Consider the following 72,089-nt stretch of genomic DNA (forward strand, 5'->3'; position numbering starts at 1 on the left):
GATGAAAGTATATTTCTTGGATACTCATGCAAGAGTAAAGCATATAGATGCTTGAACTTATCTACTCACAAAGTCATAGAAAGTATACATGTGAAAGTTGATGAGTTTGTAGAAAAGACTGAAGAAGATAGCAGAAAAGAACCAGAAGATTACAAAAGATTCATCTTTAGTGATCTGGATATAATATCAACTGCATCTGAGAATCAGAAACCTTCTTCTGCCGAGTCATCACTAACCGAGTTGCAGGAAACATCTACCGAGCCAACATCTACCGAGCCAACGTCTACCGAGTCAATAAAACACCGAGTTAGAGATTATCAAGCCAGATGTAACCGAGCACGTGCATACCGAGCCAGCTGATACCGAGCCAGACCAAACCGAGCATGAAGGAGAAATGCAAGAAGATAACGACAAGATTCATCCAAAAGGAAAAGAACCTGTTCTAGCCAAATATGTCAGGAGACATCATTCAGCAGATCAGATCATTGAAAATAAATCTGAAGGGACCATCACAAGAAGTAAGTTGAAAGGTACTTGTTTACTTGCTGATTTTGAACCTAGAACTGTCAAAGATGCATTAAAAAATGATAATTGGATTGAAGCAATGAATGAAGAAATAGAGCAGATAGAGAAAAAAAAAACATGGACTCTTGTACCTAGGCCTAAAGACAAAAATGTAATCGGTACAAAGTGGGTTTTCAGAAATAAGTTGGATGAAAATGGTAAAGTATCAAGAAACAAAGCTAGATTAGTGTGCAAAGGATATTCTCAAGAGGAAGGCATAGATTATGGAGAAACTTTTGCTCCCGTTGCTAGATTGGAAGGTGTTAGAACCTTATTAGCATATGCTGCCTACAAAGGATTTAAAGTTTATCAGATGGATGTCAAGTCAGCATTTCTAAATGGTATACTGGATGAAGAGGTCTACATTGAACAACCTGAAGGTTTTATAGATCCAGATAAAAAGAACATGGTTTGCAAATTGTACAAGGCATTGTACAGTCTGAAACAAGCCCCTAGAGCATGGTATGAAAGATTGCATAGCTATCTTATTCAAATTGGATTTCAAAGAAATAATGATAACAGTAGTTTGTATACCAAGGAAGGACCAGAAAATAAGATTGTCCTGGCAGAAATATTTGTAGATGATACTATTTTCACAGGGAATGATGATCTTTGCAAAGAATTTTCAGAACAAATGAGCAAGGAATTTGAAATGTCAATGTTCAGTGAAATCAAATTCTTTGTGGGACTTCAAATTCAGCAGAACAAGAATGGCATCTACATCACTCAAGCAAAATACATCAAAGAGATATTGAAAAAGTTTGGTATGGAAGACTGTAAACCAGTTGGAACTCCCATGTGTACTAGACTAAAACTTACCAAAGAAGATGATTCAAAAGAAATAGATCAGACATTGTACAGATCTATGATTGGAAAGTTGCAATATGTAGTTCATACTAGACCAAATATTGCTCTTGCAGTTGGAATTGTGGCAAGATTTTCAGCCAAACCAAGAGAAAATCACATGATGGCAATCAAGAGGATAATGAGATATCTGAAAGGAACTGAAGATTATGGATTATGGTATAAATTTGGAGGTAACCTAGACTTAAAAGTGTTTACTGATGCTGATTGGGCAGGAAACCTTGACGACAGAAAAAGCACAAGTGGAGGTGCATTCTTTCTTGGAAAGAGGTTGGTTTCTTGGACAAGCAAAAAAAAAAATTGTACAGCTCAATCAACAGCAGAGGCAGAGTATGTTGCTGCAGCAATAAACTGTTCTAATATTGTTTGGTTCAAGCAATTGCTACAAGGCATGAAGATGGAAATCAAGGAACCAGTCGTCATGTTTTGCGATAATACAAGTGCAATCAACATATCTAAAAATCCAGTAATGCATTCTAAGACTAAGCACCTTGCAATCAAGTATCACTTTGTCAGAGAATTGGTGCCGGACAAGGAAATCAGATTAGAATATGTCCATACAAAGGAACAGATTGCTGACATATTCATAAAGCCTTTACCTAAGGATGCATTTTTGTATCTCAGAGGTAAGTTAGGGGTTATTCCCCTATCTGAAGTTCACTAAAAATAAGTTTTAGTGATGCATCAGCTCTTACAAAATTGAACAATCATCAGTTGATGCAGCAAATCAAGGAAATATTGCATATGAATCAGTACTAAAGGTACAATGAAATTCATTGAAATTGGATTGTCTTTGGCATGTGTTGTCAAAGAGGGAGAGTTTTACTGTCATATCTTTTCCGAAATTTGATTATGTAATTTCTTCACAGAGGGAGATTACTGTAAGAGGGAGAGTTCTCTATCTTAGAGGGAGAATTGTTAATTGTGTTGTGTTGCTGTAGACTTGCTTTCAAATTTCATTTCTGCTATGACATGTTGTGTTGCCATCAATGCCAAAGAGGGAGATTGTTGGATACAATTAAGTAATTATGTATTGTCTTTGATGTTACACAAATGCCATATCAGTTATCAGACAGAGTCTACCGAGTTCTATCGGTCAGGAAAACAGTTTACAGAGTCTACTGAGCTCAGTCGGACAGTAAAGCCTTTTTGCAGTGTATACCGAGCGTTCCTGTATGTCACACGGTGAGTTAATAATAACCGAGTTCACTCGGTAAGATAAGGAAAGTTTAGTTCTTACCGAGATCACTCGGGTATCAAAGGATTTTGTAGCAAACGGTTCATATTAACCGAGTTCGCACGGTAAGCTAAGAAAAGCTTAGTTTTCACCGAGCTCACTCGGTAATCGAAGACAGCTTTTACCAGGTCCAGTCAGTTTCCAAAGGAAGTGGCAGGTTTACCGAATTCCCCGGTAACTGTAGTTTTTACCGAGTTCTGCCGGTTAACACAGGAAGCAATTTATTTTTTTAGCAGAGTTGGCCAGTGAAGAATTTTGTTTTGATTATTAGTTCAAGCCGACTTTTGGAATATGTTTTGTCAAGTTGGTTGGGCCGACCTAGTATCATGTATAGTATATAAAGAGAGGCTCAAGATGTGGAAAAGTGTGGATACGAATAGTGCAAGGAAATGCAATGAAGAGACTTGTGTGTGCCTAAGCAGAGTTGAGCAGAAGGAAATCTTGGAGATGCAAAGATATATTTAATCAGTAAGGATCTTGTGGAGCTAAACTGAGATCTGTATTCAGCAAGATAAGTTGCATGTATTTTCAGATCATTCATTGTTGCTTTCTAACCATTGTAACAGTGATTCCAAATCTCCTAACAGAGTTGGTTTAACAGCCATTCCATAAATCCTTTAACAGGGTGGCAATTCAGTTGAATTGTTCTAAAGACCTCTTACAAGGCCACTCCTAACAGGGTGATTAAATCCTCTAATAGGGTCACACCTAACAGTGTGTTTTGTAACCTTTAATAGGGTTGGCTCCTAACAGGGCTCACTTCAGAAGAGTGAAAATTGGTGACTAGTTGCTGGTGGTTTTTCCCATATTGGGTTTCCACGTAAATCTGGTGTCTACTGTGTTCATGTTTGCTTTCTTTTGCATGGTTGCTTATTTCAGTAAATGCTTAATAAATTAACTAAAACATCTATCCAGCAATTTATGTGTTTACCAAGTAGCAGCAGCAACTAAGTTTAAGGCATCTTTGGGACTGTTGAATATGTTGTTGGGGTAACTGATTCACCCCTCCCCTCTCAGTTATCCCATCTTCATTTTTCAACAGTATTATGATGTAAAATGTGAACTTTTTTTGTATATAGTTTTTGTAATAATGAAAAAGACAGGTTAAATTAGTTGCACATTCTAATTTGTGTTTTGGTAGGTTCTTTGTAAGGAATTATAAGAGGAAGATATTGAACAAGTTCTTGCAAATCATATTTGCATGTGATACAAGGCTATAAGGACATTTTTAAGAGCATTTATAACTATATGAAAGATAATTGCTTGCGGATATCTTATTACAAGTTTGGCTTTTTCCTTATTTGACATAAAGTTGACATTATGATTATTAAAAGTATATTTATCAAACTAATCAAATAAGAAAAATCTAGAATGTACGGATGAACAATTAGAATACTTGATTTCTTCCATTTTGCAACCAATCATGGCATTTGAAAGCATAAAGAGTCATAATATTGTATAATGTTTTGAAAGACTTTCATATTAAAAATTTGTAAAGGACCATGAGATTTTAATTTTAGTAATGTCTAGGTTTGCATAGGGTAAGTGATTCATTAGATAGGCCCTAATAAGGTCTCATAATAATCTCAAGTCATTTCATAAGTTGAAACATTCAATAAGTCACTTAAAATCTAGCTTATTGCTTTAGAAAATTCAAATCTTGAATGTAACGGCTACATGAGCATATCAGAGGGAAATTCCATAGTTTGAATTTTATGAAGGAATAGGAAGTGAAACCAATTGGAGGTGGTTGAATGGGTTATTAACCATCCCCTAAAACTTATAAATAGTGTTTGTACGGATTGTAAGGGCAGTATGTATGGACTAATTCAGAATTTTGAATAAAAAAGCTTGGATTTTAATAGCAATTTGAAGGTTCTTTGGAGTTTCTGAGTTCTTTATGATATTCTAATGCATTGAGGCATCTTCTAAGGTCTATAAGGAAGTTTAAGACCAAGTTTTGATATCATTTTTGAAGGGTTATTCATCTAACTTGCTAATTGTTGGCTGTAGGAGTCCTTTTCATAAGCATTTTGACAGTTTTTTCATCTAATCATGGTCATTCCATGAAATTATTACCTGATTCTTCATGGAATGTCATTTTCCTAACATGTATAATGTCTTCTAACCCTAAAATGATCAACTAGCCAGAATAATTGGTCGCCACCAAACATAAAAGGGTGAAAACAAGGGTTGAAAGTGAGGGGAAAGTCCTATAGGAAGATATTTTCCTTAAAGAGGGCAGTTTTTGTGAGTTGATTCATGTTTATGGTGATAAAACATAGATGTCTGAATTTTGAATTAGTCCAAGAAGGCTTGTCGCATGTGAGATTGGTGATGCCCTAGGAGTAAGGGTTTTGAGAAGGTGAATTGGGGCTTTTGGGGTTAGGGAACCCATAGACTGAAATTGAGAGTGGATTTGTCTAATTGAAGTCATTTTAGGAGCTATGCAAAGTTTGGAGTCCAAATCTTAAGTCCTTCTAGTGGTTTCTTTGTAAATGCATCTTTTCTACATTGTTAAAAAACAAAAGAAGTGTGAAAGTTCATTTATATTTTCCAAAAGAAGGGTATCTAAGTCTTATATATGTTTTATGAAAGGATAAAGGGTATCCAAAACATCCATTTATTCAAGGAGTCTTTTGGAAAAAATAAAATTTATCCACCTATTTGTCTTGTTGTTGTCACAGAATTGTAAAGTTGCATAGACAACATTTTGGCATGTTGTGCATTTTGGCTTGAAAAGTATTGAAACTCAAGGGTAAGTGTTGGAACATGGTGAATATGTCAAAAAAAACTCATTGAAGCCTTAAAAACTCCCGAAGTTGACCATTTGTGGGATTTGACCATCAGGACCTAGAAGGGTCACTTGGCACATTGTTACAAATTTGCTCATTTTAGGTTGTTACTTGGGTCCATCACCCTATCCTCTGCATCACTTGTATATTGTCAACATTTGGGACTGAAGCAACATGTTGCATTTGATCCTTTCCATAATCATCTTTATGTTCAAGTGCATCATGGTTCATAGTGTTTCTCTTTTTTATTGGTTCATCATGGTTATCATGCATTATTAAAACCATGTCAACTCTTCCTCCATTGGTTACCATGCTTAGAATCATTGGAAAAATTGCATATACTCTGAATTTTTAGTAGCAAGGTTCTCACAAAAAACTTTTACAATACTATAAAAATAATCTTGTAAGCTTTGGTTAGCTACCATCTCCAAATGAGCCATTCATCAATGTGGTGATTCAACATCATTTTAATATGTTGGTCTCTTAGGCCCACCCCTTGAAACAAGAGTAAAATCGATAAGAATTTCTTTGCATGCAGTCTCAAGCCTCCCCAAATGAACTAGTCATTACCAAGGTGGTTCAACATCACCCATTAGTGTTGAACCCCTAGGCCCACCCTTCCAACTAAGAGGAAAATTGGTTCTTAGTCCAATAACATTAAAAAAATACAGGGAACACTAGTGCAAAGCACCTAATCATTTTTCTTTTCTTGATGTAATAAGGTCTAGGGATAGATCTAATGATCTCCCTGTGACCATCCACATTTGTAATGGACACAAGACCCCATGGTGCAACTGTAAGCCTTGGCCATCAATTGGTCCAATAAAGTGGATTTTTGGTAAATTCCATGTTTTTTAGGTAAATCTAGATGTTTAGAACATTATTAGGGTCCCTAGGAGTTTGTAGAGTTCATTTGCAATCAAATTTGCAATAAAACTTGTCTTAGCACAAAAATTGTAAAAAGTTGCTTAGCAACTTTTGCAATTTTCTTGACAACTTTTAAAAATCTAACTCCTAATGGCTAGAACTATTCAAATCATTAGTTCCATTAGCTCTAATTGGGTGGGTGAACCCTAGTGACACCCTTGTTCTGGCCATAGAGACTATCCATCATCTGTGGCCACCTCGTACTGAGGAATCCCCAAGGTTCTCTAACTGTGTTTCAAGGTTGATCTTTCAAGGGTCATACCTTGGAACTTGTGAGGGCTATCGATGAACTATCAAATACTACATGATGGTGATTCTAAGGCCTAAAATAACCTATCTCATTTTCAAGAGATCACATTTCATTTGGATTCAGCACAACGATCTGGAACATTGAAGGAGGAGGCATACTTAATCAACAAATATGAGCTATCTGCTTTGCCAAACGTAAAGAAATCTTCCCGATTCCATCTGAATAACAGTAGTTGATACCATCTATATGAACATAACTATCAAGAATAAGGGAAACTTCATGATCTCAAACATTTAATGTTTACCTTGAAGAGTTAGATGGTTGCCCCATTTTCGTGGCATGTATGGCTGAATCCTTTGTACAGTGGAAATCTCCCATCCATTTTTTGATGGACTTGGCAATAACTTCATCATTTGAATCAAACATCCAAACTAAATTTTCACTCAACTGACTGGCTAAGAAGCCAAGGAATTCAAATATTTTTTTGCCTATTGTAATGCTTTCCTTAAAAATTGACAATATTCTATCATATACTTGTGATCTTTGTGGTCTTGCATGAAAGCCATATTCAGTTTTTGCAGTCAAAGCAATTGAATGAAGCTTGTTAAAGTCCTCCTCCACAAAAGAGACTTTGAGTAAATCATCAACATACTTTGAAAATTCCTTGTCACTCAACTTGAAATATTCAAGTCAGGGCCCAAAAAGTAGACCCTAGTCAGAGTAACTAGGGCTCGATGGAATTTCAATGTTTCATTATGTCTAGAAATTGTCAGAGACTTCAACTCATTTTGACTAGTTTGCAACTTATTTACTTGATTTTGAAGCCATGTTTCTAGGTCAAAACATGTCGACTTCAATTTATGTAGTTCTATTAAGGTCAGACATATGTGCAAAGTTGATTTCTTCTCATTATTTAGCAAATCAAAAAAGTGACAATTCAGTGTTGGGCCACTGAGTATCCCACGATGAATAAGAGAGTTGATTTGAAACAATATCTCATAAGGCAGATTAACACCCTCTAGAACATTAATAGTTGGAACCATACATGGAAAGGGAGAAAATGAATTGCCATTTTCTAGAATAAGTTGCTCTATCATTGCTCTATGCAGAGGCAAGCTTTCAATGATTTTAGTAAGCTCAATACCATCAGGAAGTTTTAGACAAAATTCATTTGACTATCCAATGCTACAGAATGCTGAGAAATCTATTGTCCTACACTAGATAATCTCAATGTCCTCTTTGCAAAATTTGTAAGGATCTTGGTCAACTATCAAACATGATCTCTACACTGCAACCTTCTTAAAAATTCTTGGACCAAACTACTACTGCGACAAAAACAAATAACATCACATGTTAACTTTATTAGCATTCTACTCCAAGTCTACAAGCACCATAATATTTGTAATAAAAAGACAATTACGTGTGAAATAGGAGGTGAATTTAAAACCTTGCCTAAGCAGAAAAATTTGATATCCCTCAAAAATTGTATACCTTTTTTACAGTTTGTGATAATAATTGCCTTTTCCTCATTTAACAAATGCTTAGTTATCAAAGGTGGGTGTGATAGAAAGTCAACATGTAAGTATGCTTAGAAAAGGGTTAAGCAGCAAACAATAAGTAAGAAGGATGAGGTGCTTCTTCAAGAATCTAGCATCATGTGTTAGTATTTAATGTTAAAAAAATTACTTATATGTCTTCTATTCCTATTATTATCTGTATAAGTCACACATCTTTTTATGTTATTACAGTTTACGTTTAAAAGACAAAATATATGTTAAAAGCATTTGGTTAGCTCAACCACTCAAAATAAGACTTTTCCAGTGCCGGGGATGTTGAGAATAAATATTGAATTCATATGATATTAATTTTTAAATGAGCTAGTGAACTGACTGATTTTGATCTTGAAAATTTCATGGTTAAATAGGTTTTGAGTTAGAGTAGTGCAAGGATGGAGATTTTTAAGAAGTTTTGTCATCGATATCAGCATTGCTAGAATGCAATAAGTGCTAAATAGACCATGCATTCTTATAAGTCATAAATCTGTACAAACCACTACTCATATAATATGAATCAATAATAAAAATTTGAACTGTAATATACCATTTATTAATAATGAACATGTTAAAAGAAGAATTTAAAATTGATGATTGACAAACTAAATGGATGTCTACTTTCTGTATTTATCATTCATTCATCAATTAGACCAGCATATCCATAGACAAATTACTCAAATATATATCAAAATACATAGATCCATATACAAAATGTGGCTGATCATGCCATTAGAATGTGTATAATATCAATGTTTCTGTATACAATGTGGCATATGCCATCTCAAAATTTCTCATGATGCATCCTACGACAACTATACTATCCTAGGGTGTTGGTGGATGATCAAAATGCAGCCTCTTTGCTGCACTAGGTGGATCAAATGCCTCCTACATAAACAAAAATGGAAAACCCAAAGTTAGACTACTAAATTTATATGATTCTTTGTATCTAACACTGAATTACTCAAATGCATAATGAATTTTTTTGTAATGAAGATTTATACTATCAAAATTTCATAATAAATACCTCTCTCATTGACCTCCTATGCCAGTCAAGAGTCCTCTCATATGCCCTCAGCAATGCTTCTACCTCTCTGATTGTGGGCTATATATGTTCAAATACGTTTTTCAGATGAATCTACAATTTAAACTATAACATTATAATTCATAGCATGCTAAACTTATAACATATTTAATCATGAATTCAAACTACAACTTACTATTTTAGGCTCCTCCTCAGGAGAGAATGGTTGTGTCATCAAATCTACATAACTCTCTCGTCGGACCTCATGTGCACTAGGAGTCTCCTATGAGATACAAAATAGTAGTTGTTAATATCATGGAAATCAGTTTTGAATTTATTTATGAAGATAAGAATAATAAAAAATAAATGATACTTATACATACAATGGGGCTCTCAGTGCGAATGGAAATCCCTGATGGTCTACGACATGGAATCTATACATGCTCATCGACAGTAGCCAGGCCCTATATACAATAAAAAATGTAATTAAATAGAATTACCACAAACATGTTACAAGAATGCATCGATATTTAATCAAATAGAAAGCACCTAATTACCTTTCCTTTTTCAATGCATGTTGGCTCACCCCCCGCACTTTGTCCCCCCAGGACAGGTGGTACCTACAAGATAAAAGAAAGTTTAGCAACCATATATGCTACAATATCAAATAGAAAAAAAAATGTGAACACAACATAATGTACCGTAGATGTCTCAAGGCCAAATGAAATGGCCGAGAGCATGGCATCATCAATCTGTCTGAGCTCCTCCTCAGTCATCAACTAAACATGAATGCAGATCACATACATATAAAAGTCAATATGGCTTAAAAATTAAAATTACTCTATTATAAAAATTAACTTTAAATTGCATATTTCATAACGAAAAAAGTATACTCGTACCAACACTGAAGGATTCCATGCCTCTGCATTCCCCTCCACTCTTGCATCAAGGTCTGTAGCCTCTGCACGTGTGTCTAGTGTATCCTCATCTAATACAAAATGATACTCAAGAAGATCACCTATGGGACCCAGGCAAATATTCTTGCACGTAATGCAAGTGTGAGGCACACAAACATGTGATGAGCTAGCCGATGATGAATTGGCACCAGCATCATCAACATGAGGAGGTAGGACTAACCTAGCCTGAGATATCATTAGGCTACTTAGCCTATGAATGGCTCTGATGGTTTGAGAGCTAGCCTCTGTCATAATATTTGGATGTTGCACTCGAGGAGGAGGGGAGATATCAGTGGGGGGGACAAAAGTACCAACTTTCTTCCACTGGGAAGAGGGTCTATCCTGAGGAGCTCCTAGTCCTAAGCCCATGTTGGGCTTCATGCTCAAATAGTTCACTTTAAGTTTCAACACAAATTCTGCATATAATTTTCTAAGGAAATAAAATGGTATGTCTAAATTGCCATGTCGAGGGATATCAAAGACCATCCACCAATGATCCCAAAAGTTTGCACATATGGCATCATTTGTACACCATTTAATGGATAGTTTGGATTTTTTTGGGTCAACTGGTAAACCCGTTTTCGGGTTCACAAAAAGGCTAGCCAAATCGTCTTTGGTTATGTTGAGGGCCACAACCTCATCATAGTCCAAACGATCTTCAAACATCTCGTGCATTTCATCACGCCAATGAAGAGTGGCATTTTGTTGGTTCATAAGGGTTTCAATGTTATCCACTATGGTGTTTAACGTGGATAACATAGGAGCCAATGCAAGTACATTATTATATATTCTATGCAAACCTCTCAACTCGGTGAGATTTTCATTTATCAGATCCTCGATTCGAGGAGGGTTTTGAGGGGGTAGAGGATCATTTGGTGGACGGTTTTGTGGGGGTACTAGATCGTTTGGTGGGAGGTTACGAGGAATATTATTCCCTGCCTCAGTGTCATCATTCTGATCAGTCATTCCTATTGAATTGCAAAACGTAATATATATTTTTAAAAAACCTTAATTTTAACCATTTTTTTCAAAAAAAACCCTAGATTCAACTAAAACAAAAAAAATCATGCTAAAATCTATTGAATTTAGGTTTAAAATGAGTTTGGGAAAAAAAAATACCTTAATATCTGATATCCGATATTCAATCATATATCTGATTGCCCAAGCAAAAAATTGGCCCCAAATAACATGATAATGGGCCCGCGGGTCTGTGTTTTTTGTTTTATGTTGTGCATAGATATCGGATATCCGATATATTTTATATTAATTATAACATATAATATCTTACGTTTTTATTATTATATGATATTTTATATATAATATATTACATTATATTATATTTTATATATATTATATTACATTACTATATATTATAATATAAAATATTATATTATATTATTATATTATATTATTATAATTTATAATATATTATACTTTTTTATTATATATTATATTATAATTTATTACTTTTTTATTATTATATTATATTATATATATATTATAATATTAAATATTATAATATAATATTATTATATTATATTATATTAAATAATATATTATACTATCATAATATTAAATTTTTATAATATAATAATAATAATATTATATTATATTATAATAATTATAATTATGGGATTGTAATTATCGGATATCCGATAAGGCTCGGCCTTACCTTCTAGGTTTAGTACCTGGATAGGTGGAAAAAAGTCAGAGCGAATTTTGAAGCACTTTTGGATGTCTTCAAACTCTATTTTTTTCACATCGCCACTTTTTGGCACACCATGATCCTGCACATACTCATTACTCGAAAATAAAACCAATTGAGGAGGCAAGGGTGCATGAGTTGTCAAAACTTCGTGTGCTTCTCAATCAGTTTTTGTGGATAACAGGCAAAGTCTTCACATACCCTCATACATTTTAATATTGAAACACAATCAATATTTTGTTTATAGGGAATGTTTAGTAAAATGAAGCAAAGAAAAAGAAACACAGTTGCAATAGAAAAATAAGGTTAAATGTAGTAGTGATCATTGCAAAAATGCCAACAAGATCACCATGAACCATCTAAGAATCAAAAAGATCAAACATAGAGGCAACCTAGTGTGCCATCATGCTCTTACAATTGTATCCTGATTTTCTTCCTATATCCAGATAACGACATTGTCTCACTGCGATGCTGACATTCTGATTTGATACAATCCACAAGAAATTGGAAACTTTTTAGTGTTTTCATTTGGGAATATTGTTGAGGAAAATATATGGTAAAGGTGATGATGAAGCTAGAATGATGAGAATTCCATTAGTTTCCTAATTTCCTTTCTTATTCATGTGCACTATGTTGTAATGTTATTATATTATCTAATCTACTATCCCCCAATTCTTTATTGTATTCATCTCCAGCTGGTCAAATCTCTTGGACTATTATATCCATTACATATTTCCCTCTTTAAATTTTAATAAACCTTCATCCTATATAAATGCAACTATATTTTCTAGGTTTTTGTCACAAAACATCCAGCTACTCTGTGGTGATTTGCTAGTTTACAAAAATTGGTTTTGCCAATATGGCAAAACAATCCCAAAATTAGTCTAGTTGGGTTCACTGTACAATATAATATATAATTTGATATTCCTATATATATTTATATATAACAATTTATATGTAAATACAATAATGAATAAACTAATAGGAAGATATATATTTCACATCCCTCCTATATATCGTTATAAGATTACAAGAATATTATATTAATTAATCAGTTTACTGATTTATATATAAATTTGTTATATAACATGATTTTGGGTTGCACATATTACACACATGTCATTGGCTATCCAATGGGGAGAGTAGATTATCCAAAACATCCAATGCTATCACTGTCAACTCCATGACAAATTCCTCTGCTTCGAGTCTATCCTACCAAACTCTAGCCCACTTGAAGCATTCAAACATGGTTGTTAAGCCTTGGAGAACCTTCCATAAAAATTTAAATAGTGGGCACCCGAAATTTTTTTAATAACAACATTTTGAGCTCCTAGACCTACAACATTTTCTCCTTCACACTCTCCATGCTTTCTTTTCTACAAATGCAAACAAATTTGTACTGGTCTTGCAACAACAACACCAAATAAATCTCAAATGCTTCAAATGTATGAGAATCACATGGATGCAATGAGTGCTAAGTGGACTATTTGTAATTACAAGAGATGAGCTCTTGTGAACCACTACTCTTGCAATTGTTTCAAGATCAGTACTAATTAAACATCACATAATTTGACATGACAAAAAATACCACCTAGTTGTTAATGAAGGAACTGAGTAGATCTATGATCAATGGTTCATAAGGCACTTAACTTGTTGAAGGTTTTTCAAATGGCATGGAAAGCTAAGAAGGCTTAATCTTGGGCAAAACTTTATCGTCAAGGAAATTTGGATCATCGCGGAATTGAGTAGGCAGACCTTCTAGGAAGTTGCAATACTTCAACCTTGTAAGTGTCACCTCAATGCAATGGGTACTAAAAAAACAATTTAAGTTGATGAGAAATGGTTGTTATGAATTCAAATTGTAAGCATCACCTCAATGCATTGGGTATTAAACAAACAATTCAAGCTGATGAGTATGGGTTTTTATGAACCACAACTCATGAAATATGCATTAAGTCCATACCTGTTGTTTACAGTGAGTATGGGTTTTTTTTAAAGAACATACCTGCTTTTTACAGTCAGTAAGTTTCTATATCCTCTAAGAAATTTGGAGCAATGAGCCAAAGTCACACGGTTGAAGATGATCATTGTCAATCAAACATAGTATGTTGGCACTATTTGGCAATCATCGATCATGTGGCTATTACAAAGAGGCTAAGGACCAAACATGGAATCATGGAGATAGTGCACGGATGTACAAAGAAAATGCAAGAAACATCAAAGAGATTGTTAACCGTTCAATGGCCTTAGTAAAGACAAAGCTTAGCACTTGAAATGCATAGTGCAATGGGATTAGTAAGATATCAAATTTTTTGATAGAATGCCCAAAATAGAGCTTGGAATGTTGATTGATGGACATGCATATGGGAAAGAATGAGAGTAATGTTTTATGTCAAAAATGGCTTTGACTCTATTGGCTCAGTGCATGAGATACACTTGTAACTTCTCTACACAATCAGCTTGCTATGAAATGTTTTAATCCAGATGGTCAAAACATGTACAAAGAACATGAATTGTTTGACTGAAGGCATTCAGGACATTGGTGTCAATAGGTCTCTATGAAAAGAAAAGAAAGGATACCAATTCATTTAACAAAGTCCCAAATATCATACTTCCATCACAATTCAATTATGAAATATAACATGCAACACCATGTCTGATTAGATTGCTTCCATAACTCACAAGTTATAACTTTATTCCCTCTAGTTTCATAAAATGATCTGCCCTGAAGAATTTGGTTCTTGTGCCAAACACCCAACTGCTCTCATTGTCCATTGCAAGAACAGACTCACATGCCTCTTGTTTTGTTATTGAAGAAGCGTGATTGGTATTGAAGAGTCATTGAGCTTATTGCATAGTAGAATCATGACAGCTCTTTTCAAACTTCTAGAAACTCTTTTCTATCTCCATGTCATCCTCTAATTAGATCATTTGTTTTTTTGGGCACAAACCTTCCAAAGTTTCAATAATGGAGCTTAAGCAATTTCTGCAATAATAACATAGGCGGAATGAGAGTGGACATTTATTTTATGTTAGCTGCATTCTTGATAGGTTGTCAATTTCTCCCTTAATTTAATGATGTCTATTGTCAACTTGCAAAGAAAACTATATTTGCATCAATACTGTCAAGAAGTGTTCTACAATGACAGCAAGGGGTGGTGTGTAATGGTGTAAATGTGTTAACAAAAACTCTTTCTTTCAAATTTGACAACTATTTACATGTCAAAATACTAATATTTATTATGAACATGATATTTCCAAAATAAACCACATGAAAATAAAGAGATGCCTTGTATAAACATAAAATAAAATATCTATTTTTTTGCCTAAAGATAAGAATTTTAAAATTTAAATAAAAAATTAAATACAAATAGTTGAAGTTATTGAACAATCTAGATACAATAAAACTTATGTCTTTGCATGTAGTAAATATAAAGTATATTAAATAACTTAATAAGGTAAATAAAATAGCTCTAATTGATATCTCCTGCTATTTCTTAAGATAGATGTATTTAAGATATTTGTATTAGAAGTCTACGTACAAAAGCATTACAGTGCCAATAAAGTGTAAAAACCACAATTGTTTAAAGTGATTGTTAACAATGTCCAAATGTAACATTTTTAGGAATTCAACTACAATTTTTTCACATAAATTTTCCAAATATTCTACCCTCAAAATATCATGATGGATTGAATGCCCTAGATAGGAATTATTTCTGACTCTCCCATTCATTCGATTAACTCTCTTTATTATTCTTGAATCTCACCATGCTTTGTATTCAACTTTAGAATTTGGTTGTGTTTCTGTTCATGATATCCCAAAAAATGCAAGTTTTCAACTCCTGCAACACATTTCCCAATCTCTCAGAGTACTTTGGGATTTTCATTTACGATAGGAAACACAAAGACTATGTTTTGTGAAATTTGTTCTTGATCAAGATAACAATGTGCCCATGTAACCACTACTAAAGATGCTCATTGAAGCTGTTAGAGTGTGACAAGTACAGGTGGTTTTTTGCTACAAAATTTAGTTAAGAATCAAGATATTGAAAAAACAAAAAGAAAAGTGATACAGATAGTATGGATCAATAAATAAAACAAACTCTATACCTGCAGATGATCAAAAGATAAAAACTGATCAATGTGATAGGTAAGTATAAAGCATGCAATATTGCAAGTTCCAAGTATCAAAGAACATTCAGATTTAGCACATAATAGAAGTTTTAACTGACATACAAGAGATGCTACAAAATATTCAAAAAGAAAACTAGAATAGTTTTTAGAAATTTAAAGTGGTGCTTGCTACAATCTGTCATTCTTGAATCTCTACATTAATCATTTACCTTGCAATTTTGAACATAATTTGTCCATTTACTTGTATGGAACTTAGTCTTATCTACTTCCAAAATCATAGTTTGTATGAAGTTAAACTGACTTCAAAAGTTAATAGCTCATATAAAAAAAGCTACGAATATTATTTATTAGGCCCCAATGAAATGTTTGGGTGGTAGTAAATTGCAAGGTGATCATTGGCATTGGTAAATGGACATAATGCAGCCATTTTAAACTGGATCTTGACTGTGTATAAAGAGATAGTCCAAGGAGAAATTGGTGTGGTGGCCTTCAAGGAGATATTTGATCAAGGATGAAATGAATGATCACACCTGGTGTGCACATTACAGAATAGAGATAGTATTGTGAAATATAAAACCAAAATTAAAATATGCAAATCAACTTGGCTTAAATTGGAACTATAGGCGTATAACTCCAAAACACATCTTCAAAACACTAAATGAAGATTAGAACTATAGGCTATGGTTGGGTAACTTTTACTACAGTGCCAAGTCGCAAATAACAAAAAATACTATTACTTTTGGGCTTTTTGAAAAAGGGGTGAGGTATGAAAGTAAGGGTGCTTAAATTGTCTCGTAGAGCATGAATAGGTAGATTTCAATTGTGGAGACATCCATTCCAAACTATTTTCTTTATTTTTGACTTACCTATCTAGATTGCTAAAACTCAAATCTCCTAACCCATTATAAATAGTTAGCCATTCCTAACTCAGAGCTCATAACTCGAAGTTCATCCATACATTCTAATTCTACCAAATGATGTTAAGACACTAATAAGGTCAAATACATTATAGAAAAATTAAGCACTGATTTTTTCTATGAGAAAATACCTAGGATGGATCATGGAAGTAGTTGGACAACCACTGACCCAATACTCATCAGACATAAAGATTCGAAAAGTAAGCTGAATTTTAAAACTAGGATGATAGGAAAAGCTAACGACCAAGAGAGAGGTAACGAAATCAGTTTTTTGCATCAATGATTTACATGTAAGTTTTAGGAAAAGCTTAAGTGAAGTAGATTAGACATTTATAAATTAGATTTTGAAGGATGTTTCTTGAATAATTACTATACATAGGAAAGTTAAATTGCTATTAACATGAAAAATGGGTTGTAGATGCTTGATGGATTTCAAACTATAGGATTCAAATTATAGCTAAGGATAAGCATCAATGCATCTTCTATCACTATCACGAATACACACCATTGACTATATTTTACATTCAAGCTTTTCCTTGTGTGAGAAAGCCAATATACAATATGGATCTGCCGATAAAATGTAATAGTAAGAGTTCTAAAGTAACTGACACAATCTCGATCGAACATAAATTTTTCCTTATAGTTGCCATTAATGTTGTTTGATAACATCAAAATCATTCTACTTCCTTCTAAAGATACATACAGCTATCTAAATTTAAAAATTGCCATGATTAAAAGCCTACTGATTAAAACTAACTTGATAAATTTAAGACTCAACTTTTCAACTTATGTATAGTTCATAGAAAAGATAGACATGCAGCAGAGAAGTTTGACATTTGGTAGTTAGATTTAAATGGTATGTCTCATATAATCATTGTCAATCATTAAGAATTATACGCCATACACCTATAAAAAGAAAGTGCTCTCACAATATCTATTTAATGCCATTGCTCATTTCATAGTCATTACAAATTGAGCGATGCATATTTTTGATGAAAGCCCTAGCTATAGTCGTGTGCATTATTACTATTATATTTATTTAAATATTTGATTTTTAATCAAAGGATAAGCACGCAGGCAAACTGTTTCCTTCAAATGTACTGAATCATATCAAAGGCCGAGAAGATGAAGCCATGAAGTTTTTGGTTGAGTCCTTTGGCTTCATGTGAGCCATGGATATTAGAAAATAGGGATCTCATTTTTCATCAACATAATGCCATAACATCCAACAAAATGTAAGTGATGAAAAAGGTTGGCTAGATAGTAGGGCAAGGCTCATATGATCGGCAGTAAACATTAAACGATTAGGCATTAAACGATTGAGCAAAGCCATTGGATTAAACTAAAATGTTTGTGTTTCTAATGAAGAAAAGAAGGGTAAGAACCCTTACTATTTTGGAGGTTGCATCAGTGAAGCTCTCAAACCCCTATTTGCACTGAAGCTGTAAAATGCTATTGGCATGTAATCCTCAAACCCTACCTCTGCATGTAATCCTGGTGCCACAAAATGCAATGAGGAAAAAATTAACCGCACAAGCTATCTTCCGGTCATGCAAGAATGAAATTAGGGCAGCAAAGAGCTTTTAATTTTTTTGACATAGTGGAAGCCTGTGTTGGTCAAAATTTCAACCAACACGGGCTTCTATTTTTAAAAAATGTATATGTTGCCTTCCATATTTCGACCAATTTGACCCCATTTTATTAGATGGTCAAAATTTTTGGTCTAAAAATGAGGTCAAATAGTGGTGTCAGTTATGCCAATACCATCTTCTTCAATCATGTCCTCTGGCACATTATCATCTTCTTCCACAGGAGTGTTATCCTCAACTTGGATATTCACACCTCCATGTTCCTCTAGTTGGAAATCCACATTCAACAATCAATGAAAATTGTGGCTCCCTTCAACGTGACCATTTTGCCTACAATGATGTTGGGCTATTGTGATTAGAATTCTTTGATTCTTTAAGCCCTTACACTTTTTTCAAAGACAATTACATTTATCAACTTTTCTTCAGAACTCAGACCACAATCTAGCAATTCTCTCGTTATTTTGTTATGGGTTCATATTGTCAAGTGTGATCTTTCTTCACAAGAAAATATATTTGCCAAATTATTGGACATGTTGTACTTAATTTTTATATCTACACATATGGTTTTGAAAGAAAAATTTGGTGTAATTAATGTGTATGTCTGCAAAAATATTGGACAAGTTTTACTTAATTTTTATATCTGCACATATGGTTTTGAAAGAAAAAGTTGATCTAATTAATGTGCATATCTAAAAAAATATTGGACATGTTGTACTTAATGTTTATATTTGCACAATGGTTTTGAAAGAAAAATTTGTTCACCTCACTCAAATTCACCCATATTATAATATCAACAACTTTCGTTGACATAAATTCAACAACTTTAATTGAGCCTTTCCATTACTCCTTGTTTGTCATGAGTTGAGGTTGTTTAATAGGGCAAGTTTGTATTCAGTGTAGAGTATGCACATATCAGAGTTGTGACTGTTTATTTCAGTAGTTCGATATGATTCATTCTGGTACTTTTTTAGCTTTCCTTGTGTACATATATAGCTTTTTGTTCAAGCACCCATAGTTAGATATTAACCCAAACACATTACTACTCTATTGACAAAATGTGGTGGTATCAATTTTTACATAAAATATGGACAAATTAGGTTTTTTTCCCCATGTTTCAGATAGTGTTTATTATGAAATGCATAAATGTTGTGGTGGTAATTTTGGGACAATAAACAACTCCACCTTGCATTAACCTACTCCTCAGAAATCCAAGCAATAGGAGTAAAGATTAGAGCTCTTAAGGAAATCCTTTTCACAAAAGATTCTATAGTGCACATGGAAGATGTGACCTTCAAAACAATAAAAGGAACATCGTCAATGTCCAAGGCTGTAAATATGATGTGCAAAAGGATTGTGCCCTCTAGATGATTAATGATAAGAGATATTGACATCAAATTAGTCATGACTTCCCACATAAAGTCAGAATGCATTAATTCTTTTTGCATGGCTTCCATAGATGTCTATCATATTTTTCAAATTGGATTTGGGAGCTCAAACTACTTATCATACAATAAGTGTATATTTTACCCAAGGGATTGTTCCTAGCTATACTAGGCATAATTGTGAAGATTTCTAAAATCTTCAAAACAAATTACTCACAAAATCAGCATTAAATGTATGTCTATAATCTTTTTATAGAGCACTTTTTGATAGATATATTCTCCAAAGGCTTAGGTATTCCTTTCCATTTTTTAATGTTGGGTGCATAGACCAATGTCTTTGTGGCAATTCTAGCCATTATTGTATGACCAACGAAAATTACATTTTCTAACTATGTAATAGTTGATAATGATTGTGAGTATTATCTTCAACATCTCTTTAATCCTTAAACAATTACACATAATAGTACTCATTAGTTTAGCAAGATGCTTGGCACCTACTTGTTTTCTAGATATCTCTCTTTTTGTTTAAATCTTACGATGGAAAGATTCTTTTACTATTTTAGCACAATGTCATAGACCACATTTTGTTATCAATTTTGTTCAAACTTTTGTGATTTTTTTATTTTCTAAATTTTCCTTATCATAATTGATACCAGAAGACACCTTTTTTTTTATCGATCTATATTAGAAGACACCTTACTTTTTATTGATCTTGTTAGGAATGCTTTAGAATAACTCAGAGGTTGGGGGGGGGGGGGGGGGGGTGTGAATCAATTATTCAAGGTCCAAATGTCCTATTCAAAATTTTCACTAAGTATAGTAAGTCCATTCAACTATTCATTCATCCAAGCTTTAACTTATCTAATCAACAAGTTACTATAAATCAACATGCAAGCATAACACATAAGAAATCAACACATAACACAGTGATTTACATGGAAACCCAATTTTGGGAAAAACCACCAGTAACATGCTACTCAATTCTCACTCTTTTGAAGTGATGCCCTGTTAAAGGCTTACAACACACTATCAAATGTGACCTTGATAGAGGATTTAACCACCTTGTTAGAAGTGGGCCTTGTTAAAGGACTTTAGAACATTCACTTGGAATGTCACCCTGTTAAAGGATTTACAAATGGCTATTAGGCCAACCTAAGTGCATAGGATTTTCAGATCTAATACAATTTCTAGAGAGTATTAAAAAATCTTGACCTGACTACAACATACAACTTATCTTGTAGATCTCATATCACTTTTCAGCTCATACCCTTGCTTGGCCTTCAATCTCTGCAACTCTGACAGCTTTTCCTCCTTTCAAGATTTGTCTCCTTGAGTCTCCATACTTAATGTACCAGTGCAATCATCTATTCATGACCACTTATAGAAGCAAAGCCTCAATGCTCTTCCTTCCCCTAGATGTCACCTCCTTGACACCCTTCTAGCCACTTCAAAAATTTGGCTCTTCAGCAACAACAGTAGTAACAACTCTTTGCTTCTTGGTCTATGACTCCTTAAATAGAAGTCTTGGAGTTCCTTTTCCCACTCTATTCTTCTATTTTTTAATTTCAATTCATGTGGATTAGGTAGGATTCATTGCATCTAACCCATATTTTGTTTCCTCTAGAAACTTCTTAAATAATCCTTTAGAATTCGCTCAAAAATGGTTTACATAGGATTCTGTGCCACCAACTCATCATCCTCATCTTCCAACTCACTCACAAAATTCAATGCAACCACTATGTCAGCTCATATTTGGCAAATCTTCATCATTTGAAATAATGTAGCAGCTCGACACTATTGAAATACTGGTGCTCGACACATACTGTGTTACTCGACATCAACTAAGTTTTTCTTGATGCTCAACACCCACTAAGAATTTTCTAATGCTCGACACATGATCTTCACTCAACACTTGAAGATCACTCGACACACACTAGAATTTCTTGTTACTTGGCTCCTACTGGGAATTTGCTCGGCTTCAACTAACTTGCTATCTTAGTTTAAGCTTTGCAATCAACCTTGTTATGACTTCTTCCTTTAATGTTTCTAAGTGTGACCAACCTTTGTATCTTTGATTATGTTATCAATACATCATTTAAACATTGTCTTAATTGATCCTTGCACTTCATTACAACATAATAACTCAACCTTTCCTTTAGGTATTCTTGTTATATCTTGTTGATCAAGTCCTCTTCATCAATCAACTAAGTGATAGTACTTGGATCGTATAAGCAAATGTCATTCCTACAAATAGTAGGTTTGACATCAATGACAAAACAACAATCAAAAACATTCTTTTACAACAATCTCCCTCTTTGATCTTCAACAATGAGCTTTTCAATCAGATTTCCAACAATCTCCCTCTTTGACATTGATGGCAAACCAAACTAATCAACCATCAGACTAAACTATTTAACCACAAGCTAACTAGGTTAGAATAGTAAGTCAAATGCCAAAAAGTAAATTGTACCTTCACATTTCCTTCTACTATGCTGATTGCTTCATTTTTTCTTCTCCCTCTTTGTTGTTGTATCCTTGTTCTTTGACTTTACAATCTCTGTATTGCTCATCTTCTTCTTTTCTGATCAACCTCTGATTATTTCTATCAATTTCTCCCTCTTGATCCTTCTCTTGTTGATCAGTTGTCTACTTCTCCCTCTTTGAAAATAATGACAAAGACATATTAGCATCTTAATATGCAAGTATAGCTTTTACAAGTTCATCCAATTTCTCCCTTTGTCACCTTGCTTGTGACTGGTTTGGAATTTCAGCGCTTCTACTACTTCAGGCATGAATCCTAAAGTAAACATCCTCTGCATCAATGTGTAAAATCTTCATTATTCAGCTTATTTGATGCAGAGCATACTTTCTTTTACTTCAAGTAGCCTTGGCTAGGGGTATCACCCCTAACTTACCTCTAAGATACTCAAAAGAATCTTTAGGTAGTGCTTTTGTGAAGATATCAACAATCTATTCCTTTGAGCTAACATATTCCATCTTCACTTGTTTGTCTTCCACCAACTCTCTTACATAGTGATACTTGATTGCAATATGCTTGATTTTGGCATGCATTACAGGGTTCTTTGATATGTTGATAGAACTTGTATTATCACAATAGAGTATCATAGGATCAGTGACTTCTTCCTTCATACCTTGCAGCAAATGTTTGATCCATACAATATTGGTGCAATTTATAGTAGCTGCCACATATTTAGCTTCAGCAGTGGACTGTGAGGTGTAGCTTTTCTTTTTACTTGTCCATGTAATCAACCCTTTTCCTAAGAAAAGTGCTCCTCCACTGGTGCTTTTTCTATTATCAATGTTACCTCCCCAATCTGCATCAGTGTAGGCTCTTAGTTCAAACTTCTCATTCCTTTAGCAGTACAAACCAAATTCATCAGTTCCTTTTAGGTATCTCAGTATTCTCTTCATTGCCATTAAGTGATTTTCTCTTGAATTTGCAAAAAATCTTGCCACTATTCCAACAGCTAATGCAATATCTAGCCTACTATGTACAACATTTTGCAACTTTCCAATCATTGACCTATACAATGTCTGATTTACTTCAGCAAATTCATCATTCTTGGATAGCTTATGTCCAGTTGTCATTGGTGTGCTAACTGGTTTTGACTCTTCTAACCCAAATGTTTTGAGTACATCCTTGATGTACTTAGATTGGGTCACAAATATGCCATGCTTCAATTGATGTACTTGTGATCCAACAAGAATTTGATTTCTCCAAACATTGACATCTCAAATTCATGCTTCATTTGATCAGCAAAATCTTTGCAGAGAATATCTTTTCCTCCAAATATTATATCATCCACAAAGATTTTTGATATCAAAATGTCTTTACCTTTTTCAACTTTGATGTATAAGTTGTTGTTGTCATCAATTCTCTCAAATCCTATTTTCACAAGATATTTGTTCAATCTCTCATACCATGCCCTAGGTGCTTGCTTCAATCCATAAAGTGCTTTGTGTAGTTTTCAGACCATGTCCTTGTTCTTCTCATCAACAAATCCCTTAAGTTGTTCTATGTAGACTTCTTCCAATATACCATTCAGAAAAGCAGACTTCGCATCCATTTGGTAGACTTTGAAATCTTTATATGCAGCACATGCAAGTAATGTTCTTACTCCTTCCATTCTTGCAATGGGGGGAAATGTCTCTCCATAATCTAGTCCTTCTTCTTGTGCATAGCCTTTGCAAACTAATCTGGCTTTTTTTCTTGTTATCTCTCCATTTTTATCAAGTTTGTTTCTAAACACCCATTTAGTACCAATCACATTCTTATCAGCTAGTCTAGGAACTAGAGACCATGTTTTATTCTTCTCAATCTGATCTATCTCTTCTTCCATGGCTTTATACTAGTCATCATCTTGTAGTGCATCTTTCACTTTTTTAGGTTCAACCTTGCTCAAAAGACATGCTTCATTTCTGAGTCTATTTCTTGTCATATGTCTAGCATCCTTGTCACCAATGATTTGATCTACAAGGTAATGTCTTCTCACATACTTGGCTAATCTTGGTTCTATCCTTCTTTCCATGTTTGATCCTTTAGCTTTAGAGTAATTTTGTTCTTCTTCATCTGGCACTTCATCATTCCTCTCATGTATAGTATTTTTAGAACTAGAATGTGCATTTTCTACATTTTGCAGCTCAACTTCTGAATGGAGCTTGGCATTCATAGGCTGAGACTCAGTAGACACTAAAATTTGTTTCTAACTCCCAACTTGATTTGCAACATTGTCTTCAAAAATCATTCCTTCATAGAATTATACAAAGGATTTATAATCGTCTGGTTGCTTGGACTCATCAACTTGAACTTTTGCATGCTCATCAAAATTTACATTTAAGCTCTCCACAATTTTATTAGTGTTAGTGTTCAAAAATTTATATGCCTTACTTCTAGTGGAGTATCCAAGGAATATGCCTTCATCACTGTTTGCATCAAACTTGCCATTTCTAGTGTTTTTAAGAATATAGCATTTACAACTAAATAATTTAAAATGTTTAACGTCATTAGGTGAGTGACCATACCACAATTCAAAAGGTGTTGCATTTGTACCTTTCTTGACTTGAACTCTATTCAGTGTGTAGACTGCAGTACTTACAGCTTCTCTCCAGTATTTGAGTGCACCATTCTTCTCATCATTAAGGTTCTAGCAGAGTTAATCACTGACCTATTCCTCCTTTCAACAATACCATTCTATGGTGGAGTTCTTGGTGCTGATGTTTGCCTTTTGATACCTCTGTCATTGCAAAATATTTCAAATTCTTTTGATGTGAACTCACCTCCTCTGTCTGACCTTAGGCATTTCAAATTCTTTCATTTTTCCTTCTCAACTCTAGCCAAATATTACTGAAACATTTGGAATGCATCAAATTTTTTCTTTAAAAATATAGCAATCATGATCTTGGAATAGTCATCTACAAATAGCATTATGTATCTATCTCCTAGATAGGTTTGCACTTCTATTGGACCACATAAGTCTGTATGAACTAATTCTAGTACTTCTTTGGAAGTGTATGTTTTGCTTTTGAAACTAGACTTAGTCATCTTCCCTAGTTGACATTGTTTGCACATTGTGTTTTTAGGTTTCTTCAACTTGGGCAATCCTCTGACTTTGTTCTTGTTGCTAATGCTGACCAAATTATCAAAGTTGACATGACATAGCCTTTTATGCTACAACCACACATCATCAAATCTAACAACAAGACATGTTGCATCTTCCATATCAAGATAAAACAAATTACTCCTAGTTTGTTCACCTTTTCCTATTAGGTTTCCATCAGTGTCATAGATCTTAGCAGTTTTGTTTCCAAATTCAACTTTGCAACCTACATTGCCTAACTGTGATACACTCAAAAAGTTGTAGTTCAATCCTTCAACATAGTGTCATGTCCCCTTTTCAAATAATTAAAAATAATAAACTTTGCTAAGGCAGACAGGCTCCGAAAAGGTGAAGTTTCGGCAAAAAGGGCTAATCTTTGGAAAAAAATGGACTAATAAATAAAAAATTATTATTAAATTATATTTTATTAACCCCTCTTGGATGTGAGTTAGGGTTATGCCCTCTTTTAAGGAGTTTGGAGGCACTTTGGGCTCATTCCAGAACTTGCTTTTCGCTTATTGCTTTGTTGTTCTTCAGAGGCTGCCAAACCTGTGGGGAAGGAGACCCAAAGATGGGATTTTTCAGGTTTTTAGGAAGGCTAAGGATGGGATTTTGAAGCCATTCCATGTGCAAGCTCATGCAGAGTTTGCCCTTGTGCTGAATAGTGCAAATTTGTGGGTTTTGGGTGTGTTTTTTGTAAGAGTTTGGTGTTTTCGGTTGAGTATTTCATATCAGTTTGGGTTTCTGTTGTATTTCAGAATTTAAGATATTAAAATAGAGCTGAATATATGTATTTGGATGTGGTTAAACATCTAAGATAGATTATTAGTGTTTTTGTGGTGTTTTCAGGCATTTTTGTGTTAATTTCGAGAGCTCGATGAGCATAGTTTTTGTCCTACATTTGTGAGCTGTTGTGTAAATGCTATAAAAATTTAGAAATTTAATTTTTTAGGCCGTTATGCTGCTGAAATTTCTATAAAAATTTTCATTTTTCAGATTTATTAGTAATATGTGAAGTTGTGAAGTTTTTGGCACTATTTCGGACATACCCGATTTGGGGTTTATTGAAAAATTGGTGGATCTTTGTAATATTGGTTGTTTGATTTTGAAAATCTAATTAGACGCTTGAAATATCATATAAAATCAGAAAAAGGGACATTTCAGTGGTATCAGAGCTATGATCTTTCCAGCCTGAGGGTTTGTAGAAGTTTGCATGCAACTAAGTGAAAGAGAAAAAAGATATTTGCAGCGAGAAAAGAATAAAAAAAAATTGATCAAACCTCTAGTTGAAAGTAAAAGTAAAAAATCCAAGGAAGGGAAAAGTATGGTGGATCCAGATGAGATGGCAAAGAAATTCTTCCAAGACATCCAAAATACTCAGGAGCAAACAGTGGATAGTTTGGCAGAAACTAGAGAGGCTTTGCGAATATTGACAAAAAAATTGCAAGGAGTTGCATCTATTAATGAGAAAGGGAGCACTTCAGAGGAGCCAAGAAATCTGAAATCCACACCATCTAAATCAACCAAAACTATCTTCTTGCCTATAGAGGAGCCACTAGTACCGAATCCAACCCTTAATCCCGTGGAAGAGGTTATAGGTAACTTGATTGCATTAAGAGCTACTTACAATGGCTTAGATGATGACTTTCACAGTTCGGTTCCTTTTAGAGAATATGTGGATATGATGAACACTTTGATGCCCAAGAAAGAGAATAGGAGGGAGCATGACATAAGTGGAAGAGATCTCAAAAATAAAATAAGCAAGTTTACAATACCTACTTTTGATGGAACAAATAAAATTTCAACTAGAGCATGGCTACAAAAATTATAGACTTTCTTCACACTTAACCCCATGAAGGAGAATGATGTTGTTCAATTTGCAAGTCTACACTTGGAAGATGTAGCCTATGATTGGTGGTATCATGGAATGACTACTCAAGGTCATGATCAAGTAACTACATTTGATGATTTCAGTCAAAGAGTGATAGATAGATTTGACCTCAAGGATGATGAAGAGTACTTTAAAGAATTGTCAAAGTTGAAGCAAACCAAATCAGTTAATGAGTATATAGAAGAGTTTCAAAAAGTGGCTATTATGGTACCTAATATGAGTGAAAAGAGGATTGTTTATCTTTTTCTTGATGGTTTAGAAGATTCTGTTAAGGGTTTGGTTAAGGCTTTCTCACCCTCAACCTTACAGGAAGCTATCAAAAGAAGCTTGCAACTTGAAACTTGTGTGCCTATGAAACCAGTCACTAATCAAAAACCCCCAAATCTTTGGCAACATAAGGGAAATTTTTAGAAAAAGACTTTCCCAACACTACCACCAAAAGATGTGATAAATGTGGCAAAAAAGAAGGTAGATGAAGAGACTGGGAGTGAATTACGAAGGAAAAAGCTTTGTTTTACTTGTAGAGAACCATGGGTTCCAAGACACAGATGTTTGGGGAAAGGTCAAGTGCACTATATTGAAGTTGCTTTAGAATCTGATTCAGATGAGCATGAGGAATTTCATGACACTAAGGAGGAGTTAGAAGAAGAGAAAGAAAAAGAAATCAGCAAGGATGGCACTTTAGCAGCATTATCAGGAGTCCCAAGATACCATCCCTTTCGAATTCGAGGGGTACTAACAGGCAAAGGTTGACAGTTCTTCTTGATAGTGGGGTAACTCACAATTTTATTGATGAGGGATTTGTCACGAAAAGAGGGTTTAAAGTAGACGATTTTGAGGGATTCAATGTTACTGTAGCTGATGGATTCACTATGCCTTGCACACGGGTGGTGAAACAACTCAAGATTATCTTAGGAGATTATGAGTTATGTGATGACTTCTATGTGGTTGGTATTGGGGAGACAAATCTTGTATTGGGTGTTCAATGGTTGCACTCTATTGGAGGCTATTACATGAACCATTAAACTATGGAGTTCAAATTTCATTCTAATGGGAAATAAGTCATATTGAGAGGCTTATCAAATGGAGCACCTAAGGCAGTCTCTGCAAAGAGGATGGAGAGGACTTTTTGAAGAGGACAAGTAGCATGGGTAGCAGGAGTCATAATCCATCCAACAAGCTCTCCAAATAATCAAGGTAATTTCCATTTTGAAATTCAAAATATTCTTGATAAGCATAGTATAGTTTTCAATGACTTGCATCTAGGATTACCACCAGATAGAGGTTTTGAGCATGTTATAGAGTTAGAACAGGGTGCCAAACCAGTTATAACAACCCCATACCGCCATCCAAGAGGTTATAAGGAAGAAATTGAAAAAACTATTAAAGAACTCCTGGACATGGGATTCATAAGGCCTAGCTCTAGTCCATTTGCATCATATGTGGTACTTGTCAAGAAAAAGGATGGTACAATGAGAATGTGTATAGACTACAGGGCTCTAAACAAGAAGACCATAAAAAATAGGTATCCCATACCATGCATAGATGAACTCATTGATGAGTTACATGGTGCTGTATACTTCTCAAAAATTGACTTAAGATCAGGGTACCATCAAATTTGAATGAGGAGTGAAGATGCGGAAAAGATTGCTTTCAGATGTCACTATGGGCACTTTGAATTTCTTGTTATACCATTTCGCCTCACTAATGCACCTGCAACATTCCAATCTTGTATGAATAAGGCATTCAGCCAGCATCTTCAAAAAAATTTTTTGGTATTTTTTGATGATATCTTGATTTACAGTAAAACATGGGAAGAGCATCTAAAGCACATAGACATTGTTTTGAGAATCTTGGAGCAGAAATCCTTCTATGCTAAGCTATCTAAATGTGAGTCAGAGATCCTATATTTGGGACATATTATAAGTTCTAAAGGAGTACAGGTTGATCAACAAAAAATCTAGGCAATTTTGGATTGGCCTCCACCCACTAATCTTACACAGTTGAGAGGTTTCTTCGGGTTGTGTAGTTACTATAGGAGATTTGCCAAGGGATTTTCTCAGTTTTATGCCCCCTTGACTAATTTGACAAAGAAAGGAGCTTTTTTTTGGATAGAAGAGGCACAAAAAACATTTGATAAGCTTAAGGAGGTAATGAGTTCATGCCCTATGCTTGCAATTCTAGATTTCTCTTTACCTTTTGTTGTTGAATGTGATGCTTCTGGAGAAGGTATAGGGGCTGTACTAACTCAAAGGGGACATCCAATAGCATTCAAGAGTAGAAAATTAAATCAATCAGAGAAAGGTTACTCCATCTATGATAAAGAAATATTGGCAATCATGCATGCACTTCATAAGTTTAGACAATATTTGGTATGTGGGAGATTCATTGTAATTAAGATGGACCATAATAGCCTCAGGTTCTTCTTGAACCAGAGGGATTTGAATGATCGTCAACAAAAATGGGTAAGAAAATTGCAATCTTATGATTTTGATATTGAATACATAAAAGGAAAGAATAATGTGATTGTTGATGCTCTCTCAAGAAAGCCCACTTTGTGTTCCTTAACATCTATCTCTACTGATTGGAAAGTCTCCATAATTTTAGAGTATGCTAAAGATTCCTTTGCCACCAAGATTTTAGATAAGTTAGTGGATGATAATAGATACAAAGTTGTTGATGAATTGATTTATTACAAGAACAGGATCTTCTTAGTGTCAGGATCAAAAACTAAGGAGAGGATATTGAGGGCCTTTCATGACACACCTTTGGCTAGTCATCAGGGATACTTCAAGACGTACAGGAAAATTTGAGAGCAGTTTTCATGGAAGGGTATGAAGGAGGATGTCCTTAAACACATTAAGGAATGTATGGTATGCCAACAAAGCAAGAGTGAGAAAAATTTTCCTGCAGGGTTGTTGCAGCCACTTCCTACTCCTGAACAAAAATGGAAAAGTATCTCCATGAACTTCATCACTGGGTTGCCCAAGGTTCAAGGTAAGGATTGCATATATGTGGTGGTAGATAGACTAACTAAGTATGTACATTTCTTTCCTATTACATCTGATTTCAAGGCATCACAAGTGGCCGAATTGTTCTTCAAGGAAATTTTTAGATTACATGGCTTGCCTAGAAACATTGTTAGTGACCAGGACAGTAGATTCCTTAGCTCTTTTTGGAAGGAGCTCTTTCATTTGGTAGGAACTAAACTCACTCCCAGTACTAGCTATCACCCTCAAACAAATAGACAAACAGAGATAGTTAATAAATGGATAGAGGGATATTTCAAGAACTATGTTTCAAATAAACAACATGCTTGGGTGAAATGGTTACATCTAGGGGAGTATTGTTACAATAAATCTCATCACATGTCTATTGGTATGCCTCCTTTTTGTGCTCTTTATGGTTATGATGCCCTTTCCTTTTTTGATCTAATACTTTTTGATAGTAGAGTACCTGCAGCAAGTGATTTCGTCAAGCAAAGCCAAGACATAATAAGGTCCCTCAAGGATAATCTACAACATGCACATAACCAACAAAAGTTATATGCTGATAGGAAAAGGATTGAAAGATCTTTTCAGGTGGGAGATTTCATATTTATTAGGTTGCAGCCATATAAGCAAAGCACCTTGAAGAGGAGTGGGGAAGAGAAACTCAAGCCAAGGTTCTATGGGCCTTATAAGATCATCAAGAAGGTAGGAGAGGTAGCTTATGAATTGGAGCTCCCACCAAACAACAAAATACATAATATTTTCCATGTATCTTGCCTGAAGAAGGTTCTAGGCCAGCAAACCATAGTATCTACAAAATTACCACCTCTTGATGATGAAGGGAAATTAGTTTTGATACCAGAAGAGATTTTGGATAAAAGAGAAAAAAGATTGAGAAATAGGAGCATCATAGAGCATTTGGTCAAATGGAAAGGATTACCACTAGAGGATGCAACTTGGGAAGGAGCACATATTCTTGAGAATTCCAACCTTCATTGCTTGAGGACAAGAAATATTTTGGAGGGGAGGACTTGTCATGTCCCCTTTTCAAATAATTAAAAATAATAAACTTTGCTAAGGCAGGCAGGCTCTGAAAAGGTGAAGTTTCAGCAAAAAGTGCTAATCTTTGGAAACCAATGGACTAATAAATAAAAATTATTATTAAATTATATTTTATTAACCCCTCTTGGATGTGAGTTAGGGTTATGCCCTCTTTTAAGGGGTTTGGAGGCACTTTGGGCTCATTCTAGAACTTGATTTTTACTTATTGCTTTGTTGTTCTTCAGAGGCTGCCAAACCTATGGAGAAGGAGACCCAAGGATGGGAGTTTGTAGGTTTCTAGGAAGGCTAAATATGGGAGTTTGAAGCCATTCCATGTGCAAGCTCATGCAGAGTTTTCCCTTGTGCTGAACAGTGCAAATTTGTGAGTTTCGGGTCTATTTTTTGTAAGAGTTTGGTGTTTTCGGTTGAGTATTTCATATCAGTTTGGGTTGCTGTTGTATTTCAGAATTTAAGATGTTAAAATAGAGCTGAATATACATATTGGGACATGGTTAAACTTCTGAGATAGATTATTAGTGTTTTTGTGGTGTTTTCGGGCATTTTTGTGTTAATTTTGGGAGCCCGATGAGCATAGTTTTTGTCCTACATTTGTGAGTTGTTGTGTAAATGCTATACAAATCTAGAAATGTCATTTTTTAGGCCGTTATGCTGCTGAAATTTTTGTAAAAATGTTCATTTTCAGATTTATTAGTAATATGTGAAGTTCTGAAGTTCTTTGTAATATTGGTTGTTTGATTTTGAAAATCTGATTAGAGGCTTGAAATATCATATAAAATCAGAAAAAGGGACATTTCACATAGTATGCATTATCACATAAAAATTTCTCTATGAGCTTAATAGAGCATTTTCCTTTGATTTGACATGGGGCATCATTACCAAATCTAACACTATTTCCATCATATTGAGTAAAGGTAATGAACTTACTTTTATCTCATGTCATGTGATGTGAGCACCCACTATCTATGATCCACTTGTCATTCTTGTTCACATAGTTAACCAATTTTGTTGCTTCATCTTCATCTTTGTCTGATTCATCCTTCATGGCTACATAGACTACTTCATCATCATTCTCATCAGAGTCTTCTTCAACAATGTAACATCTCTTGCCTTTCTCCTTGTAGTCTTTGCTATCTTCTTCTCTCTTATTCTTTTACTTTCTTCCTTCTTTGTAGTTCTTCTTCTGTGTACACTTGGCAGCAATATGACCTACTTCATTGAATTGAAACATATGATAGGGAGCTTACCTTTGAATTTACCTTTGCCTCTATGGAATCTCCTAGCCAATAGTGCTTCTAACTATTCCACATCTTCCTCATCTGTGTTGCTATCACTAGATGCATGTTTTCCCTTTCTTCTCTTTTTGCTTGATGTTTCCTCCTTAGTGTTGTTTATTGTCATCTTGGCCTTGAAAGCAGATTCAAGATTCTCAGGTCTATAGTTATCAAAATTGGATAGCTCAAATGCAGTGAGTCTTCCCACTATTCCTTCAAAGGTTAGTGTGTTTCCTTGTACACACCTTAGCTCTTGGATGGCTGAAACTCTAATAGCATAGATAGGGAGCAGAGTTCTTAAGTATTTGTTGATAGTAGTTTCTTATTCTAGTTGACCACCTAGACTTCTTATTGCACTTACTACTTCTTTCATTCTTGCAACATATTTAGCAGCATTTTCACCTTCCTCCATTTTCATGTCATCAAGCTTTCCTCTTAGGCTTTCTCTTTTTGCTCTCTGAACATTCTGATCTCCTCCATAGATACCTGATAAGGCTTTCCACATCTTGAATGCAGTGTCACAATCTTTGATGTCATCATATTCAGCATAGTTAAGTATAGAGGCAATTTCCAGCATTGCTTGATTGTGCTCCTTTTTATTCAAATCATCTACAGTAAGAGGTCCTGCTGGAGTTACATGTTCTATTCTAATTGAGGTTTGTGCATAGTCACCTATTGATCCAAGGTGCAATTTCATCAGACTCTGCCATGCAACAAAGTTGTCTTTGTTGAGCTTGGGAACTTCTCTCTTAGACATCTTGATCTTGCTACTTCTAGTACCTTGAAACTAAATCAGTAGATGGCTCTGATACCAATTGTTAGGAATGCTTTAGAATAACGAGGGGGGGGGTGAATCAGTTATTCAAGGTCCAAATGTCCTATTCAAACTTTTCACTAAGTATAGTGAGCCCATTCAACTATTCATTCATCCAAGCTTTAACTTATCTAATCAGCAAGTTACTATAAATCAACATGCAAGCATAACACATAAGAAATCAACACATAACACAATGATTTATGTGTAAAACCAATTTTGGGAAAAACCACCAGTAACATGCTACTCAATTCTCACTCTTCTAAAGTGATGCCCTATGAAAGGCCTATCTTGTTAAAGGCTTACAACACACTGTCAAATGTGACCTTTTTAGAGGATTTAACCACCTTGTTAGAAGTGGGCCTCATTAAAGGACTTTAGAACATTCACTTGGAATCTCACCCTGTTAAAGGATTTACAAATGGTTGTTAGGCCAACCTAAGTCCATAGGATTTTCAGATCTAATACAATTGCTAGAGAGTATTAGAAAATCTTGATCTGACTACAACATACAACTTATCTTGTAGATCTCATATCACTTTTCAGCTCATACCCTTGCCTGGCCTTCAATCTCTGCAACTTTGATAGCTTATCCTCCTTTCAAGCTTTGTCTGCTTGAGTCTCCATACTCAATGTACTAGTGCAATCATCTCTTCATGACCACTTATAGAAGCAGAGCCTCAGTGCTCTTCCTTCTCCTAGATGTCACCTCCTTGACACCCTTCTAGCCACTTCGCAGATTTGGCTCTTCAACAGCAATAGTATAAGAAACTCTTTGCTTCTTGGTCTATGACTCCTTAAATAGAAGTCTTGGAGTTCCTTTTCTCATTCGATTCTTCCATTTTTTAATTTCAATTCATGTGGATTAGGTAGGATTCATTGCATCTAACCCATATTTTATTTCCTCTAGAAACTTCTTGAATAATCCTTTAGAATTTGCCCAAAAATGGTTTATATAGGATTCTGCGCCACCAACTCATCATCCTCATCTTCCAACTCGTTCAAAAAATTCAATGCAACCACTATGTCATCTCAGATTTGGTGAATCTTCGTCATTTGAAAGAATGCAGCAGCTTGGCACATACTATGTTACTCGGCATCAACTAAATTTTTCTTGATGTTTGACACCCCTTGAGAATTTTTTGATCCTTGGCACCTAATCTTCACTTGACACTTACTAGAATTTCCTATTACTCAGCTCCAAGTGAGAATTTTCTCGGCTTCAACTAACTTGCTATCTTAGTTTAAGCTTTGCAATCAACCTTGTTACAACTTCTTCCTCTAATGTTTCTAAGTGTGACCAACCTCTATATCTTTGAGTATGTTATCAATACATCATTTAACTATTGTCTTAACTGATCCTTGCACTTCATTAAAACATCATAACTCAACCTTTCCTTTAGGTATTCTTATTACATCTTGTTGATCAAATCCTCTTCATCAATCAACGAAGTGATAGTACTTGGATCTTATAAGAAAATGTCATTCCTACAAATAGCAAGTTTGACATCAATGACAAAAAAATGATTGAAAACATTCTTTTACAACAATCTCCCTCTTTGATCTTCAACAATGAGCTTTCCAATCAAATTTCCAATAGATCTAATGGTGTTTCACACTTCAAGGAGAAAATGGAGATTGAGTTTTAGTTGTTTCATAGATTAACTATTCCAATTTTAGATGTTTGAACTTGAAGGTACCTAAAACAAATTCACAAGTCCTCCTATGGCTATAACTTCCGTATCCAATTCAGAATCCATCATAAAGCACCTTTTCCCTAATCTAGTTGTGTCATCCCCTATTTGATTTGTTAACACAAAGACAAAAATTATACAAAAAAATAACTTATTTACTATTATTTTACTCTTATTCATATACACATCAAATATCTACTCACTACTACATAATGTAGACACCTAAATCTGATTACATCAATAGGTAATCATATTTAGTCATCTCCTAGGACATTATTGATTAAATATTTACTATTTAATTAATTAATCATCATCCCCTAGTTAATTTATTTATTTAATTAACTATAGTCCAATTGATAAAATCAAATGATCACCCAAAATCAATTTATCAATTAAATCCCTCTTCCCCTATTAAATTGATTAAATCATCAAATCTATTCAATTTAATTCCATACACCCCATTTTATTAAATAAATCATTTAATAAAATATCTAAAATCCTAAGAGCCTCCCTAAACCCTATCCTAACCCCTAATCCAACCCATTCACATATACTAACCTCACTTAGCCTCCTAACTAACCCATCCCATCAAAGCTAAATCACTTACCCCCTAACCCCCCTTCTAAGTTAATCATAATCTCCCACCTAAACATGTGACAACTTTAACCATGGGTTAAGACTTGCTAACCCAAACCAAAGTCAACAATCTCATCCTCACCCTCACCCTCCAACATTTATGACTCTTACACCTCTTACATCTCCCTTAATGACTCTTACAAGGCATTTATGGATCCCTTATCTCTTGAGCCTCCTTTGTTGACCATCCACCTTGCCTTACTTTTATCCAATCACCCTTTGACAAGTGTCACCTCCCCATTGGTGCTAAACAAGCACAATCCATGTGCTCCCTTTTGAGTGCATCCTGACTATCCCTCATCATTTCATCATCTTGACATCTTGGCCCTCCATTTCTCCAACCCTTGGCCTATAAATTGAACCTCCTCCCTTCACAAAATCATCCACCTTTCATGCAAAGTTATAATTCTATTTTGGGAGATTAAAAACTACCAAAATACCATCATAATGCTGAAATCCTTCCATACCTCCATTGTTGAAACCCTCATCCACACCCATATTTGATTATCACCCATCTATTTGGAGCCTGAGCACAACATGAGCATACATTCCCTCTCATCAGGGACATAGCTTCGTCATCATGAGAAGCACTTGAGGAGTTTACCATCTTTGGTCTACTTTCCTCAAGTTTGTCTTCTTTGGTCCTATCTTAAGTGTTAGTTTTGTTTATTATGGTTAATACTTTTCTTAATAGCTAGTATTCAATTTACACTACTAAACTAAGTGATACACATACTATCCAACCAAAAATGATACAGGGACTTGAAGACTAGTTTTCAAAGGCAAGTAAAATAGGGGGAAGTTGACTTCTAGAATATGTTGGTCTATCTTAAACTTATAAGGAATCTTAAATAAAATATTTCATTTTCAAAACAAGGAAAAGAATTGAGAACCTATAATATAGTGACTATAGGTTGATGAAGAAGTGATCAACAAATAAGTCTAGAGTTAGTACACTCCCACCTTTTCTAGCTTCCTGCAAACATAAGGTTACATATATTAGCCATTATTCCTATAAGATGTGTCATCAAACAAATAAAACCAGTTTGAAAAGATTGTAAGTGCAATTTTTATAGAACAAATTGACAAATAACAAAATATAATTTTCAAGTACCTTAATCTTCAACAGAGATGTTGTGGGTGCATATCTATCAACTACATTTCCATCGTTTTCAACCAAAAACTTAGTGAAGTTCTATTTTATATCACCAAAAAATTCACCTTTGATTGATTTTAAGAACTTGTAAATAGGGGTTGCATTACTACCATTGACCTTAACCTACATCATCAAAGTGTAATACAAACACAAAAGATAAAATGTAATAACTTTGTTTACTAGTTAAATGAAACTTGAAAAAAAATCCAATTATTTTACAATAATATTGATCCTAAAATATCTAGTAAAGATATCTAATAAGCAATCAAAATATAGCTAATATGCTAACCTTGCCAAAAATGGGAAACTCTGCTATAAAGCAAAGTACATGCCACTTCTACAATCTCCACATTATCACCTAGTTCATGTACATGATTTTGTTCTTGTACTACATTTATTTTTTTTATTCAATTTGAGGATGCATAAGTTTAGTTCTATCTTCCATTATTCTATAGTAGTACATAGATCAGTGTAGTTTCAGATCAGTATCTAGAGTAGGTTCCAGCTTCCATTATTCTATAGTCATCTATATTTACTTAATATTTTTTTCTTTCTACTTTAATTTGATGTCTAGAAATATTTGATTATGTTCCTTTCCAATTCTTGTTCCACTTTGCACGATTATTATTAAGTCTATTTATAATTTCAAAATATCCTTAAGAAATGACAACAGATCGAATAACATTTTGAACATTTATGTTGATCAATGGGATCTAACAAGTAGATGGCTTGTAGTGATTCATTATCTAGGTCTCATTGTCACCAAGATATCATTACTCATTATTTTAACAGTAAATATGGTACAGTTTTAGAGGTAAGTGTCATTTTGTTTGCATGTTTTTATTGTGTGAAATCAGGGAAGATATAAGGTTTCCTTTATTATTATGTTATTGCCATTTTTTTGGTCCACACCATAATCCTATTCTATACCTTAGAGTTGGCTGAGAATCAACAAGTTTTCCTAGAATGACTTTGTGAGTGGTGAATAGGTACTTTCCAAGAGGAATAGACATTTACATTGAAAATGTGGGAGGGAAAATGCTAGAGGCCATTCTCAACCACATCAATATGAATGCCAAGATTCCCTTGTGTTGAATAATTTCTCAATATAACCAAGTAAGAAAAATTCATTTCTCTGATCTTTGGAGTTGTTCTAGTCTATGGAGAGTGCTAATGGGATTGACTTAAACATCACATACTTACGAATGGTTGTACTAATACCATGTACAAAAATAAATGCAAGATTGGAAGGAATGTTATGGAGTGAGAAATCTATTTAACTTGGTAGCAAAATGTGGGAAAATGCAAGGCTTTCTTGTGCTTCAGTATCTCCATCGTATGGAGGAATTTGTTGTGGAGGTAGGAGAATATATGAAACAAGGTAAACTTAAATTTAGAGAAGATGTGACAGAGGGAATATAAAACTTTCTTGGAAGCATTCAATTCTCTTTTTACTTGGGGAAATACAAGAAAAGCTCTTATTCACCTCACACTCGATTCATAAGCACACTGATTTTTCTCATCTGGAAATGTGAACAAAACATTATGAAAAGCCTCTATCACACTAAAAATTCCCATGCTAAAAAATATTATTCTCTAGTAGATTCTAGCTATGGAGAATGAAACTTCTTGTGTGATGTCGAAGTTTATAGAATTATATAATAATTTATGTGTTTTTATAAATATAGATATTTTATATTACTTTATGTAAAAAAATTAAGGAAAGGTACTTTACACTATTTTAGGAAGCTAAGAATCTAAGGAAGAACAATCTGTAGCGGAGGAACAACCAAAACATCAATGTGGACACATTTTTTGCTATGAACCAAAATGACATGTATTGGCACAAACTGGTCAAGTGCACTAGAAACCAAGCTAGGATCAAATATAGGTTAATACATTTTTCCATACAGAATGCTAATTCTGTCAACAAGAAATTGTGATTCTCATTGTTAAGTATGAATTTAGAAAAGTTTACAAAATCGCCAATAGAAACGAAACCATCTTCAAGTCTATGATAATTAATCAAATGATGTTGATGCTGCATTTTAACTAATGGTTGTTTTATTTTTCTTTGCAATATGATATTCATAAACATGAATAGTATATTTTCCTCTACAATATTTATAATAAAAAGAGTTTCCTTACTAAGTGTCAGTTTGTTTTCGCTCATATAATGAGACGTCATTACTATAAGATACCATGGATAGTGATTAAGTATATTTGCAGTCAATATGATAAGAGTATATTTTCTTATGGCTCTTAATAACAAGTGCTAACAAAATCTTATTAAGTGTTAGTTTGTTTTCGCTAATATAATGAGACATCATTACTAGAAGATACCATGGACAATGATTAAGTATATTTGCAGTTAGTATGATAAGAGTATATTTTCTTATGGCTCTTAATACCAAGTGCTAACAAAATATTATTCTTGAAAAGGCATTCAATTTTTTTAGGGCATCGAAAAGGCACAACTTGGACTCTTTTAGTATAAGACACATATCATTTTCTTATATTCTTAAACTATGGTTCCAATTAAAATGACTTTTTCCTACTTTCTCAGATGATCAATCATATCATTAAATATATTTTTAATCTATGCTTTGAATTATATCTAATAAACATCATTAGAATGAGGAAATAATGAGTATAGAATTTTGGATATGAACCTCACTATTTAGTAATCATTATTTTCTCATTTAAATGATATTTCATTGGGAATTAGTTTAAACATATGGGTTATAAATATATATACAGTTCAATCCATAAAACTTGCATTGAAATTCTACATATTTTCTAAAATATTGTTTGAATGAAATTTTACTTTTCCCAATATTATGTTAGCATGTTTGCCACAAACATTTCTATAATTAGAATGAATAAAGGATTATGCAAGAGAAGATCGTGATACTGGGAACTACTAGAAACAAAATTTGGAAATTCGACAAATAAAAGAAAGTGAAAGAAATACCTCCACCGAGACTCTCAATGATGAATTCCAATTCTTTGGTAGCTAAATTTTATTCGATCCTCACTACAAGGTAGATAAATGAAATATTTTTACTTGTTATCTTCACAAATAGTTCATTAGGCATGTGTTCAAAATAGAATAGCATTAAAAATTTCTATAAATGTTGATAGATTTTTTTATGTACTCACAAAATTGAATGATTTCAAATGAACCCACAGAAAATAAAATTTTGTTGAATGTGAAGACTCTAAACTACATTTTAAAGTGATGACTAAAAGGGTTAGCAAAGAAGAAGAAACAACAATCAAATTGTGAAGAATCTTTAAAGCGTGTGATGTATCTAAGTTGTTGGTCTCCTTCATAAAATGTTTATATTTTCAATACAGAACTATGTCCCCTCTCCATAATTGTAAATGATCTTTTCACAACCCACTAGAAGTAGAGATGTAAGGGTATACATACTAATTTCCATATTCCAATTCAGTCAACCCCAATTTTGTAAATGTTTTTTTTGTTCTTTTAATGAACAGATTATCAGATTAGTAGTGCAAAGATTCCCTTAGACTTCACAAATCAAAGAAAAAAGAGGAAAATGATGAGAAATCTACAACTTAGGTGTTGGTTTATTGAAAAGATTGCAACCTAGAAGAATGTTATGAGGAAAGGATGTGGGAAAGGATGTGCCTTTGCATGTGTTACAAAGGCTAGGTCTCCATGAGTTTTTGGATCGATTGGATAAGGATTACAATATCATAATTTTCACTGATTTCCAAAGAAGTTGTGGAGACTTGATCCTAGACAAGCTTGATGTAAACCTTCATATAAAAAAATAGATTCTCATGGATTCTTCTAGGAGATCTGCTCATGATATGTTTGTAAAGGATTTTTCAAAAACTTTTCTTGATTTTAGTCTAAAGGATTTTATTGTAGTGGACCATAATCCTATTGCATTTTAATGTCAGCTTGAAAATGAGATTTTAATGAAAAGGTTCCAAGGTGATTTAAACACATAGAGATTTATAAGTTACTAGACTTTTGTCATGTTGCAGCCATGTGCAAGGACACAAGAAAAGCTATTTCTACCTACTTGAGTTCACCATCACCATCGAAAAAGAGTGAAAAATTGAAAGCAAGGAGTAAAAGATACCTTTGTTTTTGGCAATGCTAAGAATATTTCTTTTTAGCCTTGGCTACATTTCTTGTAAATATCCCCCAAGTTCCTCCTTTGTACATGTTTTACAAAACAAATTACTTATTGATTTGATGAAATCCTTGCCAAATAAATTATGCGATAAGAAAAGTTGCAGATTTCTACCACTTAGTGTTATCACTCGAAAGTTCCAAAGTTTTAATCCCAAGCAAGTCTTTCGATTGAACAATGAAGGAAGCAGCTCAAACCTGTCAAACGTCTGCAATGGTAACTCAAACTACAAACCATATGAGAAATTTCATATAAATATAAATTCCTTTCAAATGTGGACACCAAATCTCCAATGGCAACTCAAAATGCAAACTTAAACAAACATATAAGGGGATTAATCGATGGAAAATGCTACTTCTTACCTCAAATGGCTCCTATGCACATAAAGCACATCCAACGAACTCCTCCGACCAAAAAAGAAAATAAGATGCCACTTTTTTTCTTTTTTGCTATTGAAGCCAATTTGGTCAAAATTTTGACCAAATTAGGAAAAAACCAAAAAAAAGAACTCATAGGCCAATATGGCCTTTGGTCAAAAATTTAGGTTGAAATATATGGGGAAATGTACTAGTGATGTCTACATTCAAAATAATGCAATGGGTCAATGCGAGAATATTGTGAATGGGTATGTCTCTGAATGGACATGTACATTAATAATCCTATGTATTCAGTTGAATATGAACATGTTTCTAATTTAATTGTTCTAGGTGAGTTTCTAAAAACATGTTTCATTTTTATATTTAATTGTCTTCATATTTATTTATTTATAGGTTCCATTATTTTTGTACATTTGTAGGTGACATCTTTGTTGTGTATGTGGATCCTCAAAATTTGGAAGGTGTAGATTATTATTTACTTAGACGCACACAAGCGAAAATTAAGTTGATTGAACCCTATACAGATAATGGCAACCAATCATATCCAACTACTTCAGTTGTTATAGAAGGTATATATTATCCCCTTATGAGATCTATACAAGTAATTAGAGAGTGGGAGATTAATTGTAAAAAATTATTTCTTTTCTATATTATTAAGAATACTCAATGAAGTAAAAATCTTATTTTGTAGGCACCTATTATCAGCAAAAGAAAATTGACCACAATGGTGTTCAATTTGTTGAATACATGCTTGACCAATTTTTTTTGCATTACAACCATTTGGTTTTAGCCACAAAGATTCAGTTTGACATTGTGCCAAAAAGAGGACGTAGCAAACCAAAGTGAAGGTTAGATATTGAGTATGAAAAGTTGTTGGAGATTATTAAAGATAGAGAGGATATTGACCATATGTATCAGCAACTTTCTGATTGATAGATAGGTTTCACTATTCATAAAAATATTTCAAATTTATTTATACATAAAAAAAAATTGTTTACATTGCTTTAAGTGTTTTTTCAATATTTATACATGTTTTTGTTTTTACACTACTTTAAGTGTCTAAATAAAAATAATGTAATTATTTCTATTTACATTTACATTTTCTATGTGCTTTTGCAACAAACTTGGAAAATTATGTAAGACATATTTTCATTAATTTATAGAACATGTAAATTTCTTACGCATTAGCAATTATCTAAAAAATAACGTATAGAAATTTCAAAAACATGTTTCCACATTTACATAGAAATTATTCTATGAATGTAAATATCAAATATATCAACTACCTATAAACATGGTCACATAACTCATGAAAATATCATATATATCAACTATAAATGTAAATGGTCACATAACTCATGAAAATAGCATATATATCTACTATAAATGTAAATGGAAATATGAAATATGTCAAATATGAGTGTGCTATAAATGTAAAATGTCCCATAGCTATAAATCTAAATGATATCATCGTAAATCAATATCAAACATCTAAAATATACTAGCCAAACTCATGTATATGACATATATGAATATCAAACATGATCATGTCATGCTCCACGATGTGATCAACTGACCCGAGATCTCGAACCTTGTGTCCAATATAAGAACAAATGTATCATGGCCATGTGTATAAATTCAATAAATAATAACATACATACAATTAAATTTACCTATGACTCAGGATGACTAGGATCAATAGTTATCTCTCCATCTCCACCCTCAGGAGCTACAGATGTAGTCTGTATGCAATAGAAGAAACAAATGTGTCACAAGTTATAATTTACTAAATTGAATTTAATATTATATTTAAAAATAAATAGAATATCTATAGACAATTAAATAGACATTTTTGTAAATTTTTATCTATGTCTCCTACTGCACAGGATACGTAGGTGTTTGCAAGTCCCCATATGCCATCATCATCGAAAATATATGTCTACCTATCTCACTCAGGTCTATATCACTAAAGGTCATATCTATGATGTCAAGTGTAGGATCCATGAGCATATCTGTGAACAATGAATTTCGTGGTGGGTAAGAACCTACCTTGGTAGGGTGGGTTTCATTTTCCTCAACTGTAGTTTGTGGTGGAGTTGTAGCTACAACATGTATGTCCTCTTTCCCCTGACCACCCTATGCCTCTGATGTACCTCTAATGATACCACTCACATGTGATGACACCACACTAAGTGGTTGTCTAGTCAATAACTGAATAGCTCAATAGACAAACATGTACCAATAGCCCTCAAATAGTCTACTGAAGACTCCATAGAGACATCTATTGGAGATGGAATGTCAACCTCATGATACATATCATCATCCAAAGATGATGTAGCACTGTGACCACTTGTAGATGCAAATTGTGAGCATGTCATGTATCTGTGCACTCGATCAAAAGACATCTCATGTACTCGGGTAGCAATAGTGGCAATCCTCTCATACACATATGTACATGTATCATCTATCACTCTATCTCTAGTTGCAACTACTCCAAATGTTTTGGCATCACCAAAAGGATTGGACCAATCAATACCCATTTATTAATGGGTGCAGTAGCATCTGGGTGTTTGAATTTATCTAAGAACCTATCGTGACCCTGCTCAGCATGCTGTGGGATATCAGTGTAATCAACATCTCAATGTAGATGAAATTATACAAACAATTATTTGTAGAAATATAAGGGGAACTCATCCTTTTGGGGCCACATGTGATGTGTAGCCAACCAATGAGGATAAATGAAAGGTGCCACCAATGGATCAGTACACCTCATAGGACAGTACCCTCTGACCTTTTTGAAAGGCCGATAATATGGGAACATGCTCTTCACACTCTCCAGTGACACCATCTCATCTATATCCCTCCACCTCAAACAACCACTGACACTATGGGATAGAGCGCTATAAAATGTGTCCAAATTGACACTATCATAAGGGTTAAAACCCTTGATAGTGTGCATCATACTGATTAACTCATCTCTAATTGTAGTCACCTTATCCATATGCTATAGGTTAGGTGAAGCATGTAAGCTCTGATCAATAGCATCAAGTGTGCTCTGCAAGCGTTGAATAGTCTCAATGAATAATGTCTACTTATCTTGGGTACTAGTAGTGGATCTATGTGATGAACCACTATGAGGATGACCATGTACACTAGCCTCTCTAGAATCACTACCTCCAGATGAAATAATGATGAAATATATAAACAAACAACACAAGATAGCTGATAACAGAGATCTGCAGATGCATATATATACATATATACACACATTATTATATAAACTAATTAAATCAAAACATACTAAATGAATCTTGCTAAACAAACCTATTGTACAACATATAAAGAAATTTTAACTACACTATATTTTGCTTTCAGTAATAGGTACAAATCAAATTTAGATAACAAGTTTAGGGATTATGGGGTTAGAGAGCAGTTTAGGGTTTAGAGAGATGGGATTTAAGAGTTAGAGAGTGGTTTAGGGTTTAAAGAGATGGGGTTTAGGGTTTAAAGAGATGAAGTTATGTAAGTTAGAGAGAGGTTTAGGGATTATGGGGTTAGAGATGGGCTTTAGGAGTTAGAGAGCAGTTTAGGGTTTAGAGAGCTGCGGTTTAGGAGTTAGAGAGTGGGTTAGGGTTTAGAGAGATGAAGTTATGTAAGTTAGAGAGAGATAGATTTAGGGATTATGGGGTTAGAGAGCAGTTTAGGGTTTAGAGAGATGGGGTTTAGGAGTTAGAAAGAGATAGAGGGTTAATAGTTTGATATCTAGAGAGAGAGAGGAGGTTAGGGTTGGGAGAGATGAAGTTGTGTGTGTGTGTGTGTGTGTGTGTGTGTGTGTGTGTGTGTGTGTGTGAGAGAGAGAGAGAGAGAAGTTTACAAGTTTAGGGATTATGGGGTTAGAGAGCAATTTTTGGGTTTTTTAGGATTTAGAGAGAGATAGAGGGTTAAAAGGTAGAGATCTAGAGAGAGATGAGGTTTAGGGTTGGGAGAGATGAAGTTATGTAATTTTAGAGAGAGTGTGTGTGAGAGAGAAACAAGTTTATGGATTATGGGGTTAGAGAGAGGTTTAGGGTTTAGAGAGATAGGGTTTAGGAGTTAGAGAGATGAAGTTATGTAATGTTAGAGAGAGAGAGAGAGAAATAAGTTTACAGATTATGGGGTTAGAGAGAGGTTTAGGGTTTAGAGAGATGGGGTATAGGAGTTAGAGAGATGAAGTTATGAAATGTTAGAGAGAGAGTGAGAGAGAAACAAGTTCACAAATTATGGGTTTAGATAGAGGTTTAGGGTTTAGAGAGATGGGGTTTAGGAGTTAGAGAGATGAAGTTATGTAATGTTAGAGAGAAAGCGAGAGAGAAACAAGTTTACAAATTATGGGGTTAGAGAGAGGTTTAGGGTTTAGAGAGATGGGGATTAGGAGTTGGAGAGTGAGATGAGGTTAGGGTTAAGACAAATGAATTTATGTAAGTTAGAGAGAAACAAGTTTACAGATTATGGGGTTAGATAGAGGTTTAGGATTTAGAGAGATGGGGTTTAAGAGTTAGAGAGAGACAGAGGGTTAAACATTTAGGGTTTAGGTCAACATATTTGGATTTAAGGTTCAATATAGGAGTTAGAGTATAATTGGGTCAATGTGAGAGCTTTAGTTAGAGTTTGATTAGGTTTAATGTTGTGGTTTAATCACATTCAATGTTAAGTTCTGCTTCTGCCCATAGTTTATAAGGTTCAATGTTAAGGTTTCAATTAGAATTTAATTGGGTTTATGGTAAGAGGTAGAGTCTAATTTAGTTCAATCTAATGGTTTTAGTTACCAATTTCATTTGCTTCAGTGGTAAAGTTTTACTTATACTAGAAAAACTCTTGTACAATCTTCTAATTGTTTTGATTTTTATCAAACATTTTAAACAATAGTTTCTAAACTTTTACCTTTATAACAATTTCTAATGATTTCTAATAAAAATAAAATTTAAAAATATTTAAATTATCTAATATTATATCTAACTAATTTTCTATATTTAATAAAAAATTTCTACTATTTTGTAAAGTTTAAAAAGTTTCTAAGTGTTCTAATATTTTCTAATATTTTCTATATAATTTTCTACTATTTTCTATAAATAATGTTTTACAATTAATCTATTTTTTCTAATAATGTCTAAACTTTACTAAATTTCAATACTTTTTCTAAACTTTATCTAATATTACACTACTTTAAAACATAAACGTATAATTAGAAAAAAAATTGAACCTAAGGAAACAAGTATGTGCAGGATCATGGTGTGCCAAAAAGTGGCGATGTGAAAAAAGTGGAGTTCAAAAACATCTAAAAGCATTTCAAAATCTGCTCTAACTTTTTTCCACCCATCTTGATACCAAAGCTAAAAAGTTAGGACCAAGCCTTTTCAGGAACCCAATTAATAATCGGGTATCCAGTATGAAATTGGATACCTGAAACCTTTAACATAGATTTAAACAAAAAAAACTCGAGAGCTCTTTTTACATTGCATTTTTTTTGGCTTATGTGTTGACCTCCATTTGGGTAGCAAATTTCAGAATGGGTAAACGATAAGGATAATTTTTTTTTGTTTTTTAAATGTTTTGAATGAATATTATTATAAATTAGTTATTTTTAATTAAATTTGTTAAAAATTAGGTTTTTTTAATAGAAATTGTTGAAATTTAGGTTATTCTTAATAGAAATTATGTTTTGCAAATTAATAGGTATGGTTGACCCAAATGATGATACTGAGGTAGGAAACAATGTTCCTCATAACCCTCCACCAAAGGATCCAATACCTGTCCATCAAAAGATCGCCTACCCCCTCATAACCCTCCTCGAATTGAAGATTTGATATTTGAAAATCTTGCCAAACTCAAGGTTTTGCGAACCACATATTACACTATACCCACATTGGCTCCCATGTTATCCACATTAAACACCATAGTGGATAATATTGAAACACTTAGCAATGAACAAAATGCTACTCCTCACTGGCGTGATCAAATGCATGCCATGTTTGATGATGGGTTGGACTATGATGAGGTTGCGGCCCTAAATATAACTAAAGATGATATAGTTAGCCTTTTTGTAGACCCAAAAATTGGTTAACAAGTAGAATTCACAAAGCCCAAACTATCAATTAAATGGTGTGCAAATGAGGCTATGTGTGTGAACTTTTGGGATCATTCGTGGATGGTTTTTGACATCCCTCCACACAGAAATTTAGAGGTGCCATTTTATTTCATTAGAAAATTGTATGCTAAATTTATGTTGGGCCTCAAGGTGAACTATTGGAGCATGAGCCCCAACATGGATGTAGGAGGAGGAGCTCCTCATGATAGACCATTTTCCCAACCAAAGAAATCTAACACTTTTGTCCCCCCTACTAATGTCTCCCCCCCTCCTCTAGTGTAGCATACTAATATCATTGTAGAGGCTAGCTCTCAAACTATTAGAATAATCCATAGATTGAGTAGCCTATTGATATCCTAGGCTAGGCCTGTGTTGCCTCCCTGTGTTAATGATGTTGGCAAGAGTTCATCATCGACGAACTCATCACATGTTTGTGTGCCCCGTACTTGCATAACATGCAAGAATATTTTTCTGGGTCCCATAGGTGATCTTTCTAAGTATTAGTTTGTATTTGAGGAGGATACATCAAATGCGCATACAGAGGCTACACACCCTGACGTGAGAGAGGAGGGGCATGCAGAGGCATGAAATCCTTCAGTATTGGTATGTGTATACATTTTTTTGTTACAACATATGCAATTTAAAGTTAATCTTTGTAATAGAGCAATTTTAATTTTTAACCCATACTGACTTATACATGTATGTGATCTTCATTCATGTTTAGTTGATGACTAAGGAGGAGCTTAGACAAGTTGATAATGGAATGCTCTCAACCATTTCATTTGGCCTTGAGACATCTATGATATATTATGTTGTGTTCTCATTATTTTTTTCTATTTGATATAGGAGCATATATGGTTTCTAATATTTCTTTTCTCTTGTAGGTATCACCTATTAGTGGAGGGCAGAGTGTTGGGGATGAGGCACAACCCATTAACAAGGGAAAAGTAATTAGGTGCTTTTAAAGTGATTAAATATCAATGCATTCTTGTAAAATGTTTGTGGTAATGAATTTTAATTACATTCTTTATTGTATAGGGTGTGGCTACTAGTGATGAGTCTAGGAAGATTCCACGTCACAGACCCTCTGGCATTTCCATTCGCAGTGAGAGCCCCATCGTATGTATAAGTATCATTTATTTTTTATTTTCCTTATTTTCATAAATAAATTCATAACTAATTTCCGTGATATTCACAACTAGTATTTTGTATCTCATAGGAAACACCTAATGCACAAGAGGTTGGACACTAGAGTTTTGTATCTTTGCTGACATAGCCATTATATCCAGAGGAGGAGTTGACATATGTAAGTTGTAGTTTGAATTCTTGATTATATGTTATAAATTTAGCATGCTATAATTATAATGTTATATTTTAAGTTGTAGAATCATCTGACAAACATACTTGAACATACATAGGCCACAATTAACGAGGTTCAAGCATTGCTAAGGACATATTAGAGGACTCTTGACTAGTGCAGGAGGTCGACGAGAGAGGTATTTATGATGAAAGTTTAATACTATAAATCTTCATTAAAAAAAAGATCATTATGCATTTGAGTAATTCAATGTTAGATACATAGAATCATATAAATTTAGTAGTCTAACTTTGGGTTTTCCTTTTTGTAGTGCCTACCCCTAGGTCACATTTTTGCTATCATTGTCGAGCTCTTTTGGGGCTAGTCTCATGTTGATGGTTAGCAGCATTGTTTTGAGACTATCAGATATTGTGTTGTGGATTCAGTTTATTATGTGATGAGATCACTTAGACTTTATATTTCATGTATGCATGATGATCATTACATTGCTTTTAGTTATTGATGATGATTAGTTAGATGGTTTATTATCATATGTGTTTTCTTATGGATACTTACCCCATACTTGCATGTGTATGGTGTGTGTGTTTGTTCTTATGTATGGCGTGTCTGATGTGGTTAAGGAAGGGAGTCGTAGTCACCTGCTAGTTGAGATCTACATGATGCACCACTTCCTACCATTGCTTGTTTAGTTTAGTATATATCGTGCTTGTACATGCATGGTTTTTATGCAAGTTGCAAGTACTTGGTATCGACTTCCCTAAATTATCAGGATGAGCATACCCTATCACATTATCTCAATGGTAAGAGAGGGGAGATAAATTCTCAAGTCCAAATCCCAACCCTTTAAGCCATTTGTCCTAATTGGAAATTAGGACAAGTATCTGAGTTGAGTACCCTCTGGATATGTAATTCATGATATAAACCCTTGGTTTGATTTTGTATGTATTTTGGCTATGATGGATTTTCGTATTTTACCCTTGTGAGTCTTTGATGTATTTTCTATTAATTAAGTATAATTAAAAGATTTAATTAATGGTTTAATTTAATGGAAAATTAATATGATATTTTAATATTTATTTTATTTAATTAATTAAGAAATTAAATAAATAAAAATATTCAATTTGAAGATAAAAGTTATGTGACAATATTTATTTTAATAATAATATATTTGAAGTTCATTTTTAAATAAATCACTAAATAATATTATTATTAAAGCTAATAAATATTTTAGCAATTAAGTTTTGAAAATGAAATTTAAAAGTGGAAAATATATTAAAATTATTAAAAGATTAAAGGTTGCATGATGTGTGCACATGATTAAAATATAAATATATTAAGATAAGAATAAGTGGAATTATTAAAGTTAGTGCATGAGATTTAAAAAAATTAATAAATTAAATTGAAAAGAATAAAGTAAATATTATATTAATTAATGTGCATTATTTTTAATATTTGCTCACATAGGAGTTGGCAAATCCTCGAGAGTTGTCATGTAGACAACATAAGGGTTTGCACTCTAAGAATGCATAAGTTGTCTACACTTAGGAGTTAGAATTTTATTTAAGCACATGGTGTCTACAACCTTATGACTCATCTAGAAGGTTGGAGAAGACTCATGCTTGGTTGTCATGCTTATCTTCTAGTTGTTTCTAGATACATTCTAGATGCATCTTAAAGGCCTTTAAATAGAAGCTCTCCTAGTGTGTTTGGACAAGCTTAATGGAAGCTTCAAGCTTACATGCATTTGAGAAGCTCATATGCTTCTACATGTTCATATGTTTCTCCATGCTCATATGTTTCTACATGCTCATATGTTTCTACATGCTCATATGTTTCTCCATGCTCATATGTTTCTACATTCTCATATATTTCTACATGCTTCTATGATTCTTCAAGCACTTCTAGTCATGTGGAAATTTCGGTTGGCTTGGATCTTGAAGGAATTGCGAATGTTGGAGAAGGAAGAGATTTTCTATGGACTTCTGAGGCATGGAAAATTAGCATCAGTGTCCAAATGCACTCGTGATATTCGCATATTCTCTTTGCACTATTTCTCTTCCTGTCTTCATCGTGTCTGTTATATGTGTCTGAATACTCTCTGTGATTGAATCGCTTTTGAATTACTTTAATATGATTTGAATGTAGTTTTGTTAAAAATTCATATGTTATATATTATGTTTTGAATTCGATATTTATATATATGAAGTTAATAAATATTATTATATGTATATATGTATATGTGTATAAATGAATACATACATACATACATACATACATAAATACATATATATATATATATTTATTTATTTATTTATTTATTTATTTATTTATTGTAATTCAATTTTGTTAGTATAATGAAGTATTAATTATTAGATATACATATAATAATTATTATATACATATATATATAATTATTTATGTATGTATGTATGTATATACATATATATATATATATAATATACATATAATAATTATTATATATTAATTATATATATATATACATATATATATATACATATATATGTATATATATACATGTATATGTATATATATATATGTATATATATATATATATGTGTATATATATGTATATATATACATATATATGTATATACATATACATGTATATATGTATATACATGTATATGTATACATATACATGTATATGTATACATATACATGTATATGTATACATATACATGTATATGTATACATATACATGTATATGTATACATATACATGTATATGTATACATATACATGTATATGTATACATATACATGTATATGTATACATATACATGTATATGTATACATATACATGTATATGTATACATATACATGTATATGTATACATATACATGTATATATGTATACATATACATGTATATGTATACATATACATGTATATGTATACATATACATGTATATGTATATATGTATAGATATATATGTATAATATTAACAAAATTTTATTTAAGTAATGAATTAGTGTACTTAAGATTAATTAAAAATGATGCAATTGAAAAAGGGAAGTTACCCAAATAGTTTTGGAATTCTCACGAATGGAGAATTGAGAAAATTATATATGATTCTTCCTAGAGATATTAACGTTTACTTGATATTCATTGAATGATTGAATGAATGAAGAATCTGATTTAAATATTGATCATTATAATAATGAAATTATTAATGGGATTAGTATTTATTGATAATTGTTAAGGTTAGCAATTATTAATGAATGATAAGTATAGACTAGCTATTAAGTAATTCCATTAAATTCAAATTGAGATTAGTAATAATGGAAGTACAGCAATAAGATATAATAATTAGTTTAGAAAATCTCAGGGGATATGAGACGAAAGGTTAAAATAATTATTAGATAATGATATTGAGAGATAGTTATCCTTATATCATTGGGAATATAAATACATCAAAATATAGGTTATGGAGCTATGGTTACTTATTAATTGAGAGATATTCTTTGAGTTGTCATTAGTTAATTTAATTAATTGTAAATTAATTAAATTCAATTAATATATAAGTTATGCAATGAGGCTTAATTGAGATAATTATTGATATGATTAATACGTTATATTATTAAATTATTAATATACCTTAAAGGTTAGTTAAATACTAACTAATGAAGTTTATGGAGCGATTCTCTAGATCGATTATTTATAGTTGTGATAAGTTTATTATTTATTAATGTTTGTTGTAAATTATTAATAAATAATAGTATAATGGTTTAAATGATTATCGTTAAATGTAAGTATTCATTGAGGAGTGATGTATGTGATCATTATAGATTTATTGATAAGATTTCCAAGATAACTTGTTATTATTATTATTGAAATATTAATATTTGTGTATTGGATTGAAGTTGACTTTTACGTACAAACTATTGTTAGTTAATAGTCAACTGATATTATTTGAGTTGATGGTATGGTTGTGTAATTATTAATTAAATCAATTAACTAGAGTTAATTGGATTTAATTAATAATTATGTAATAGAGATTTAATTGATATAATTCTTTTAACGAGATTGTAAAAAATATTGATATCGAAGTTGATAAGTCTTATTCTAATGACTTGAATAATGACTTTAGATATTTTAATGGTTATTAGTTGTAATGATTAAATTTAAAAGGCTCAAGACTTAGTAATATTTAATTGAGAACTATTAGAATGTTAATAGGTCATGGATTATGAACCTATGTTAATTGATTGATTTAATTGATCATTTTAATAAAGCTATAATCTTCTTATTCGAAGATTGATAATTGGCTCTCTTATAATATAACGAATAATGATCTTTTGATTTATGTTGAGAAGATGAAGTAACCTTAAGAAGAGTTAATCAATTAAAATATGGATCTTAGTTAAATGAAGAGAACAAGCTAATTAAGGGTCATTGATGATCAGATTAATGAGTAAAGTATTTACCTTTAAGCTATGCTTAGAATATTATTTTAATTACTGGAAGGATAATGCTATCGGAGAACAAATGGGTTGACTTGTAGGTCAAATGATAAATCTTATACACTTGAAGTATACTTGCAAACAGAAAACTGAACTTCTACACATTATTAAGCTATGTGATTTTTGTAAACCAAAACATGTGTTTGCATTGTGTTTTCTATATGCTTCTTGTTTTGGGTTTTGGGTTGACTAGTGTTGACCAGTCTTAGGTTGTTACCAAAGGCTCAGGGGTTATGAGATGTGATGGCATGTTGATCTTATTTGGTCTCGATCTTTATAAACCCAACCATGGTAATGTGATCGTGTGCTCTATGAAATGTTTGTATTTACTGATTGTTATTGTTCATCAGTCTTCATGTGTGAAGCTGAGATGTATGTGTATGAGACACTTGAGCTAATCATTTTTGAGTCATCGATCAGTTATCCTTGGATTATTTTCTAGTCGCCATGATGGGACTGAAATGTGGATTTATTTCTTGGTGATGTCGTATTCTGACTCAACCATTTTAGAGTCTTTGATCAGTATGATTTTGAGATATTCTTGGTTGCTTGTTGAAGAACCAATGGATATGGTGATTTATTTTGAGATATATTTTGGTTATTGAAAACCAATGGATACTTATGATTATCAGTGACGCCTTCAGTTGCCAATAGAGAACTGTTGTGGTCATGATTTTCTATGGATGCTTTTTAGATGCTCATGGAGATTTGATGATTCTTATCATGGAGATTTGATGATTCTTATTGTGGATATTTGATGCTTTTATCATGGTTATTTGATGATTCTTTTTATGGATTATCTTTTGGTATTTCTTTCCAGTCGCTTGTATAGGACTGGGGTGATTTTATGATTCCATGAGCTTAAGGTAGGTAATCTAGTTGTAGTGTCAGAAAGTGGCTTGCAATGGGGGTCGGGCCCCTAAGTGTCTGCCAGGGTAACTCATTGTAAGTTTGGTTAATAAGTGATAACATTTACACACTAAATGGGGATTAAATGAACCTAAAAAGATAATTTTTTTGATGTTCTCACCCATGCCTTGAGTGCTTGTACAGACTAGGATGGGAGTAGAGAGAACGCATGGTTGTGACCTTGCATTCTGTAGTATGCCTCATCAGTATGAGAGGATACTAGTGGCCGCATGAGATCAGTATGGACCTGTGGAGTTTAGCTAACTACCAAGGTAACTTGTACGTGATAAATGCGTTGACACTTTCTCGCTTGCAGACTAGGTTTTCTACATGCCATTGTGTGCCTCTGGGAATTAGATGTCAGTTTTGTGATGGAACCTTTGAGTTTGTATACTTTCAGGATTCCTGGACTTAAAGAGATTTATGCTATGTGTTTTGGATAGCCTGTATGGGACTTGAGATTATCTCCTCAGCACGATGGGAGTGGACCACTTAGGTACCACACGGTCGGGTGGTAGTGTTTTTCCACTCTTATCATTTGAGATCCATCGGAGACACCATGGTCGGAGAATTCTTGGTTGGTATTTATCTTCATTCTATTCTTGGATCATTATGATAGATGGTATACCTTATGATGAATGTATTTACTAGTATGTTTCTTACATAGATGATTTGCATATGTTAGATGATGTTATCTTATGCTTTATTTGCATGTTAGATTACTTTCTGTATTTGATGTAGTATGATTTAGGTGTGACATTCCTACTATGTTAATACCGATGATCTCTTCGGTGATTTGGAATGTTACACACGGAGGGATGGCTAGGATCCACGATGGTCTAATGATGCTATTTATGGTTGGGAGGAACCGTGCACTTAGTTATTCCTGTTTGTGATATATGGTAATCTTTTATGATGGATGTTTATATCTTTTGTAATGATCTATCATGTATGGTTTTTGGTTTCATTTATGTTATTGCATCATGGATTAGAGTTAGTATAATGATGTACTTTATTTATATGGATGTATATTCTTTTAAGCTTTTCATACCTTGTGACATGTACAGTGGATGATTAAGCAATCTAAAATGTAATTACAAAAAAGGATACTTGTAATATTGTTTAAGAACATTGGATGCAACATTGCTAAGGATGTGATGTTAGATGAATAGTTAATTTAGATGTGATACAACGTTAAGGGATCTTTAAAGAATGTAACTGTTATGTATGTTATGTTTACTTTCATTTGAATTGTTTCTATTGCTTCCATTACTATGTATAAGTTGTGAATGGTTTATATTTCATGTTTAAAAAAAATCGTTTGGAAAACTTAGTAAAATTTTAGATTAATTCTTTGGATCCCTTGGCGGGGCATTACACTTTTTTGTTTATGTAGGAGGAATTTGATCTACCTAGTGCAGCGAAGAGGCTACATTTTGATCATCCACTAGCAACATAGGATAGTATAGTTGTCATAGGATGCATCATGAGACATTTTGAGATGGTATATGCCACATTGTATATAGAAACATTGATATTATACACATTCTAATGGCATGATTAGCCACATTTTGCATATGGATCTATGTATTTTGATATATATTTGTGTAATTTATCTATGGATACATGAACTTTGATATATATTTGTGTAATTTGTCTATGGATACATGTATTTTGATATATATTTTTGTCATTTATGTGCACAATGATATACATATTAATTTAATATAGTATTGTTCAATTTATCGTGGATCATGTGTATTGTTCATGTTTATGGAATATCATTCACTTTGATCATGTTTGTTATATTTTATTCAAATACAATAATTTGTGAATAGCATTTTAACAACCTTTACTATCAAATTTTGACCCAATGTTTAATTTGAAATGCTGTCATATATGGTTAATTTGAAATAATCTCTACAATCCCTTTAAGATGTCACTATGGTTCACCCGCCCAAACGCACTTAGAGCACCTTGGAAATGAGATAGGTTATTGTAGGCCTTGACATGACCACCCTATAGCATTCAACATTTCATTGATATCCCCCACGAGCTCCAAGTTACAACGCTCAAAAGATTGACCTCGAAACGCACTTAGAGCAACTTGGAGACTCTTTGGAATGGGTTGATTGCGAACGATGGAGGCTCTCCATGATTGGAAAAAGGGTGTCACTAGGGTTCATCTACCCATTTGAAGCTAATGGAATTGGCGATTTGATGCAAAGATCAGGGGTCTCAAAGTTACGATGTTATGCACCTATGAACTGAGGCACACTGTGAGTTTTGACATAGAGCGAGATCACTATGCCGAATCCAAACATAATGTGATCTCTCAAAAATGAGATAGATTATTTTAGACCTTGGCATGATTTTCCTATAGAATTCAACATTTCATCAATAACCCTCACGAGCTCCAAGTTATGACCCTCAAAAAATTGACCTCGAAACACACTTAGAGCACCTTGGAGACTCTTCGGTACGGCATGGCGGTGAACGATGGAGGCTCTCCATGGCCAAAAAAAGGGTGTTTCTAAGGTTCACCCACCCATTTGGATATAATGGTACTGATGTTTTGATGCCAAGATCAACGGTTTCAAAGTTATGTTGTGATGCACCTATGAACTGAGGCACACTGCGAGTTTTGGCATCGAGCGAGATTGTTGTGCCAAATCCAAATAGAATGTGATCTCTCAAAAATGAGATAGGTTATTTTAGGCCTTGGCATGATTGTCTTGTAGCATTTGATGTTTCATTGATAGCCCCCACGATCTTTGAATTACGACCCTTGAAAGATTGACCTCAAAATGCACTTAGAGCACCTTGGAGACTCTTCAATATGGGGTGGTCGTAAACAATGGAGGCTCTCCATGGCTAGAACAAGGTTGTCACTAGGTTTCATCCATCCATCCAAAGCTAATGGCACTAAAAATTTGATCCCAAGGTCAGCGGTTTCAAAGTTACGTTGTGATGCACCGATGAACTGAGGCACACTGCAAGTTTTGGCATCAAGTGAGATTGTTGTGCCGAATTCAAATAGAATGTGATCTCTTGAAAATGAGATAGGTTATTTTAGGCTTCAGCATAAATGTCCTGTAGCATTCAACATTTCATTGATAACTCCCATGAGCTTCGAGTTACGACCCTCAAAAGATCAACCTCAAAACACACTTTGAGCACTTGGGGACTCTTCAGTACAGGGTTGTCGTGAATGAGGGTGGCTCTCCATGGCTGGAACAAGGATGTCACTAGGGTTCACCCACCCATCTAGAGCTAATGGCACTAATGATTCGATGCAAAGATCAATAGTTTCAAAGTTACGCTGTGATGCACCTATGAACTGAGGCACACTGCGAGTTTTGGCATCGAGCGAGATCGCTGTGTCAAATCCAAATGGAATGTGATCTCTTGAAAATGAGATAGGTTATTTTAGGCCTCGGCATGACCATCCTATAGCATTTAATGTTTCAATGATAGCCCTCACGAGCTTTGAGTTACAACCATTGGAAGATTGACCTCAAAATGCACTTAGAGCACCTTGGAGACTCTTTGGTATGGGGTGGCTGTGAATGATGGAGGCTCTAAGAAGCTAGAAAAAGGGTGTCAATAGGGTTCACTTTCCCATCTAGAGCTAATGGTGCTAACGATTTGATGCCAAGATCAGTGGTTTCAAAGTTACATTGTGATGCACCTATGAACTGAGGCACACTACGAGTTTTGGCATCGAGCGAGATCATTGTGCCAAATCCAAATGAAATGTGATCACTTGAAAATGAGATAGGTTATTTTAGGCTTTTTCATGACCATCCTATAGCATTCTATGTTTCATCGATAACTCCGACAAGCTTTGAGTTATGACCCTCAAATGCACTAAAAGATTTCATTGAATCAAATAGGAATGGAGACCACATAAATATGAGTGCCCTTCCTTGGTTATTAATGGAGCAACAAATTGATGCTTTAAAAGAAGTCATTAAAAAAAATTCTTACAAGATTTGTTGCAAATATAAGCACTCTTGTATCAAAGAAGGTGATTTTGGGCCAGGGTTGAAAACACATGATTGGCATACCTTCATCAAGGTAGGTCATGTTCTCTATTACAATATATTTGTAAAATTGCATGTACTACCTATTATATTATTTCATAATATATTGAAATGATCATTTTTTAATGATTTTAGTATGTCCTACCTCTATATCTCCCACACTAGTTTGACAATAGTATTAAACAAGTCATATATGATTTTCAAAAATACATGAGGTTAGACGTGTTATTTCTTAGATTTGTTGCACATATATTATATTTATGACTTGCTTTACTTTTTATGTAATCTATTGTATAATTTTATCTAAAATCTCGTTTATAAGTTCTTGTGTACTGAATCTCTTTTAGGTGGTTATCATCTAAAGAAATTGATATAAAAGATATAAAATATTGGAAGAAAAAAATTCCATAGCTTATGTGTGTAATGTAGAAGTATCTACCTTCAATTTTTTTCAATGCTCAAGAACACTACCTCATACATTAAGTTGAGGAAATTGAATTGTGTGGACCTATACAAACTAAGTCAATGTGGAGGGTTGAGAGGCACTTGAAATTTATGAAGGGCTTGGTTTGACAAATAGCATTTCCTAAGGTTTCTATGGTAGAGGGATATATGGTCAACCAAACCATGGTTTACATTAGTGAATATCTTTCAAAGGTTGCATCTTTGGTTAAAGAAGTTCATCGTAATGGAGATCCCAATGTTACGTCAATGGTACTTGATCTAGCATATGGCTTAAGAGATAGAAAGGTATGTAGAAGATTACTAAACATGACCCATAAATTTAATATCAACTCACAGATCAATACAAATAATCTTGACATGTTTGAATAATTTTAAATCAAACACTACAAAGCTATGTACTACCATGGCCATAAATTTTGCACAAAAAAGTCAGACAAAATGAAGAAAACTTGTGATTATGGGATAAGTGTAGTCTTCAAGGTCACTAATATTTTGTTTAGAAATGACATACATCCTCAAGAATCTGAAAATCAATACTATGGCATTTTGGATGATATACTTGAGTGTGACTTTAATTCATTCAAATTAGTTCTATTTTTCATCAAATGGTAAAGGCTATGGTGAAATCAAAATGATCCTAATAAGATTGTTATTAAATATGATAATAGATTTACAATGATTAATACAAGGTTATTTGAGCCAATTGGAGATGAACCCTATGTTCTTCCAAGTGAATGCAAGCAAGTGTTTTACTTTGGTGTTCCACACAAACCAGGTTGGTCAATTTTTGTTAGACATGATCCAAGAGGAAGGCCAGTAAAGTATAATATGATGTAAGAAGAAGATATTGAAGAATCAAAAGACGAAGTAAATAATGATCATGAACGACTGTTACACAATGATTCAAAGAAGAAGATGATGATGATTCTGGTGATGTTGACGATGATGGTGATGATGATCATCATCATCATCATCATCATCATCATGCTGATGAAGATGATGATGATCAAGGTGATGATGGTCATGATGATGATGGTCATGATGATGATGATGATGATGATGATGATGGTGATGAAGATGGTGGTGGTGATGATGATGATCAAAGTGACAAGTACGATGATGGTGATGATGATGATGACATGGATGAAGATGATGATCAATGAAATTTTTGTCAACGTACGATCAATGTTAAGTATGATGGGGTCATGATTTATTTATAGAAATTTGTTTGACTTATATGTTTTTATAATCAAGTTATTATGTGTTGAACTCTACTATCATGGAGTATATACAATGATATTGCATAGCTACCACACATAAAGTAGAGGTAAGGAATTATAAAATATACAATGATTTTGATGAATGCATAATGTAGTTTTTGTCTTCTACATAATTTGTAGTATATAGAGCATTGTAAGTGGACAATTTTTCATTCATTATAATATGGGTGAATTTGATGAGCGAGGTGATCAAATTTTTCTTTCAAAACTATATGTGCAGATATAAACATTAAGTACAACATGTCCAATATTTTTGTAGATATACACATTAATCAGACCAAATTTTTGGCTAACTTAAGATAAATGATTTACATATGTAGGCTATTGAACGTCTTTAACTAGGATCTTGCACAGTCACATGGATCGACAGGTATAAGTCAATAAACCCTATAGATACAATTTTTTATTTGCATATCATTTTCTTTACCATCAACATCAACTTTAGTCCTAGTATGTCTCTCATTTTATGGATTGAAGGTATCACCAAATAGGTATTTGTCTAATTTTTCTTCCTCGAGTGAGGAAAATGCAGGAATAGAAGACAAAAGTGAGACATCTAGTAGATCTAAAATAGGGAGATCAACTAGAGGTCAAAATACTAGAAGAAAATTCAATAAATGAATGCAATTTTTTCTTGTTGAGGGGGGGTTGTGTTCTTATGATAATGAGAGCAAAGGTGATAGGAAGGTTCCCTTAAGGTACACACATCTTTAGAAAGAATGTGTACCCAAGGAACTACCTCCAGTTAACACTAATTTTTCTGTTAATGAAAGGATATATCACATAGCTCCATCTTCATTACATGGTTTGGGCCTATTTTCCATGGATGGCATAAAGGTCTATTACAATAAAGTTGTTGAATTGATGGAGTATGTAGGACCTTGTTACAATTACAAAAATTAGATGCAGATTTTGCAATATAAAAAAAGTATGTGTAGGTATGCATTGTCACCAAATTATATACAATGCAAAGAAAATGATCAAACTAAAAGGTTCGCTATGTATATTGATGGAAGGCCAAAAGAAATAGGGAATATTGCAGGATTTATAAATAGTTCTCGACTTGTGTCAACTAATAAGTGGTCAAATTGTATATTTGAGGCATGCAAGAGAAATAATGTTTTTGTATGTGTGATAAAATCAATAAGTGCAAGGGAAGAGCTTCTAATAGATTACAATTTGAATCGTGTAGATTAAAAAAAGCCCCTATCATGGGACTAGTAAGTATAACATTTAAACATATTGCCTCCAATTAATATTGACTCCAATATACAATCTATTGTTTTATTAATATATTTTTTGTTAAGTCTATTACTTTCATTTCATTGCTGATTGCTAAGAATTACTAATCTTTTTCATAGGGCGACATGGATAGACCACCATCCACAGGTAGGGATGCACCATCTCACACACCTTCTTCAGCAAAGGTAAACATTAATTATTGTAATTGTTCAAATTATATAGAAACAAATTTCATATTATTATGTTCTTTTATTTATGGCTTTAGAGTTGTTTTGATGGAATTTTATTGATATTGGTGTCAAAACTTGATACTTATTGATAGGGAAAAGCTAAAATGACAACAGATCAAATGTGATCTGAAACATGGGTGTCATTTCTAGATTACATCGCCCTTAGTGGTGACCCCATATTTATGGCTCACCAACTCATTCAAAGATACAGTGATGAAATTCTTAACATTATTCTCAAGAGTGACACAAGCGAGGAGACAGAGGCATTAAAAGAAGAATTGATACGTAGAGTAAAATCTTTGAAGGTAAGCAATAATTAATCTCAAGCAATAATAGAAGTTCAATAGATGTTTATTTTTATAGTATCTTATGGATCATGATCTAAAATATTATGTGTTCTTCTCCAGTAATTTGTGACACTTGTGAGATTGTGTGGTGAACATGGTGAAGGTTGTAGCACACAACCTTCGTGTAAGTAACACCTTCTCTTTACAACATTACTGAAAATTATAGTATTATTACACCATTGAGTTTATTTAAGGCATATTTAGTTATGACTAAGTGTTATTCCATACTTAGGTCTCTGCTTGAACTAGTTTAGCTTATGCTTGACTATGAAAGGTGAGAGTGTTATGACCACTGAGTTCAATTAAGAACTTATTTACTATTAACAAATCCATGTAAAAACAAGATTACACTAGTTAAATTAATGGTAATCTACTAAATTAGACATAGGGTTTCCATACATTGTAATATGCCTTGCACATTCTAGTTCCTTAGCAAAGTCTGGTATTGAATTAGACATTTATGGCTACTGATTCATGGTATGTTTGATTTCTTAAAATGTAGAAACACAAGATTCACATGGGATAAAAAGAGGATTAAAGCATTACTATCTAAATCCTCCTTTTTTGAAAGAATATAATTATCTAAATTTAGAATTCAATGATTGAAAACTCCCACTATTTTAAAATAGATGTTAGACTAGTGAAATTCATATCATATCACATATTATCTTCTTCCAACCCTCTTTAGAATATTCTTCAAAAGTCACAAGAATAATGTACACATCTTAACCAATTCCAGATACATCTAGATTGTTGTTGCAAGAACAATCAATGTTTTTTTTTTTTTTAAATACCATTTCACCTATTCTATTAATTTTAATAAAATACTTCATTTAAAGTTAAAATTAATAGAGTCAACCAAGTGACCTAAATTTTAATTCCTTAGAATTTGAATATATCTAATATGCTTTCAGCAATATTGTAAGTGACCATAAGTAAAGAAATAGAGGTTTAAGATGTCTCAAAAAAGTTTGTAATTCTAATATAGAAGTAATATTAAAGGTATAAGATGTCTCATAAAAGTTTAAAAATCTAATATAAAAGTAACATTAGAGGTAGGTACCAACAATATATTAAGAACAACAAAAGTTATTTAATGCACTAATGTGTTTCAAAAGTTAGGTACACGAGCAAGGTCGACTATGTGTGTTGGCATCGATAGGTGGACGATTTTGAATGTAGTGGAAAATAAATTAATGTTAACTTTATGTTTCCTCTACTACTAACTAGTACATTCAGTGCCTTTTTTGATAGATTAACAGCAAGATTATAGTGCAAGTTAACCTATTTTTCCTTCTCCATCTTGTTTAAATAAATGATTAATTCTATGCTTACTATATTCAAATGAAATATGACTGTTAAAAGTGAATCTTATAATATTGGTTAATTACTAATTTATCATTCGATTAAGCATTTGTTATGTACTAAGAAGATACAAGAAATGTTTAAATTGAGTGTGTAAGAAATTTACAGCCATTTAAATGAAAGGTATGTAGAGAAGAATGACATGGATTTCACTTGGCCATCTCACCTAACATGGTCCTTGTGTTTGTGTTAGTAACCTTATGGCTATTATTGGTATAGTTATTTGATTTTTAGCCAATCCCACTCAATGTTAAAATAGGACATCTAATGTTGAAAGTGAAACCGGTCTAACATTGTTTGTTTTCATCAACATTATAACACTTAACTTTTATTTTTGGATGTTTCTAGCTAGTGTCCCATTTATCTTTATCCATTACAAATGTTTTTGCTAACAATATTGTATTATTCAGCTCATGATGAAGTGCAGATGCCTCCTTCATTCATCACTCTGATATTGTCAAGTGCATTGTTCACAACAATGAGCATGCAAACATCCTCGAATATGCCAAGTACAACCGGTAAAACCTTCCTTTTCTATATTTTGTAATTGCTAATCATGCATTGTTTTTTTTGTTGGGTGGATTTTATACTCATATACCTATTTTGTGCACTAATATATAGACCTTCAATTGATAGAGCGACAGAGACCAGTACTACTGAAGTTGATTCATTTCCTGGAGCAGCCTGTGTGACTAGTACTGGTTTATTTGCAAGGACATTGTTGCTGAACAAGAAAACTATGTTTCCGCTAAAATTATGAAAGCTTCCAGGTGCCTTAAAATTGTTATTATTTACTGTGTAATTGTAGGTTACTTATACATAACTCGTTTTGGAGTGATATCCCATGATGTGTTTGTAGGAAATAATGTTTTCTTTGATCATCATTTTGATATGACATTGAGGCTATTTGGACCCACCATATGTAAAAGGTATGTAGTTTCGCATCATTGCTACAATATTTTTCTTTTATTCCATTTATTGTACAATATTAAAGTTATTGATCTAGAAAATTTATTTTATTTTAAAAGGTGGAATGACCAAGGTCCTGAGTTAAAAAAATCAGCTCATTACATCGTTTGAGGATCTTTTTGGAAAAAATATTTTTGACACTGCCCTACTTCTCAAAAGAGCATCAAAACATATAAAGATTGTGAGGGACCAATATAGAAGGGGTCTAAAGGAGAACCTAAATTACGGCCCTCCTCCTATGATTCCACGGATGGAGTGGAATGAAATAATAGAAGATGCAAAAGAGAAAAGGCTACGTGATAAAGGCAATGAACCAAAAGAGGGAAAAAGAAGGTATGTCATGATATTATTAAGTAGAATGTAATCATGCACTAATTAGTAATATTTTTAAATATATAATATAAATTGTTTCAAACTGTTCATAGAATGCAGAACACATCAGTGGCTACAAAAGTGATAGTAGAAAAGGTTGGCCAACACAAACTTGGCTCTAGTGGCTATATGAATCTTCAATCTCGACTTGTAAGTAATAGCAATGGAATTTCATATAAAAAAATTTATATAGTGTTGCAAACAATTTTGTTTAATCAAATCCTACATGAAAAATTGAAGACATTAAGCAAAAAATATAGGGCACAGAATTCAATGTAGAGCCCATGGATGAAGATAAAAAAATTGCCTTGAAGGAAGGTTATAAAGTCGTGGTTGCACCCCTATGCCAAGAATCTAGTGCACCAAATAAGACACAAGTAAATTGGTCAAATTGACTACATAACAATGTGCATAACATTTCACTACAATCTTCATATCCTATCACAGAACCTATCCATGATGAAGGCCATGATGTGCATCATAGTGGTGGAGGTATTAATTTTCTATTGAAAATTAATTATGCAATTATGAATACAATTTAACATCTTTAATTGCTAATGTGTAACCTTTTTTTGAATATTTTAGAGCATGGTCCAAGTGTTCAGCATGTTGATGTGGCAGCGGATCAAAATGTTAATGTACATGATGTGGCATTGTCAGGTAAGAAAAATGCATGTTATGTTGTACTGGTTAACTAAATACTTGTAATAGTTTTAAAAAGAAAAAGAGTGTGCCAATTTAACCCATTTACTTGTTCTTCCAATAGAGCCCCCTTTAGTGCAGCAACCTCCTGCTCCTCAAAATAGGGGGAAGCATCATAATTTGACATTACATGTGCCACAAGAGGAGGAGAATGAAGAAGATTTTGATACTCCTATCAGCCTTTTTCTTAAGAGAGCTAAGAAAAACAAAAATAAGAAATGATTTTTTTTAAATGCTCTTTGATAAACTTTGTTGGATAGTGAAAGAACAGTGTTTTAAGTAATTATCTATGAATGTTGCATATTAATATTGATTTTTATTTCATGTTAATGAATATTGTTATGTGTTAATGAAGTCTTGATTAGTATTGTGTATTAATGAATTTTATATCATATTAATGAATGTTATGTGATTGTATTGATTGAATGTTATAGTTCATAAATGGATGAATGAATAAATGAAGTATGTAATTAGATGATAATGGGTAATTTAGATTGATTTTTTTTTTCTTTTGGGGGAGATGGGGGGCTAGATGAGCTTCCACCTTCACATGGTTGGCCTTGTTAAGTAGAGAATATTAAAGTATTCTCAAAACCAAGTGAAGCTCAAACTAACATACCAATGATATCTTCCTAACTAGCTAATAGTTTCTTTTCTTTGAGATAGAGTTCCTTGTCCATTCCTTTATCAATCACTACCCTTTTAGGCTCCTCAATTTCCTACTCTATTATTTCTTTTGCTTCAAAACTATTACCAAAGTAGCAATTTATTCTTGATCATCTTTAGCTTAGTTACCAAGCAATATAATTTTCATCTTGATACATATGCTTCCTTCAACTACTATTCTATTGTATTCATTAGGTTTTCATCCCTCACCCACATTTTTTCAAACTTTAAAGGACATTGTTTTGGGAGTAAATCCTCAATGATATTCAGCTGAACTGTAAAGTGGTTTGAACTAGAATGAGGGAGGATATGGGCCGAGATAGTATATTGTTCAAAATCAATTGTTATTGAGATTCTTTGGTGATTCTCCACTATTTTTCTCTAGGATTCATTATAGAATTTAATGCACCACCTATAATAAAAATTTGAATTCATTATAGCATTAAGTTTAAAACTCGTAATATTTTTGTTAAAAAATAAAATCATGTCCAACACATGCTTACACAAGCCTTCTTGCAGGGAACTAGGCAAGCATTTTCTGCTGGTGGATTGAGCTTGTCTATACAATGTATTGGCTTCTATATCAGCTTCATACATATAAGAAAACTCTGGTAAGATTTTTATTTTTGTTGAGAAATCCCTTTTTTTTCCAAGCACAAAATTTAAATATTATGATGCTTGTGAGAGCTATGAAACTAAGTAATAAGCATTTCAAATCCAATTCTTGCTTTCAATAAAATGTATTAAGGAACTTAGTACCAATGTCTTGTATTACACTCTTGGAGATGGCAACCCCAAAAAATTTTAGACTCAAGACCTAGAAAATTAAGTTGCAATCTCTTAAAGAGACATTTTTTTGGTAACCACTTTTTAAATTGCCTTGACATTTGATGCAAGGAGGAGGTGTTAATACATTCTTATTATCGAACTCTATAACTAGGCTACTTCCAAGCCTATCAAACATATTACCATCATGTTGGTAAACAAATTTTTCTTTCTTTAATAACTCTCAAAATGCCCAAATGTTTGAAGAACAATTGAATACAACAGTTGGGAAAATGTTACTTGATAACTAATTTCCCTCTGAATTATACGTAGAACTCCCTTGTAGGTGATTTTCAAATAATTTTTTTGTTTCTAATCCTACTATGGTGTGTTCTTGACTAGAGAATAGAAGAGGTAAACCAAGTTAGACCTAGGAAAGAATAACTTAGGCAATGGGTTGGTCTTGAAATGAGATCAACTCCAAAAATTCACACATCTTATGACTCCACGTAATTGATTATGCAGTTATGAAAACTTGTAGTATGAATAAAATACAAGATGAAAAGATATGAAGTCATGATAGAAATTCTACTTCTAACTTTAGTAATTCTTTGATTACTTTGTTAGTTCATTAAATTGAAAAGAGAAACAAATCTTTGTTTGTCTTCAAATTTATAATCTAACCCATAAGAAATACATTGACTAACATATGCATGGAATGGTAAATAAATGGTATCAAATACTTCTATTCTTACCTCTACAACAAAAGAGCATTTCACACAAAAAAAATTTGACCCCTCTATTATCAGAAGAAATTACATGTATAGTTTTCTATCATCTATTAGTTCTAGTAGAGATTGATTAACAGCAAGTTATCATTGAGTCCTTGGGGAAAGTCGATCAATTGAAATGCATAACGCTAAGCAAGATGGTTGAGATGGGTTTAACTACCAACACATTGGTCAATCTGACTGAGCAAGAGTTGGATGATGTTGTTAGGATCATGGCTGAAATATACATCCTTGATCTTCCTTTTGGAGAGAAATATGGCATTAAATTTGCAATTAGGGAAGAAAGGAGAAGGCTTGATGAAGCAGAGAGGAAGAAGCATATGGAACTCTTTGCTGTCATCGATGGCAAACAACGCAAGAGTGATGAGAATGCCTTAGACACACTATTGGTCTATCTCAGGAAGGTAATTTGTGCCTATCCATTGCTACATATATTTGAATGGAAGAGTTATCATTATACTTGGTTTTTGTGTGCACATATAGATGCTTTCTTACTCTATTTTATGTTTGTTTTCCTTTAAGAGACACATGTGTTCTTGAAAAAATAATCAATTATACAGTTACACATGATAGTTGTAATTTGTTCTTCTAAGAGCACTATTTCGCACTCCAGTGTCCACATTTTCCTCATGTTTGCCTCTAGATATTCTCCTCACATAATTTAGATCATATTAGTAGGTAGGCTCTAAAGCTATAAAAATAGTAAATACTTGTAACATTATATATAGCTTTGTGTAGAAACAGTTTCTTGCAATCACTCTTCCATTAAAATGAGAACTGAGAACTATTTCATTGTTCATATTATTCTGAGTACCATTGTTGCATTGTTTGTAAAGATGCAATTGTTTTTTATGCTTCAGCTCTTTAATGGGTTTTAAAACTTGTCTTCTCTGATAGTGTCAAATATGGTAAATTTCTCTTCTAAGATCGATTTTGTGATAGTTTTTAGCATTGACATTTCAGATCATACTTCAGGATGTCTTATACATCATGAGAAAAGGCATTCTGATTATGAATCATGTACTATGATTAGCATTTATTCTAAAAACTATCTCGCAGTCTATTAAAGAAGAGAAAATAATTATCTATTGTAGATTGTGGAAATTTGATACACTTTAGTAATTAAATATGACACATATTGACATGAACAATGATTAGTGGCGAAGGGGGCAAGATTCAATAGCTTCTAAGGTTCATCATTTCTATATGAAATGTATTCTTTGATTTATTGGTTCTTTCTAATATTTGGTGAAGATAAGGACTATATATGGATTATAAGGGTCTATTAGATCATATGATGATAACTTGGATTGTTGATACAAGTCTATCAGTGGAAGAATCTAATGAAGATAACACTATGATTTTGTCACAAAATAACTATCTTTTGAACCTAAATACAGGCAATGATCATGTGTTGCTGCTCCAAAATACCGATCATTTGAGTACTGCAATGAGTGGGCTAATAACACTACCTGATAATAACAACTATTATAGTGATCAGCAGCTCAAAGCTTGCAAAAAGTAGAGAAGGCACTCAAAAGAGTCCAAAGAAGATGGTGAAGATAGGCAAAGCTAACACCCTTTTATTGTAACTGAACCAGGAGAACTTGTAAGAGGAAAAAAGAATGAGCTTGACTATTTGTTTGATCTCTATGAGCGGTGTGGCAAGTTTCTACTGGATGTTTAGCACATTGCTAAGGAAAGAGTGGAGAAATGTCCTAGAAAGGTATTTGTTTATAATGCTCTACAATCACCTCAAAAAGATAGTGCATAGAATTTAAAACCAAATCTTGGTTCTTTTATCCAAATAAGATTAGATAGCTTGTCAAGAGAGAGTGATATTGTTTGTGACATGGATCAAAATGTATTTACTTGGTTGAAATAATGTTTCGATCAATAGTGTAGTAACTCTTCTTAAATGTTCAGAAAAATGTTTGAATGTGTATTGAAATGCATGGTTGACCTTGTTTAGCATGCTTTTCTTTCTATAATGCTCATATTCATATTTAATGTGGTTGTGTTGGCATCCCTATTATCCATGACTTGATAATACTCTATTATATTGACATTGATGTCTACAATATTGAATAGTTTTTTAGATCTCTAGAAACCATAGGTGGAACTTGATGGAAAATCATATGTTGTTGTTGGGAAAAGTGGTCTCATGGCTTTGTATGATAGTCTATTTAGTTAGGTTTATAATAGCCTTAATCTTATTTATGATTGTCATATTTCTAATGCTCAATATACTTTCTGAGGAGATAAATAGGAAAGATAATTTATTTTAATACATTTCACAAATTAAATTATGTCTTGCTATCATATAGTCGGATGTTGCATCATCCAAACTTCTTGTAACTAATAATGAATTCAAGGATTCAAAGTTCAGAAAATAATTGAGTGAAACTGTAGGTTCTTTGCGAGAGTTGTGCGTAGTTCCAATTTTCAATGAAAATGATGTAGTGAGCACAAGAAAAGCACCATACAAGATATTTATTCCTACAACAAATTTAAACTGCATGCTTTGTTATAAGTATGCCAAATTTTTAATTTGTGATTTATTTTGGCTAATTATTTGTGATAGTTTGTTTGAAACTTACTTCCATACACTTACCATTCCAAATGGTACATGGACCTATTTTGGACAACATTTAAATATGATAGCAAAATCTTGTTAGACATGTCATGAGAAATCAAAATATTATCTACCAATACATGCATATATCCAAGAGTCAAGAGAACTTCTCAAGTATTAGATGGAAGACCTATTACAATTTACTTGAAAAACCTAAGAATTAAGCTCACTTACCTTAAGAGCACGAAGGGAAATTCTTAAACTCTTCTCAACATATCATGAACTTCAGACAATGCTAAAGGAAAGCTATTATTAAAATGATTCCCTCTAGATTATTACAATATATCCTCATGAATTACTTAACCTGAACAACTACACCAATGAAGCTCATATATAGATGTTAAAAAATATGGCTGTCACAATAAATGAATCAAGCACAATAGAATTCATCAAAGAAGATGAGTTTTCATAGAGGTCATTTGACTATTTGTGCTCTTACTCTTAAATGGTTCTTTTGTTTTAGGTAGATGCTTAAATTTTGTTAAAATTAACTAGCTTTTGTCAGTCTTCTTGCTCATTGGATTGAATTATTCTTTTTGAAGTTGTCTTTAAACTAATTTCATATCATCATACCTTTTTAAGCTTCTACCACCATTGTTATGCATCACTTGAAAAAGTTGTCAACATCCATAGGACTGTCACTTTACTCTTTACTTATTCACTATGATTGAATAATGTTTGTAGTAGTTGCATAAGGTTCAATAGGTTATTACATTCTAAATGGATTAAGAAGAAAATGGTCATGGTATTAAATGTTTTAGGTTAAAGGTCATTTACTAATTCTAATCTTAATATATCTATAGTAGTGCCTTTATTATAGGGAGATGCTTAAATTATGAGTAGGATTGTCTTCTAGTAGTCTTCTTCTACATTGGATTGAACTCTTCCTTTTCAAGGTACCCTCCCTTTTGATCTTCAACTATCACTATTATGCATAACTTAAAAAAAAATTTGACATTCATGGGACTATCTCTTTATTTATCAACTATGAGTTTTATAGCACACACATAAAAATTAATTCTATCATGCTTAATGATTGCTCTTGTTGACATGCTATAGTTACTTTAAGACTTTTTTAGATCCAATAATTAGAGTCTATATAGATTAATCATAAATGGTCATAGTATTAAATATTTCATGAAAAATGCTATTCACTAACTATGCTCTTAATGTGTCATCTATGACAGGTCTTTCATTTAGGTACACGTGTAAATGTATAAACTATCATATAAAATTAAGTCTATCATGATTAATATCATTGTGGTCTTAATATATATGTAACAATGCTTTCATTCTAGTTAAATGCTTAAACTATTAGACTTTGAATAGCTTTTGACATTGTTTTCTTGTTCATTGGACTAAGTTCTTCCTTTTGAAGCCACCCTTAGACTAATTTCATGTAACAGTATCCTTTTGATCTTCTACTACCATTATTATACATCACCTCAAAATTTTGTTAACAACCATAGGATTATCTCTTTATTCTTCACTTATTCACTATGACTGTAGCATACATAGATACTAATTAATTTTTTCATGCTTTATGATTTTCTTTGTCAGTATGCTCTAGGTGCTTTATGGCTTCTTTTGATTAGGTTTAGTAGTATTAGATTAAGATGAAAATGCTCATGATATTAAATGTTTTAGTCAATAGGTCATTTGACTATTTGTGCTCTTAGTCTCAAACGGTTCTTTTTTTTTAGATAGATGTTTAAATTTTGTTAGACTTAACTAGCTTTTGGCAGTCTTCTTGTTCATTGGATTGAATTCTTCTTTTTGAAGTTTCCCTTAAACTAATTTCATA

At 33.1% G+C, this 72,089-nt stretch overlaps 2 pseudogenes; one reads left to right on the forward strand and one right to left on the reverse strand.

Annotated features, from left to right (window-relative positions):
- Positions 1–6,739: 6,739 nt before the first annotated feature.
- Positions 6,740–44,118, reverse strand: LOC149565380 (RNA-dependent RNA polymerase 2-like; annotated as a pseudogene).
- A 17,737-nt stretch (positions 44,119–61,855) lies between these two features.
- LOC149565381 (floricaula/leafy-like protein pseudogene) lies at positions 61,856–69,424 on the forward strand (annotated as a pseudogene).
- Positions 69,425–72,089: the final 2,665 nt, after the last annotated feature.

The sequence above is a fragment of the Cupressus sempervirens genome, chromosome 3 (genome assembly GCF_028749045.1).
Source record: "Cupressus sempervirens isolate cs-2001-9-10 chromosome 3, ASM2874904v1, whole genome shotgun sequence".
Classification (NCBI taxonomy): Eukaryota; Viridiplantae; Streptophyta; class Pinopsida; order Cupressales; family Cupressaceae; genus Cupressus; species Cupressus sempervirens.